General features: G+C 42.4%; 1 protein-coding gene across 1 annotated transcript; it reads right to left on the bottom strand.

The window, feature by feature from the left end:
- Positions 1-9,693: 9,693 nt before the first annotated feature.
- On the bottom strand, positions 9,694-33,646 carry LOC148152025 (uncharacterized). The gene is made up of 4 exons (XM_087993797.1): positions 33,292-33,646; positions 20,749-20,850; positions 10,963-11,002; positions 9,694-9,820 (listed from the first exon to the last, which is right to left on the bottom strand). The coding sequence occupies exons 1-4, from the start codon at positions 33,644-33,646 to the stop codon at positions 9,694-9,696; spliced, it is 624 nt and encodes a 207-aa protein (XP_087849923.1).
- Between the last annotated feature and the right edge of the window lie 18,997 nt (positions 33,647-52,643).

Here is a 52,643-nt window from a genome sequence, read left to right as displayed (position 1 = left end):
GGTCAAAGGCAACACGGACAGGAATGAGGGTTTCAGCAGCAGGTAAGTTGGAGTGAGGTGGAGACATAGAACTCGTTAGAGTTTGAACTTTCTAGTTTTAGTAACTGCGTGGCTATGTGGTTGGAAGTTCACCTTGGGTCAGAATTGAGAACAAGGTTGTGAAGAGTTTAGTTCAGAACTTGTTAACGGTGACTGAATGGAATGGCTTTATGGATGTGAGATAAACAGTTTGATAATTTATTGACTTGAAGGAATGCAGAAGGATGGTGATGAAGTAGAGCTGGGTATTATCAGTAAACAATGCAAACCAATACATTTTAATTGGATAGTGTCACCTAGTGGAAGCATGTAGATGGGAAGTTGGAAGGCCCAAGGATAGAACACTGAGGGACACCAAGTACAAGTACTTTGGAGAGGAAATAGAGGGTGGCGATGGCACTGGACTTTGAATGAGGCTGGGGTCAAAAGTGGTTTTCTTTCAAACTGCATGATGATGGTGGATGTTAATGAAAGGACACACCAAGAAAGAGAGAAAACATCATTCACATTATCCGTTAATATTGGAAACTTGGGTGGTCCACAGATGAGCAAGAATTGGTCAACATGATCTCTGATAGGACATAACAAGTAACGGGAAAGAAAATGAAGAAGGACGTGAATTCAGGATCAAGACAAATGAGGAATTTTGGGCTTGTGTACATGTGGGAGGTAGCAGAGGCACCACATCAGAAACAAACTGATGAAAAAGACTCACTCCCAAATATGATTAACAGTAAAATCCAGTCATTTTAGTTACTTGTGAACTCGCCAGTGTCTCGGGTCTCACATTAGAGTGAACAAGTTGGTAGGTATTCAGTTTTCTGTAACATTTAATGCATTTCCTGCAGTCAGAACATTTAAAAGATCTCTCATTAGAGTGAACTCACTGATGTGTCAACAGGTAGAATGAGTGAATGAATCCTTTCTCACAATCTGTGCAAGTTAATCAACTCTGCCCAGTGTAAACTCACTGGTGTGCAGGGAGGTGAGATGAATGCCTGAACCCAGTCCCACTGCGAGACCACAGAGTGGTATGTTCCCAGTGTGAACATGTTGATGGATCATTAGATAGTGAGAATGTTTATTGCATTTCCCACAATCTGAGTATTTCAAGGGTCTCTCATCAGAATGAACAATTGATGGGACATCAGTTCTTGACAACTTGTAAAGTTTTCCCCACAATAAGGCAGACAAAAAAAAACAAAACCAAAAGAACCATGTCCAATAGGTGTCGACACAAAGAATTAAAATTTCACAAGGTGAATTTTAAAATTTTGAGAAAATGTAGATGACCAAGTGTTTCTGTTGACTTTGTTGACTGGAAATTTGCAGAACATGCAGTTTATTAGGGTAGTACAAATGGACTTGATCAATGACTAATGAATAAAATAATGTCAGAAACTGAAGGAAATAAATTTGCAGGGCTTTGGGGCTTCTTGTCATAGTAGACTTGCTGGTGTCTCAGCAGCTTTGATGATTGAGTTTATCCCTTGCCACACTCTGTGTGGGTGAATGGCCTCTCCCCAGCGTGAACCTGCTGATATACAGTCAGCTGGAATGATCGCCTGAACCCAGTTTCACAACAGAGCACTTGAATGGTCTCTCATCAGTGAACATCATTGATGTGACATCAGTGTTCCAGAATGTTTTTAGCATTGCCTATACTCTGAATATTTAAAAGGTCTCTCCCCTGTGTGAACTCTCTGGTAACTCTAGAGAGGTACAGACAAAAAACTTTTGTTTTTATGAAGTCTTAATTCCTTGATGTGATTTGCATTTATTGAGTGGTTTGCATGAATAAGAGTAAAGTCTGCAACAGATACTTTGAATTTTATTTTATTTCATCTCAGTTTGGCCCTTGACCTCTATCCATGATGGAGTTAAGTGAGTTATTAAGGAAGAACACCATAAGACATAGAAGCCAAAATAGGCCATTCATCATATCAGGTCTTGCAGGTGCAGTGTTGCTGTGATTGACGGGTCAGGAGCATATGAAATGGTAACCATTTTGAAACAGGAAACTCCAAACAGACATCTGACGGTCACTCCTTTAGCAGAATATGAATATCACTGTCCTTTGACTGTGGAAGCAAATGCTTTTTTTTCTTCAGTCGGAGGGAAAAAAATTCAGATGTTGGTGTGGCTGTATGTGTTCCCAAATATTCACAATCCTGATTAGACCATCCTGGAATATGTGTTCATTCTGTGTACCCCAGAAGGATGACCTGTGTTGGGCTGAGTCAGAGTATAATGCAGATTTACCAAAATGTTAGTTTGTCTCCAGTGATTAAATGATCAGAATGGGGTTAAACAGAAAGAAAATGTGGTACAGTGTTATGAAGATGTGGGTGTACTGTATCTTTAAGAAAGTTATTAGCTGACAGCACCAAGTGTTCTGAAAACAAAAAGGAACATTTGGTTGACCAACTTGATTAACTGGTTGCCTGAAGACAAAAACAAATCTGAATTCAAATTTGAATCAGTTTAAATTATACCTCAAAAGACTAACCTCCAATCAAGTTTGAATTGAGTATATTGACAATCTTAAAAGCGAATAACACAATCTGATACTTTGGGAGGATAAGATTGGGGAAAATTGAACAGTTGAGAGGAGAACTGCCAAGCCACCAGCATAACGACTACCCTAAAAATAGCTCCTTAAAGTACCTTTACCAATGAGTAACCTGTGAAACAGAATCCCCAAGAAGAAAAGAAGACAGGAATACAGAGAAGAACCAAAAGCTGCCTGGTTTTGAGATAAGAAGTTTTGTTTTGTAAATCTTAATTGTGGTTTTATCAGACTAGTATTGTAGAAAGGAAAGTAAAGGATAGGTTAGAGGAATGATTTGTCAATAGTTGTTAGTTATTTATTCTGTTATGCTTTAAGAATAAAGATGTTATTTTTTTACTTTAAATAGTTCTTGGCCTCTTGAAATTTCATAGATTACTGCACAGGATAAATCTTTTCTGTGTTGCTGGTTTAAATTAAGCAGAGGGCTTATCCCATGTCGTTCCCATGTCATAACAGTTTGGGGCTCAACGGGATTTGAACTGGTTTACATAGATTTGAATAGATTTAGGAGTTTGAAAATTCCCAGCAGATTTAAACAACTGCAGGTTAATGTCCTAGATCTTTAAATAAAGCATAAGTTGAGTCAATTTATTGACTTTTGGTGACTTGTGGTTGATTAAATTAAAAGTGAGAGAAATAGCTCTTAAAATTGCTAAAGAGGTGCTGGGATTTGAAGATGATTTTCAAATTTGCCAAAAAGCTTAGAAGGAAAGAGAAAAGGTCATACTTTAAGAATTAGCAAAGAAGTTAGATTTGGGTTTAATCAAGGACAAAAGTAAAACTGAAATTGTAAGGGAATTACTCAAACACTTAGATGTATCAGCAAAACATAGAAGGGCAGTAGAGATAGAAAAACTTAAATTACAATCGAGGAAAATGAAGTTAGAAGATAAACAAAGGGAAAGAGAAATAGAAAGTGAGAGAGGAAAAAGAGAGAGAAGGTTTTTGGCTGAGCAAAAAGAGAGAGAAGAAAGGGAAAAAAGAAAGGTAGAGCGAAGAAAGGGAGAAAGAAAGAGAGAGAATTTGAACTTGAGAAGTTGCGACTTAGTCAGCAAAGTCAAGTTAACAGGATGGACATTAAAAGAGAAGGTATTGATATATACAAATATGTCAAAACTCTGCCACTTTGATGAGAAATACATTGAAGCCTTCTTTATTACATTTGAAAAATTGGCTTGACAGTTCTCCTCCCAACTGTTCAATTTTCCCTGGTCTTATACTCCCAAAGTATCAGATTGTGTCTTTGGTTTTTAAAATTGTCAATATACTCAATTTATACTGATTGGAGGTTGGTATTTTGGGGTATCATTTAAATTGATTGGTCAAATTTGAATTTGTTTTTGTCTCCAGGCAAACAGCTAATCGAGTTGTTCGACCAAATGTTACCTTTTTTCCGGAACACTTGGTGCTGTTGGGTAGTTTTACTAGCTAATAACTTTCTTAAAGGTACAGTGCACCCACATCTTCATAACAACAGAAAAAAGGCCATTGAGCCTATCAAGTCCAAGCTGACTCTGAGTGTCGCACAATCCCATGTGTCTCATTCACCATTCAGTCATTGATCAAGTCCATTTGTACTACCCTAATAAGCAGCATGTTCTGCACATTTCCAGTCAACAGTCAACTTGCTAAACACTTGCTCATCTACATTTTATCAAAATTTAAAAAAATCATCTTGTGAAATTTTAGTTCTTGTGCCTATTGGATCTGGTTCTTTTGTTTTTGTCTGCCTTATCTCTATCTATTATCTTGTCCAGCTCCATCAAAATGATTGTCAACTTGTTTTCTTCAAGGAAATAGCTGTTTCTCCAAATCAATCCTTTGACTGTATTTTCTGTGTCTTTGAACAATTCTGGTAAACCTGTGCTCCACGCTTTCAAGGGCTCTTACATCTTTCCTGACCAGAACTATGGTGACCGGAATTGGATGCAACACTTGATTGTCTCATAACCAGAGCTTTAGCAAGGGATTGCATCTTCTCCACAAGATTAGATCACTAATAGATTAACAATATTAATAAAACCCAAGATCCCATATATGGTTCTCTCTGATTATGTCCTATCACCTTTAAAGATTGGAGCACATTGGCCCCCTGCTCCTTCTATCACTGCACACTCTCTACATCTGTGTCATTCAAATATATATTCCCTCTTTGCATTGTTCCTCTTAAAGTGCATCAACTCACTTGTGTGTTCTAAAGAAGACATTTATTCAACTCAAAATGCTAACTCTGGCTGCACCATTTCCTTTCCAGTCAAGTTTCCAGAGTTATTTATAGGTTAAAAAAAAACTCCATAGACTCACCACTTTCTGGGTGACAGCATCTGTGGAGTGAATGGAGAGTTAATGTTTCATGTCCAATGCAGCTATGCCTTCCGAAGAAGGGACATTGGAACCAAAATATTAACCCTGCTTTCTCTCCACTGAAGCTGCCGGACCTGCTGTGTTTCTCCATCAATTTCAGTTTTTGTTCCTGATTTCCAGAATTCACAGTTCTTTGCATTTTTTTTCTTTAGCTGAGGTGAGTAGTTATATTTCAGACTGGAGGGAAGTGTGTTGTACTGTTGAAACAATTCTCTTTTTGAACTATGTGTATGACCTGGACTCAAGTCAAAGGGTAGACTTTCAATACTTGCAGATGATCTGAAGATCCAAAGTGTAGTGTTATGAACCAAACCAAACCGCCTCAAACATATCAAGGATATAGCTTAACCATAACTTCTTTCTTATTTAAATGCAAGTTCAAGGCATTGCACTCTGGATGTGATTTGATTGGTCAAACTGTTAGTCTTTAAGCAAAGCACACTTTATTCTTACATCTCAATTAAAACATAAACAAAAAAAAATGGCATAACTTTACCTTTATCAATATATTTAACAAAATAATATACTATTTAACTACTACTCATCAACTGCTCCAAAGTAGCAGCATCTCATAAACACACATATGGCAAGAGCAAAATCAGCAAAGTAGATTTCCTGCTGTCTCCTCCAGTGCAGACAGAAGGGTCTAGCATAGAGGGTGAACTCAAGCTTTTGCAGCAGCAGAGAGAAAGCTGCATATAGCACCTTCAACTCCCAACCCTAACTTTCAAAACTGAAAGCAAAAATGAAAACCCTAGATTTGTGTGAGCCTGACTCCATCCCCTCATGCTTGTTTTGTCTAATTTTTTAAAAAAGAGAACTATTTACTTGCTTTACATAGAGCAAGCACCTCAGCACCATCACTCTCTTGAAGACAAACAGCACAGAAGAAATCCCCCTCAAAGGTACATGTAGTCACAGTAGTGAAGAGTGAGGAAAGTTTCAAAAGATTCTGGAGCAGGTAGGTTGGTGAAATGGTCAGACAAATGAAAATTAACAGTAGGGAATTTGAAGTGACCCATACTGATAGGAAGTGGTTAGGCCCTGGATCAGCCCAAATCTCACTGCATGTTAGAACAGGCTTAATGCGATAAATGGCCTACTCCTGTTCCTGTGTTCCTAAGAATGAACAGAGGTGATATGACTGACACGATGCAATTTTACAACGGTTATAGGAACAGAAGGTCAGGGGAATGTGTATTGACAAGTGTTTGATGCTCAGAGAGATAGTTGAAATGGATTAAATACAGCAAAAGGAATGTTTGTTTTTATTGACGAGGGCATAGAGTAGAAAAGAAAGGATGAACATTTCTCAAATATCATTTTGAGTCCAGCTGGAGAAATGTGACCAATCTATGCACTCTACTTTAGGCAAGATGTTTCTGTACAAAGAAAGATTAACTTGAGTAACTTTAGTTCTTTGGAGGAACCGAAGTTGTTTTTCTGAGAGAAGAGCAGATTTTGGTTAGATTTGTTTTAGCTGGCAGGACAGTCAATTAGTAGATGGACACAGATAAAGCTGATTGACAAAAGAACCAGAGGCCACTTGACATAGTTGATGTACCAAACTTTTGGGAAAGAACATAGGGAGGGTGACTAATTTAGATCACTTTGTCAAAGGGCCAGCATGAGGACAATGGGGTGAATAGCCTGCACATATCATGTGCAATACTACCAAACAGGAAGCAGATATTGTCAATTTTGGTGCCACACATGAGAAATGATAGGGTGGTATGGTAGCTCAGTGGTTAGGACTGATGCTTCACAGCACTAGGATCCTGGGTTCAATTCCAGCCTCGAGCCACTATCTGTGTGGATTTTGCACTTTCTCCCAGTGTCTGCATGGGTTTCCTCCGGGTGCTCCGGTTTCCTGCCACAATCCAAAGGTGTGCAGGTTAGTTGAATCGGCCATGCTAAATTGCCCATAGAGTCCAGGGATGTGTAAGCTTGGTGCATTAGTCAGGGGAAATGAATAGGTCTGGATGGGATACTCTTCAGACAGTTGCTGTGGACCAGTTGAGCTAAATGGCTTGTTTCCACACTGTAGAGATTATATTGTATAATTTTATTCTATTTGAAACATTCCACAAGAGACCTGGGTGATACAAGAGCGTTAACTGTGATCAGTACCCATCAGAGAATGGAACAGGTTATTGATGAGCTCTGAGCCTCAGAATCATTCGTATTTAGCAATTGGAAGCATTATAAAATGTCCTGCAAGATGACCTAAGATGCATAAATTAATGAAGTTCAACAATGATGTTCCTGAATGTTGGAGCAGACTTGAAGGTCTGAATGGTCTACCTCTGCTCCTCTTACTTATATTAATATGTTTCATTCTGGGGAGGACCATTCAAGTTGGAGAGACATTAAGGAGAGATGAGATTGGAGCAGGTGGGATATTGGAGTGAGGGGAGAGTTGAAGGGAAACAAGGGTAGAGAGAGAGTGAGGTAAGACAGGGTCAACTATTAGAGGGTGCAGGGACTGAGGAGAAAGTGAGAACAGATTAGGTAGATTTGTAAAATTCCTTCAAGTCATGTGGGTCTGATTGGTGAGGCCAGCATTTGTTATTGCCCTTGAATTGAGAGGCCAAAGGACACATTGAAGTTTGAAATGGGGATCTGAAATCACCTATAGAACTGATGGGGGAAAGATGGTGAATTTGCTTCCTTGAAGAACATGAGTGAACCCATTTTTGTTTTAAAAAAACAATTGATGATAGTTCAGACGGTCACCATCATGAAGACAAGGTTTCAATTCTAGATTTATTAATTAAATGCAATTTCCACATGTTGCTATGGTGAGAAATGAACCCCCTCTCCCCAGAGCATGAAGCTGATCCTCAGGTCTTCCTCAACAGCCCAGCTACTGGGAGTCATTTGGGATGATTAGTTTCTTTTTCTTAACCCATACAGAAGCAGCACATAGACTGGCTGTGAACAGCTCAAGACAGCAAGGACAGGGCATCAAAGTCACTCAGCCAAATGATTCAGGAATCAGAAATTGTTATTGTTCAAGAATCCATCCAAAGTCAGTGACAAGAGAGGATTTTCATCTTTATTACTTGGATCATAATCTAAGGAGTCCAAACAGATCCCTTTATGGAATGGTAGGACACTGGGATAACAAGCCAAACCAAATCCACCTCACTATCACTGGATTTACAATGAAAAGAAAACATTCAATGATCCTCAGAATTACTGAATTGTTCCCAATGAGACATGACAAATAATACATCCTGGACACCAAGTTGATAACTTCAACAAAAAATTGTAATTCATTATGAAGAATGGAACTTAGCAGAGCACAGATAAACTTTAAGGCAATCTAATTAATATCTACTATCTAAGCCTATTCTTCTTTGATCATGAACATCTCATCAGACAGCTCTCTTACAAATGCACACACACATACATGCATACATACACACACTCTCTTAAGAGATTAATTAAAAAAGAAAATAAAAATGGTAGATTTCCAGCCTGATAACTAGATTAACAATAAATGCTAGGCTGGGATGATGAGTTGTATTATAGGCACATGGGACTGTACATCTGGCTTGAATTCTAAAGTAGGTAAAAACAATGACTGCAGCTGCTGGAACCCAGATTCTGGATTAGTGGTGCTGGAAGAGCACAGCGGTAGAGGCAGCATCTGAGGAGCAATAAAATCGACATTTCTAAAGTCACTAGTCAATGCAAACAGCTTCTGCAGACCTCTAGTCACCTTTGTTTTTCTCTTACAGAGTTGAATTCTTTTCTCAGAACCTTTAACAATTTAATGACTGGAGAATAATGAGACAGTGAGAAAAACAAATAAAAGAGCTCTTGTGGAAAGTTTCCAAAACAAACTGCGCCCTCTCCACCCACCCCATCCTCCTGTCCAAAGCCCCGTCAGAGCCGGTTCACTCTGTTTTAACTTGTACTTTCAACATTCTCTGTCCCTGGCTGGCCAGCAATGGTCCCCAATGATTAACCAAATAAAAACACAACCAGCTGCCAGTTTCTGAGCAGAGCAACAGTTAGTACATCTACAAAGTCTTTAGAGCTGTAACTAACCGGCTATTACCGGCTTCAAGGATGCTGATGCCTGTTCCAATCCCCCAGCTGATGTGGAAAGGCTGCCTCCGTGTTGATGGGACTTATCAAGGATCACACGACAAAAGAAGCATTCAAAGACTCTCAAATTCTTTGAGAACACCCATCAGCAGACGAAGAGTGAAAGAGGAACCAGAGAATGGAATTTCAAATTTCCAGGCCAAGGACCAATTCTGCCACTGGGAAACACCCATCAAAAGTGTGGTTGGAGATGTTGCTCCAAGATCAGGCTCATCAGCCACACAAGGACCCATAGAACCCATGACAGTGGCACAGAATTGCCTCAGTGGATGACCATATTCATTAGTGAGTAAGTGCTAATGATGCTGACATTGAATTAACTGGCATTATCTTTCTAGGCCAGATTCCAACAGCAAATGTTTCCTTTTTGTTTTCTCATCTTTTCTAAAACAAGCTGTTGTTCGAAGTTCCATTTTCAACTTTAAATCATAGTTCCAATATGAGAAAAACAAAAAGAAAGTAGTGATAACCTCAATGGGAAACATGCTGCTTTTCACTTGGTTACATTGAATGGGAAGAAAGTTAGTCTATCAAGGTGGTCAGGCCGTACAGTGAGGGTGGTACTCTATCACTGCATGTCTGTCCACTGTGTTGATGCTTCACACACTCGATGTTACAGTGTCTGAAATGGATGGTGATTGGTCAGTTCGAGTACCGCCAGTACCTGGGGCCAACGGCTGCTGGGCCTGATTAGGCTGAGGAATGCTGGCTGACCCTGGATCATTCCTGAAAAACAGACAAGAAACATAAATATTCAGAGGAAGTTAATGGCATAATCCCAGGTCACAGTAACAAGAATCCTATCTTTTTGCTTATTCCCTCACAGGTCTTGGATCTGGCTGGCTACTCCTAGTTGTCCTTGAGGAAGTTGTGGGGAACTGTTGCTGGGTCAAAATCCTGGAATTCCCTCCCTAAGGGCTCTGTGGCTCTACCTACAGCTCATGGACTGCAGGTTCATGAAGCCAGCTCACCATCACCTTCTCAAGGGAAATTAAGGACAGGTAATGAATGCTGGTCCAACAAGAGATGCCCATGTTCCACAAATGAATTTAAGAGATGTCCAGATTTAGACACAAATCACCCATGTCAGCCTTGAAAAAGTGGTCATGAGAAACAGTCTTGCCTTGCCTACCCAGGTGTAGTCAGCAGCTGTAACACAGGGAAGGCTGTACTGACACTGTCAGGAATCACAGTGACAGATCATTCCAGACAGCTCTGGCTCAGCTTTGAGCAACTAGTCACAGGGCAGGGAGGGAGGGTGTTGGAGGTGTAATGGAAAATTAACATTTATTGTGAAATCTATAAAAGCATGGTTGAAACAAAGATGAGAGGAAAATTACTGCATGGGCTTCTCATCTGCTTTAACTTTGGAAGAAGTTCCAAGGCTTGGAAACCTTGGAAAGTGAAGAATAATCAGGAAATCACATCCCACCTAATGGAAATTCAGCTGCAAGAAGTATAAGGGAGAAAGTATTAGGAGTCACTAAACCTTCTGTTTTATGCTCAGCACTCACTGCAAGTGATAACATTTCAATCTTTCCCTCCATAAAACATTCATTACAACTCAAAGTATCCATGGTAATAAAATGAGCAACAGTATAGTTTTACACGGATGTGAATGGCAGGTTAATTTGGGGAAGGGAGATCACAGGTGAATCTGAAGCTGAAGATTTGCATCCAGCTGGAAATTGACAAATTCTGCTCAGAAATTGCTAACCTGTTATTAAAGTGTTTCAACAGCTTCTTAGAAAGACAAACCACATTAGCAGCTCATCAGCAGGGGAATGCATTCAGCAAAAGATGTTCAATTCATCTCTGAACCAGTGTATTTCTATCACTACCCTTGTATCAATCACTAATTACACTACCTTTTCGAAGGTGTGGTGTGCTGAATTTGCTGTGAACATCCTAAAGAGACAAAAATGATTAGTAAGTATTTTGTTAAATGATGAACAATTGGAAGTGTCCCCAACAAAGTTATCCCTTATCAACAATATATACATATCACACAGTTAGACACAAGAGTTCAAGAATCTTATGTGATACGTAAAAACTTTACTCAAGAATATTGTATATAGCTCAGTCCAAGATCAGTAACTGACCGAGTCAGGTTGGAGTGTTTTAGAATAGTGGGGTGAGGGATCAAATGTAGGAAGATGTATTCAGTTAAAGAGCACAGACAAACTAAACGAGAAAGAGATTAATATTGTTATAAGTTTGTGCGAAGATTTGTAGCTCGGGTGCTCGTTGTTGTGGTTCTGTTCGCCGAGCTGGAAGTTTTTGTTGCAAACGTTTCGTCCCCTGGCTAGGCGACATCATCAGTGCTTGGGAGCCTCCTGCGAAGCGCTTCTTTGATGTTTCCTCCGGTTTATAGTGGTCTGTCCCTGCCGCTTAGTAGCCACACACGCAGACAACAAGCAACATGAATTCGACTGGGACAACACTACTATCATAGGGCAAGCCAGACAGAGAACAGCCAGGGAATCCCTAGAGGCATGGCATTCATCCACAAACTCCATCAACAAACACATCGACCTGGACCCAATATACCAACCACTACAGCGGACAGCTGAAACTGACAACCTGAAGCGGCAGGGACAGACCACTATAAACACCGGAGGAAACATCAAAGAAGCGCTTTGCAAGAGGCTCCCAAGCACTGATGATGTCGCCTAGCCAGGGGACGAAACGTTTGCAACAAAAACTTCCAGCTCGGCGAACAGAACCACAACAATATTGTTATAATCCAAGTTGATGTTATTACTGGACAAGTCAGATCCGAGATCCTGAATCTACTTGCTAGATCATATTTAGATATTATGAAAGGGTCTCTATATGAAAGATAAGCACATAATGCTGCATATTGCTTTAACAATAAAACAGAAGTTTATTCAGAAAAAAAGGATAAATAGAATAAACATAATTATCCACTTCTGACATAAATTCAAAGATTTTTAAACATACACTAAATGTAAAGTTCTATTTATGTTAAAATACTCTTTTGTAAATTAAAAACAATAAAAAACTTTGTCATCACATCAAAAATAAAAAGATTTTCTGTGGTACAGTGCCCAAAAAAACACACATTGTATAGTACCCAAAAACACTACCTGTGCAATACTTACACCAGAATCCCTGTTTCTTTCACTTTGGTAGATTTAAGCCACTTGCGGTTCTAACGTATAGATTGAAAATGCATATAAGTTCTTCCTGGAACTATGATACAGCTGAGCTCAAATGCACTGAGTTAAGTAACCTTTTCAGGATTTTGTCCCAATATCTCTGGACTGTGATTAACATTAACTCTTCACTTGAAGGTAAAGTAATTCACTATATCCTTCCCTTCTCAGGAGCACAGGTGTATTCTACCATATTCATCCAAGGATTTAATCGGACTGCTCAATCCAAGAGTAAAGTTAAGAAGTAAAAACTCTTCCTCCAAACTATGGCTGTATCCCTTAAGCTTAAACAAAAAAAGTTGAAGCATAATGTGGTTAAGTGTGAGATTATCCACTTTGGTAGCAAAATCAGGAACAAGGCAAAATGCAACCACTAAACAAGTCCTCCACAGCGATTCAAGCTGAAGATATATTCAACCAAACTGAATACAGCTCTTGTATGAAGGGATACAAATCTTTTAAAATACCCACAGAGAAGAGAAAGTATGGAAAAGGAATGAGAGAAAGGAATACCAGTTACCCCATGGCCAAGGACAAATTTCAAAAGTATACGTATAGAAGTGGCTGCAGGATGATGCTCATCCACCACACAATAACCTGTGGGCATGGAATTTCCAAGGTGCAAAAACCTAGATAAATGCAGATCGGTAAAGGTAGTCTAGATGAGGAGTACTTTGAATATTTTTGAGACAGTTACTTCAAACAGTTACTTCAAACAGCACATTCTGGAGCAAAAACATTGCAGACCCTTCAAGACCTGTTATTCTGCAACAAGATCGGGTTAGATTGGATGGATGGTGAGAGCCTTTTTCCGCGGTTGGTGATGGCTCGCACGAGGTGGCAAAGCTTCAAGTTGAGGAGTGATAGATATAGGACAAATGTCAGAGTAGTAGGGACATGGAATGCACTGCAAGAAACACTTGCAGACTCACCAACTTTATGGGCATTTAAATGGTCATTGGATAGGCATATGGACGAGAATGGAATAGTGTAGGCCAGATGGGCTTCAGATTGGTTTCACAGGGCGGCGCAACATCGAGGGCTGAAGGACCTGCACTGCGCTGTAATGTTCTATGTTCTGTGTTCTATAAGAAGGGATTAATTAATGATCTCATAGTAAAGATGCAGTGATAATAATATGATTGAATTTTACAGTTTTAGGGAGGAAACAGTGGATCCAAATCTCATATGTTCAACAAAAATATAGATAATTATGAGAGTATGAAAACAAAACTAGCTCAAATTAACTGAAAAATGAGGTGAAGGAAGTAATCAATGGATACAATGGCAGATATTTAAGGGGATAAATGTTCCAATGAGAAAGAGAAATTGCAAGTGGCAGGACCCAGCATTTGTAATGAACTGCAAAAATGAATGATTGAAACAAAAGAAAATGTAAATAATTACACAAAGAAAATGAACAGGTCTGAAGATTGAACAGAATATAAAAGACACAGGAAACAATGACTTAAAGAAGAACAAAGTGGAAAAATATGTGAGAGAGAAAGTCATGTGGAAATATGTATTTCTGTAAAGATTTTAGAAACAAATACAACATGAGTCAATTTGCAGAATTAATAATGGAAATGGCAGATGAATGAAATGATTTTACATCTGCAAGAAAATTACAATCACCAGAGAAATGACACTGAGTTAATCATTGAAGCTGTAGGCTGGCAACTTGATGGATGGTATCTTGGGTCTTTAAGGTATAGCTGCTGGGAAAGTTGTCCAATTGGTTTAAATTCCCAAGATTCATGGATGTCCCATTCCATTCAAAAATAGCGAATGTAAGTCATTTATTCAAAAAGAGAAGGCGGTAGAAAGTAGGGAACAAAAGGACAGTTTGCTTATCTGTCAGAGTGGAAGTGTTAGAAACCAGTTTTGAAGACTGGTCACTTTGTGAAAATGAAATGGACTGCAGATAAAGGACAACATGTGGATACATTGAGCTTATATTTCCAGAAGGCATTTGTTAACATAGAAAATAGGAGCTGGAGGAGGCCATTCATTCCTTTAAGCATGTTTCACCTTTCAATATGACCATTGCTGATTGTCCAACTCAGGACCTTGTACTGGTTTTCTTACTACACTCTTTGTCACCTTTAGTCTGTAGAACTATATCAAACTCCTTCTTAAGGTATTTGATGTTTTGGCCTCAACTGTTTCCTGTAGTAGTGAATTCCACAGGCTCACCACTCTCTGGGTGAAGGAATTTCTCCTTCATCTCTGTCCTAAATAACCTACCCATTATTCTTAAACAGTGATGCCTTGACTCCCTAACTATTGAGATAATCTTTCCTGCCTTTATTGTATCTAATCTTGGAAAAATTTCACATGTTGTTTCCAGAGATCCCCTGCATTCTTCTAAGCTCTAGTGAATATTACCCTGACAAATCCAATCTCTTTTCAAATGTCACTCTTGCAATCCCAAGAATCAATCTGATACACTTTTGTTGCACTTCCTCCAATGCCAGAATATTCTTCCTCAGATAAGGAGACTAAAACCTCACCCATTATTCCAGGTGTGGTCTCACCATGATCCTATACAATTGAGCAAGACATTCCTGCTCCTGTTGTCAACACTTCTCCCTAGAAAACCAAAACAGAAATGACAGAGATAGTGAGGGAGTGGCCATGAAGATAAGGAGGAACATTTGAACTTGAAGATTATCAGCACTGACATGTCTGAGCTAAGAAGTCTGAGGCCTAAAATATGCCTGAGATATCCTGCATGCTCAATTTGATCAGATAGATAAATGCCTGAACACTGCACCCACTGCACAGGCCTGAAGATGAGTCCATGTTACCATTCCACCCCTAGATATAGCTCTGTTCCTCAGACTATCTGAACCCCTATGTCCATGTCTTTATCCAGCATACTCACCAAATCCATTTTAATAATAAAATTCACAACAGAATTATGTTGAATTGCAGCTTCATTTCTGTTCTATTAAGATTTTGTACTGAGTGGGAAGAAATGGAAAAGATGTGCTATGTTCATATTCTGTCAAATGGGAGTGAATGAAAAGACATTTTGTTGCATTGAGATTCGACAATAATGGAGAGTGGAGTGGAGATTGATCCATCAGAGTTCAATAGAATGGGTTTGAATGACTTTGCTTGTGAAACAGCCTCAAATGTTCAATCACTCATGAGAAAGCTCAGAGAGGAGACAGACACCAGAGAGCAGCTGATGCTATCAAACAGGCCATCTTCAACCACCCTCCACCACCCACCAAAGGCACAGTCAGCATCTTCAGAGGAGAAGAGGAGAGATTTGGTGACAAAAAATTAATTCACAAGCATCGTGCAGAATCACAGCATCAGAGATTCATCCAATACAGAGGAGATCCCTCAGTCCCTGGAGTCTGAAGTGCAAAAGCTCCATTAAATCTGAACATGTCTCACTTTCCCGTACGAGGCAGAGAGCCTTTGATGTTATGCATTTCTAGTCCTCATCCAAATACTTTATAAAGCTTGTGAGGCTTGCTGCATCTACTAAAATCCCAGGCAATGAATTCCAGAATCCCACCACCCTCTGAGTGAAAACACTGCCTGAAATTCCCTCTGAACCTCCGACCTTTGTTAAAGTTATGCCATTTTGTTATTGTGAAGTTCGTAATTCACTGGGAACCAGAAATTCCACATCAGGGAGGCACAGATAAAATTCTGAACAGGAACTCTTCATTGCTGATGCTCACACCTCCACAACTGGCTCCTTACTGAGCCCCTGGCACCACACCCAGCAAGTCACCTAACCAGCTTTCTTAAAGGGGCAGCATCCAACCAGATACATATCACCCCTCCCCCCTTTATTTTAAACAAATCCTATCAAGGCTGAAATCAAATGAATGTGGCATGAAGAAGCCCTAACAAAAACGGAATCAATGGGAATCAGGGGTCAAACTCTCCATCAGTTGGACCCCATCCTGGTACAAAGGAAGATGGTTGTGGTTATCTGTGCAGGAGTTCCTCAGAGCATTCCCTCAGGTCTAAACATCTTTAGAAGTTTCATCAATGACCTTCCCTTCATCACAAGCTGGGAAGTGGGAATCTTACCTGATGATTGTATAATGTTTAGCATCATTTACAAATCCTCCAGTACTGAAGCAGTCCATATTTAAATGCAACAAGACTTGGATAACCTCCTGGCTTGGGCTAACAAGTGGCAAGTAACATTCCAGGCTATAGCCATCACTAATCAGGGACAATCTACTCAAAGCCCCTTACCATTCAATAGGGTTACCATCACTGAATCTCCCACTATCAACATCCTATGGGTTTGCATTAAACAGAACATTGAGGCTGAACGGCCTGTACTGTTCTATGTTCTACGTGCTATGTTCAGAAACTCAACTGGACTCACCAGAAAAACAGTGGCTACAAGAGCAGACCAGCAATATTGTGACAAGTAACTCACCTCCTGACCCCCACAAAGCCTGTCCATCATCTACAAGGCACAAGTCTGGAATGTAATGGTACACTTCAAACCCACCCTGATGAGTGCAGCTCCAACAACACTCAAGACGTTTGACACCAACCAATACAAAGCAGCCCATTTGATAGGCACCATATGCACAAACATCCACTCCCTCCACCACTGACACTCAGAAGCAGCAGTTAGTACTGTCTACAAGATGCGCTGCAGGAATTCCCCAAACATCATTTGTGAAGGGTAGGTCTTGCCTTACAAGTCTGATTGAATTCTTTGAGGAGGTGACCCAGCATGTGGATGAGGGTAGAACAGTGGATGTAGTATACATGGATTTTAGTAAGGCATTTGATAAGGTTCCCCATGGTAGGCTTATGCGGAAAGTCAGGAGGCATGGGATAGTGGGAAATTTGGCCAATTGGATAGAAAACTTGCTAACCGGTCGAAGTCAGAGAGTGGTGATAGATGGTACATATTCAGCCTGGAGCCCAGTTACAAGTGGAGTTCCGCAGGGATCAGTTCTGGGTCCTCTGCTGTTCGTAATTTTTATTAATAACTTGGATGAGGGAGTCGAAGGGTGGGTCAGTAAATTTGCAGATGATTCGAAGATTGATGGAGTTGTGGATAGTGAGGAGGGCTGTTGTCGGCTGCAAAGGGATTTAGATATGATGCAGAGCTGGGCTGAGGAGTGGCAGATGGAGTTCAACCCTGCCAAGTGTGATGTTGTCCATTTTGGAAGGACAAATAAGAATGCGGAATACAGGGTTAACGGTAGGGTTCTTAGTGAGGTGGAGGAACAGAGGGATCTTGGGGTCTATGTTCATAGATCTTTGAGAGTTGCCACTCAGGTGGATAGAGCTTGTAAGAAGGCCTATGGTGTATTAGCGTTCATTAGCAGAGGGATTGAATTCAAGAGTCGTGAAGTGATGTTGCAACTGTACAGGACTTTGGTTAGGCCACATTTGGAGTACTGTGTGCAGTTCTGGTCGCCTCACTTTAGGAAAGATGTGGAAGCTTTGGAGAGGGTGCAGAGAAGATTTACCAGGATGTTGCCTGGAATGGAGAATAGGTCGTACGAGGATAGGTTGAGAGTGCTAGGCCTTTTCTCGTTGGAACGGCGAAGGATGAGGGGTGACTTGATAGAGGTTTATAAGATGATCAGGGGAATAGATAGAGTAGACAGTCAGAAACTTTTTCCCCGGGTACAACAGAGTGTTACAAGGGGACATAAATTTAAGGTGAAGGGTGGAAGGTATAGGGGAGATGTCAGGGGTGGGTTCTTTACCCAGAGAGTGGTGGGGGCATGGAATGCGCTGCCTGTGGGAGTGGTAGAGTCAGAATCTTTGGTGACCTTTAAGCGGCAATTGGATAGGTACATGGATGGGTGCTTAAGCTAGGACAAATGTTCGGCACAACATCGTGGGCCGAAGGGCCTGTTCTGTGCTGTATTGTTCTATGTTCTATGTTCTATGTTCTATGTTCTATGTTCTATGTTCTATCATCAGACAGCACTTTTCAAACCCACAACTAGTTCCATCTGGAAGGACAAGGGCAGCAATCACATGGGAACACCACCACTCCAAATTCCTCTCCAAACCACTCATCATCTATATTGCTGTTTCTTCATTGTTGCTGAGTTAAAATCCTAGAATTTCTTCCCTAATTTTGGCATTGTGGCTCAATCTACAGCACATGGACTACAGCAGTTCAAGAAATCAGGTCACCACCACCTTCTCGAGGAGAAAGTGAGGACTGCAGATACCGGAGATCAGAGTCAAAAAGTGTGGTGCTGGAAAAGCACAGCCGGTCAGGTAGCATCTGAAGAGCAGGACAGTCAACGTTTCAAGCATAAGCCCTTCATCAGGAATGAGGGGAGCTGGGAACGCGATAGGTAGATGGAGGTAGGTTGATGGCAATAGGTCGGAAAGGAGGGTGGAGCAGATAGGTGGGAAGGAAGATTGACAGGTAGGACAGTTCAAGAGTGTGGTGCCGAGTTGGAAGGTTGGATCTGGGATAAGGTAGGTGGAGGGGAAATGAAGAAACTCATGAAATCCACATTGATCCACACACACACTTAACAACCCCACCACCCTGTGACTGAACACTTTAATTCCCCTTCCCACTCTGCCAAGGACATGCAAGTCCTGGGCCTCCTCCACCACCAAACTCTAGCCACTTGATGCCTGGAGGAAGAATGCCCCATCTTCCACCTTGGAACCTTCCAACCACATGGGATCACTGTTACCAATTTCTTCATTTCCCCTCCCCCTACCTTATGCCAGATCCAACCTTCCAACTTGGCACTGCCCTGTTGAACTGTCCTACCTGTCCATGTTCCTTTCCACCTATCCACTCCACCCTTCTTTCCGACCTATCACCATCATCCCCCACCTCCATCCACCTATTGCATTCCCGGCAACCTTCTCCCCACCAGGCCCCACCTCCCTCCCATTTATCTCTGAGTCCCCTTGGGCCACCCCTTCATTCCTGATGAAGAGCTTATGCTTGAAACATCGACTCGCTTGCTCCTCGAATGCTGCCTGACTGGCTGTGCTTTTCCAGCACCATATTTTTGGACTACCTTCTCCAGTGTAACAGAGGATGGGCAATAAATGCTGGCCAACCAATGATGCCCACATCCCACAATGAATTTTAAAAATTTAGTCGTTCTATTGATGTTTCTGCTGATACCAACTTCATGACTGCCACCTTGGACATCTTGGATTGGGCATCCACGATGAATAGTAACATCCGTCCCACTACTGATCCCGTGAAATTGATGTGAATCCACTGCCATAATGACTCAGGGTCCTCCATGATAGCCATCATCTGTTTGGGTGCCTTGTGTAGCCTCTCACCGTCAACTTCATGGCCTGGTTCCTCTACAGAGTCTTTTAAAAAAACTCACATTTCTCCTTTTTTACATACAGGCTGTGTTCTTCCAATCTTTTTTGGGTTCCCTCTCAATTATCAAATGCTTGTCTTTGTAGGATTCAGTAATCAAAACATCCTCCAGATAACACTGGACTCCTCGAACCCTTAACATTTGATGCATGGCCCTCTGCAACAGAGCAAGTGCTGACATGATGCCAAAAGTAGTGAAATAGTCCCCTGTGGGTTACTATTGTCAGTAATGGCTGGGATTCCTTCGTGACCCCTATCTGCAAGAAGGACTGTGAAAGACCCATTTAAGAACATTTCTTTTTCCCAGCCAGGACACTTATAAGGACCTCTGAGTGGAAGTGAGTATTGATCTGCTCTCAGGGCTAGGTTGAATGTAAACTTAAAATCACCACCAATCCTCACTGTGCCATCTGTTTCTAAGACTGGAATGATGGGAGATTCAGTAGCTCCCGAGTGCATACTCTCTTCTTCAGCCATTGGCCTGAGTCCCCTCACAACCATTGCTCTCGGCTCAGTCCCCGGTGTGTACCGTTCTTCCCTGGCGCTGGCCGCAGCCGGAGACCCCTCTTTCCACTTCCCTCGATGTTATCAAAATTTCCAAAGTCTGTTATTCTCTCCACTGGGGATAATAAACAGTGTTTGCAGACAGATTGTGGGTCAGATCACACTCGCCGTTACTCGTTAGGTTTGTAATTCACTGGGAATCAGGGATTTTACACAAGTGAGGCCCAGTTAAAACTCTGCACAGGAACCCTTTATTGACAATGCTCACACCTCCACAGCCGGCTCTAGTCTGAGCCCAAAGCTCTTTACCCTGTGAGTCACCTGACCAACTCTCTTACAGGAGCAGCACACCAACTACAGACATAACAGTTACTGACCCTTCAACTAAGGGAAGCAGATGCTTTCTGCCCACACTGTCCATGCCCCTCATAATCTTATCCACCTCTATCAGGCCCCTCCTCAGGCTTCTCTGCTCCAAAGAAAACAACCTGAGCTTATGCAGCTTCTCTTCATCGCTAAAATACTCTTTCCAAGGTAACTTCCTGGTGAATCTCCTCTGCATCCTCTCCACTCTTTTTGTTTCAAACTCAGAACCATATTGTTTTATTAAACCTCATTCTCCATGAACCCACCTCCTTTGTTCCTGAAGTTGATGAAGATTATGAAGCAGATGGGCGGGACGAGAAGCATTGGAATGACCGGCAGATATACAGTGGTGGGCTCAGTCCTCTTCACTGTAAAACAGCAAGAACAGAGTTGGTCAGTAAGGTCACAATGTTGATGCAGTGAAACTTGTAGCAGGGTTACAGAGCATGAGGTAAAATGCACAAACATGATGTTCTGTAATGGAGCAATCCAGTTCGTCCCTCTCCCCTGCCCTTTCCCACAGACCTGTAATTTGCTCACCTCCAAATACTTACCCAATTATCTCTTGAAAGATTCCCCCTATTGAATCTATTTCCACTGGCCTTTCAAGCAGTGCATTCTGAATCAGAATAGGTCCTGAAAGAGGCAGCTGCTTAATTCTGTGACACAGAATATGAGGTTAAATTGACATTTTTAATCATTCCACAGTAATTTCTGGATCTGGTGCTGAATCATCGATACAGTGGACCCTGTAATTGAACACTGATATATCATCCACCCCTGTTCTGTGCTCCATATGTCGGCCAGGCCAAGTAAGGATGGCAGATTTCATTCTCTAAAGGGCATGACAGAATCAGATGGGCTTTGCCAACTCTCAACAATAGTCAAATGCAGCAATTAGATAAGCTTTACATTTAAATTCCTGATGTTTAACATTTCATTTAAATTTCACCTTCTGCTGTGGTGGGATTTGAACCCATGACCCCAGACTTGGATGTTTGGATCAGTCACCGAGTGAGAGTAACAGTATATCATCATCTCCCTTCATAACACATGTGTGATGTAGGGCTAGAATAGGTCCCACATAGCTCACACAGTCAGATGGACACTGGGGAATGTACTTGCACTGATGGAACTATTCCTGACGAAGGGGTGAACACTTTCATTGTAACCAAGAGGGACACATTAGACTGTTGCACCTTCCTGCTCGAGATGATGATCTCAATGTCAGTATAACTTTGGGTCATTTGGAGATTGAACTGAATGTTCTGAGTGTGTCAATGTCTTTCAATATTGACATCAGAATGTACCTATCAGGACATCAAACTACACTAAATATAAAAAAAAATTCAAACACTGAAGCAAACTACTGCAATTTTGAAATGAAAATAAAAATGCAGCAAAAACTCAGCAGTCCAGACAACACCTGTGGAGAGAAAGTGTTAACGACCTTTCATCAGAAAATTGAATCTTAAAAAGTGCACAAAATCCGTGCACCCTCTACATGCTGAAGAATGTATAAACCATGTACCTGCAGCCGAATTTCTTTCTGGATCAGATACTGAGAATCAGGTTCTGACCTGTATTCCACCAGACACAGGTAAGTGTGATTGTCCCTCACACTCAGCTGGTTTATCCTGCTCGAGGCGTTTCCCTCCTCTGGGTGCCCGATGAGCTCATACCGATTTCCACCGTGTACAGTTGTCCAAGTTCCGTGATTGGGCTGGAAATGTAACGATGTGTTGGTAGGGCTCCTTCCTCATCCAGGTAGCAGTAGTCAGGGTAAAGTAACTGAATCTCCCTCTGTCCTACTCACCACTGAGACATTTCCCTGAGCAGCTGAGGAAAGGATAAACATCAGAATGGATGAGGTCACTGTGCAGAAGTTCTAAATTCAATTTGTTACATTTATTTCAACTTCACAGTAAAATGGGTAATACTCCCTCCGTATCCCTCCCAAGTCCAGATATTCCCCTACAAGAATTACCCAATCAAAAGCTCCCCCCCACCTTTGAATTTGAGATTCGGAGATTCAAAAGATCAGCAAGGCGGCCTTTGCGTGGAGTCACAGAAAATGGGGGAGATACTAAATGAATATTTTGCATCAGTATTTACTATGGAAAAGGATAAGGAAGATATAGACTGTAGGGAAATAGATGGTGACATCTTGCAAAATGACCAGATTACAGAGGAGGAAGTGCTGAATGTCTTGAAATGGTTAAAGGTTGATAAATCCCCAGGAACCGGTCAGGTGTACCCAAGAACTCTGTGCGAAGCTAGAGAAGTGATTGCTGGGCCTCTTGCTGAGATATTTGTATCATTGATATTCACAGGTGAGGTGCCGGAAGACTGGAGGTTGGCAAACGTGGTGCCACTGTTTAAGAAGGGCGGTAAAGACAAGCCAGGGAACTATAGACCAATGAGCCTGATCTCAGTGGTGGGCAAGTTGTTGGAGGGAATCCTGAGGGACAGGATGTACGTGTATTTGGAAAGGCAAGGACTGATTCGGGATAGTCAACATGGCTTTGTGCATGGGAAATCATGTCTCACAAACTTGATTGAGTTTTTGAAGAAGTAACAAAGAAGATTGATGAGGGCAGAGCAGTAGATGTGATCTATATGGACTTCAGTAAGGTGTTTGATAAGGTTCCTCATGGGAGACTGAATAGTAAGGTTAGATCTCATGGAATACAGGGAGAACTAGCCATTTGGATACAGAACTAGCTCAAAGGTAGAAGACAGAGGATGGTGGTAGAGGGTTGTTTTTCAGACTGGAGGCCTGTGACCAGTGGAGTGCCACAAGGATTAGTGCTGTGTCCTCTACTTTTTGTCATTTACATAAATGATTTGGATATGAGCATTAGAGATACAGTTAGTAAGTTTGCAGATGACACCAAAATTGGAGGTGTAGTGGACAGCGAAGAGGGTTATCTCAGATTACAACAGGATCTGGACCAGATGGGCCAATGGGCTGAGAAGTGGCTGATGGAGTTTAATTCTGATAAATGTGAGGTGCTGCATTTTGGGAAAGCAAATCTTAGCAGGACTTATACACTTAATGGTAAGGTCCAAGGGAGTGTTGCTGAACAAAGAGACCTTGCAGTGCAGGTTCATAGCTCCTTGAAAGTGGAGTCACAGGGATAAAGGATAGTGAAGAAGGTGTCTGGTATGCTTTCCTTTATTGGTCAGAATATTGAGGACAGGAGGTCATGTTGCGGCTGTACAGGACATTGGTTAGGCCACTGTTGGAATATTGCATGCTATTCTGGTCTCCTTCCTATTGGAAAGATGTTGTGAAACTTGAAAGGGCACAGAAAAGATTTACAAGGATGTTGCCAGGGTTGGAGGATTTGAGCTATAGGGAGTGGCTGAACAGGCTGGAGCTGTTTTCCCTCGAGCATCGGAGGCTGAGGGGTGACCTTATAGAGTTTACAAAATTGTGAGGGGCATGGATAGCATAAATAGACAAAGTCTTTTCCCTGGGGTCAGGGAGTCCAGAACTAGAGGGCACAGATTTAGGGTGAGAGGGGAAAGATATAAAAGAGACCTAAGGGGCAACCTTTTCATGCAGAGTGTGGTACGTGTATGGAATGAGCTGCCAGAGGATGTGGTGGAGGGGATACAATTGCAACATTTAAGAGGCATTTGGATGGGTTTATGAATAGGAAGGGTTTGGAGGGATATGGGCTGGGTCTGGCAGGTGTGACTAGATTGGGTTGGGATATCTGGTCGGCATGGACAGGTTGGACTGAAGGATCTGTTTCCATGCTGTACATCTCTATAACTCTATAACCTTGATCACAAGATGCTTACAGATCAGGAAATCCATTAACCCTCTGGAATTCTTTCCTGCAGAACCCTCCATTCCTTCCCCAATATTCTTTAAATAAGTTCAAGAATTTATCAACTTTCCCCCAAGACTCTCTGCAGCAATCACATTGTAAATATTGACCACATTCTATGTGATGGAGAACTCCCTGATATCATTTGTAATGTGGCCACTCATGCGATTCAACCTGAAGCTTTGGTATGAGGACAGATAAATTTGAAGGCATATTCCAGATTGATTTAAATGTAAATGATGAGTAAGTTGATTGAGATTTTTGAAAACAGACCAAGAAGGTAGATGCAGGCAGGGTGTTAGGTATTATCTACATTGACTTCAGCAAGGCCTTTGGCAGGGTTCTGCATGGTAGACTGGGTTACTAAGGTTGGATTACATGGAGTCCAGGGGATTAAGTCAATATGATACAAAGTTGACTTGATGGTAGGAGACAGATGGTGGTAGTGGAGAATTTTTGTTCAGAATGGAGACCTTTGACCAGCAGTGAGCCACAAGTATCGGTGCTGAGTCAACTGTTGTTCATCATTTATATGAACGAACCTGGTGAGAATATTGGTGGAATGCTTAGTAAGTTCGCAGATGATACAAAATTGGTGGTATAGTGGACAGTGAAGAAGGTTGTCTGAGGGTACAACAGGACCTTGATCAATGTGGCCTGAGGGACGAGGAATGGCAGATGGAGTTTAATGCAAATAAGTGTGAGGTGTGACATTTTGCTAAGACAGACCAGGGCAGGGCATACACAGTTAATGTTAGGCCCCTGGGGACTATTGTCAAACAGACAGACTAAGGGGTACAGGTGCCTAGTTCCTTGAAAGTGGTGTCTCAAAAAGACAGGGTGGTGAAGAAAGATTGCCCTTATCATTCAGAGCATTGAGTACAGAGGTTGGGATGTCATGTTACAGCTATACAAGTTTTTGGTTAGACCACATGTCAATTACTGCTTACATTTTTCATCACCCTGCTAAATGAAGGATGTTATTAAACTGGAAAGTGTGCAAAGAGATTTACAAAGATGTTACTGAGACTGGAAGGTTTAAGTTATAAGGAGAGGGTAGACAGGCTGGGCTTTTATCCCCTGGAGTGTATGTTAGCATAAAATATCCTTTGTCGTCACATGTACTCAATGAGTATAGTGAAACTTCATACGTCACCAATTACATCACCTAGGCATAGTTTCTTTTGTGATAAGATTTATTACAGAAATAAGTTTTTCAGCTTTACAGAAAAGTGTTCATGCTGGCACTTAGTTACCAGTCTGCACCAGGCCCTAGCTTCACACCGCACTGGCAACATGCCATGCTGGGAGGGTGATGTGGGAGGTCAGGAGCATGCCATGCTAGGCCAGGAGGCTGCTGTGCCAGATCAGGAGATGTTGTTTGCCAAGTTAAAAATTACACAACATCAGGTTATAGTCCAACAGGTTTAATTGGAAGCACACTAGCTTTTGGAGCGACGCTCCTTCATCAGGTGATTGTCGCTCCGAAAGCTCGTGTGCTTCCAATTAAACATGTTGGACTATAACCTGGTGTTGTATGATTTTTAACTTTGTACACCCCAGTCCAACACCAGCATCTCCAAATCTTGTTTGCCAAAGGCTGTGATCATCACTTCTCACTGGTGGTCCCAGGAGCCAGGAGCCACCTTCGAAGGTCAGGAGCCAAAGGGAAGAAATGAAGGAGGAGAAGGAAAAACACTTGAAGGAAGAGAAAGAGAAGAGAAAGGAGAAAAATAGGAAAGCTTATCAAATCATAATGAGTTTAGAGAAGTTGAATAGGCAAGGTCTGTTCACTGAGGTGGGGAACTCAAAAACGAGAGGGCACAGGTTTAAGGTGAGAAAGGAAAGATTTAAAAGGAAGCTAAGGAATAACTTTCTCACACAGAGGGTGTTGTGTTTGTGCAACAAGCTGCCAGAGGAAGTGGCAGAAGTGGGTACAATTACTTTAAAAAGCTGTTTGGTCAGGTTCATGAATAAGAAGATTTAATGGGATCTGAGCCAAACACAAGAGAAAGGAACAAGTTCAGTTTAGGAAACCTGGTCAGCATGGGTGAGTAGGGCTGAAGGGCCTGTTTCTGTGCTGTGTACATCTACACCAGTGATGAAATCTTAGGTGGAGTTGGAGGGGGAAAATCAGCTCTGTGGCTCTTCACTCCTCGGACTTTAAAGATGAGCTGAAAGATTAAATGTTTCCTCATCCCCACTTTAAATAGGAAGCCCTTTATTTTGAAACAGTTCCCTGTTTGACTTCTGTTCACAAGAGCCTCTTAGAGTCTGCCTTTTCAAGCCTCCTCAGATTCTTCTTCATTTCATTATTTTCTCCTCAACTTATTTCTTATTCAATCATTGGTGTCACTGGCTCAGATTATGTGCATTTATTGTCTAACCTGATTGCCCAGGAGATGCTGTCTTCTTGAACTGCTGCAGCCCTGAGGTATAAGGGTTACCTCCAGTAATTATAGAGATAGTGCTCCAGGAGAGTGACCCAGCAACACTGAAGGAATGACAATATGGTAAGAATGGACATAAACTACTCTGCATTGACCGAGGCACCAAAAACTATGGGAGCAGACACAGCCACATCAAACCTGCAAAGTTCTTCTCAGAAAGTGCAGCAAGTGAAACAGCTGTTTCACAAGCTAGTCAACTAAAAGTCTCAGGTAGTCAAATTTACAGAATTACAAATTATAATGTCCCACATACCACCATCACTATCCCTGGAACACATCCTGTCCAACCAGCAGGTCAGACCCAGCAGAGGTGGAAGCACTGTGGTATACAGTCAGGAGGGAGTTGCTGTGTGAAGTCATAAACTTAAAGACAACATTGTAACCCCATTGAACCACAATCTGTAGCCACATAATCAAGGTTAACCCCCATTCCACCATTCACGTCAGGCTGGGAAATCAATGAAGAGTATGTGTGAGTATGCTGTAAGCAACATCAGGCAAGCTGAAAAATGTGATGCTAACATGCTGAAACTACAACATCCAGAACTACTTGCTTATCAGCCAGCAGCAATAACACACAACAGAGCTATCCCATAGCCAATGGATCAGATGTCTCTGCAGTCCTGGTGCATACAGTCCTGAATGGTGGTGGACAATTAAACAACTCACTGGAGTGAAGCAGGTTACATATGATTATGATGTAGTAGGCATCACAGAGACTATGATTATGATGTAGTAGGCATCACAGAGACTTGGTTACAGGGGGGTTAGGACTTGCAGTTAAACCTCCATGGTTTTTCAACTTATCGAAAAGACAGAGAGGTGGGCAGAGGGGGTGGGGTTGCCTTGTTAGTTAAGAACAAAATTAAATCTATGGTATTGAATGACATAGCGTCGGATGATGTGGAGTCTGTGTGGGTGGAATTGAGGAACCACAAAGGCAAAAAAAACATAATTGGAGTTGTGTATAGACCTCCTAACAGTGGTCAGGACCAGGGACGCAACATGTACCGGGAAATAGAGAAGGCATGTCAGAAAGGCAAGGTTACATTGATCATGGGAGACTTCAATATGCAGGTGGACTGGGTAAATAATGTTGTTAGTGGATCTAAAGAAAGGGAATTCATGGAATGCTTACAGGATGGCTTTTTGGAACAGCTTGTCATGGAGCCCAAAAGAGAGCAGGCTATTCTGGACCTAGTGCTTTGCAATGAACCAGACTCTATAAAAGATCTTAAAGTAAGGGAACCCTTAGGAAGTAGCGACCATAATATGATAGAGTTCAGTCTGGAGTTTGAAAGGGAGAAGGCAAAATCGGATTTAATGGTGTTACAGCTGAATAAAGGTAATTATGAGGGCATGAGAGAGGAACTGACTAAAATAGACTGGAAGCAAAGACTAACCGGGAAGACAGTAGAGCAAAAATGGCAGGAGTTTGTAGGTATAATTGAGGACACTGTACAGAGGTTCATTCCCAAGAAAAGAAAGATTAACCGGGGAGGGATTAGACAACCTTGGCTGACAAAGGAAGTCAGGAAATGTATTAAAGAAAAAGAGAGATCCTATAAAGTGGCTAAGAACAGTGGGAAATCAGAAGATTGGGAAGGATACAAAAGCAAACAGAGGATAACAAAGAGTGTAATAAGAAAGGAGAGGATCAAATATGAAGGTAGGCTAGCCAGTAATATTAGAAATAATAGTAAAAGTTTCTTTCAGTACGTAAGAAACAAACGACAGGCAAAAGTAGACATTGGGCCACTTCAAACTGATGCAGGAAGCCTAGTGATGGGAGATAAGGAAATAGCAGGAGAACTTAACAAGTACTTTGCGTCAGTCTTCACAGTGGAAGACATGAGTAATATCCCAAAAATTAAAGGGTGTCACGGGGCTGAGTTGAGTATGGTTGCCATTATGAAAGAGATAGTGCTAGAAAAGTTAAAAAGTCTTAAAATTGATAAATCTCCTGGCCCCGATGGGATACACCCTAGAGTTCTGAGAGAGGTGGCTGAGGAAATAGCAGGGGCATTGGTTGAGATCTTTCAAGAGTCACTGGAGTCAGGAAAGGTCCCGGATGATTGGAAGATGGCTGTTGTAACCCCCTTGTTCAAGAAAGGATCAAGGCAAAAGATGGAAAATTATAGGCCAATCAGCTTAACCTCGGTTGTTGGTAAAATTCTAGAATCCATCATTAAGGATGAGGTTTCTAAATTCTTGGAAGAGCAGAGTCTGATTAGAACAAGTCAACATGGATTTAGTAAAGGGAGGTCATGCCTGACAAACCTGTTGGAATTTTTTGAAGAGGTAACAAGTAGGTTAGACCAGGGAAACCCAGTGGATGTGGTCTATCTAGACTTTCAAAAGGCCTTTGATAAGGTGCCACACGGGAGGCTGCTGAGCAAGGTGAGGGCCCATGGTGTTCAAGGTGAGCTGCTGGGATGGATTGAGGCTGTCTAACAGAAGGCAGAGAGTTGGGATAAAAGGTTCTTTTTCAGAATGGCAGCCGGTGATGAGCGGTGTCCCGCAGGGTTCGGTGCTGGGGCCACAGCTGTTCGCATTATATATTAACGATTTGGATGAGGGAACCGGGGGCATTCTAGCGAAGTTTGCCGATGATACGAAGTTAGGTGGACAGGCAGGTAGTACTGAGGAAGTGGGGAGGCTGCAGAAGGATCTTGACAGGTTGGGAGAGTGGTCCAGGAAATGGCTGATGGAATTTAACGTGAGCAAGTGCGAGGTCTTGCACTTTGGCAAAAAGAATAAAAGCATAGACTACTTTCTAAATAGTGAGAAAATTAATAAAGCCAAAGCACAAAGGGATCTGGGAGTGCTAGTCCAGGATTCTCTAAAGGTAAACATGCAGGTTGAGTCCGTGATTAAGAAAGCAAATGCAATGTTGTCTCTTATCTCAAGAGGGTTGGAATATAAAAGCAGAGATGTACTACTAAGACTTTATAAAGCTCTGGTTAGGCCCCATTTGGAGTACTGTGTCCAGTTTTGGTCCCCACACCTCAGGAAGGACATACTGGCACTGGAACGTGTCCAGCGGAGATTCACACGGATGATCCCTGGAATGACAGGTCTAACATATGAGGAACGGCTGAGGATACTGGGATTGTATTCGTTGGAGTTTAGAAGATTAAGGGGAGACTTAATAGAGACGTACAAAATAATACATGGCTTAGAAAAGGTGGATGCTAGGAAATTGTTTCAGTTAAACGAGGAGACTAGGACCCGTGGACACAGCCTTAGAATTAGAGGGGGTCATTTCAGAACAGAAATGCGGAGGCATTTCTTCAGCCAGAGAGTGGTGGGCCTGTGGAATTCATTGCCACGGAGTGCAGTGGAAGCCGGGACGCTAAATGTCTTCAAGGCCGAGATTGATAGATTCTTGTTGTCTCGAGGAATTAAGGGCTACGGGGAGAACGCTGGTAAGTGGAGCTGAAATGCGCATCAGCCATGATTGAATGGCGGAGTGGACTTGATGGGCCGAATGGCCTTACTTCCACTCCTATGTCTTATGGTCTTATGGTCTTATGTATATCCCCACCCTCAATGATAGGGGAACTCAATACATTGATGCAAAAGATAACGCTGAAGCTTCACGACAATCTTCAGCCTGAAGGGCTGAATGGAGAATATTCCTCCAGAGGCTCCCAGCATCACAGATGCCAATCTTCTACCAATGCCATTCACTGCACATTATCTCAAGAAACTGCTGGAGGCACTGGATACTGTGAAGGCAGTGGGGCCTGACTCTGCCAATCATGCTGAAGGCTTGTGCTACAGAAATTGTTGCACCAAGCTTTTCCAGTTCAACTGCAACATTGGCATCTACACAGCAATGTGGAAATCTACCCAGGTGTATCCTAAACATCAAAAGCAAGCTGCACCTAAGATGGCCAATTACTGCCCCATCAATCTACTCTCGATCATTAATAAAGTCATGGAAGGTGTCATCAACAGTACTATCAGGCAGCACCCACTATGCAGTAATGTCCAGTTTAGGTTCCACCAGGGTCACTCGACATCTGACCTCATTACAGCCTTGGTTACCTGAGCCAATGGGTATCTAGGGGTAAACTCTCCACAGATTTGAGTCATACCAGGCTCATAGGAAGATGGTTAGAGCAAATTACTGCAGATGCTAGAACCTGTACTGAAAGCAAAAAATGCTGGAAATCACAGAGGGTCAGGCAGCACCTGTGGAGATAGAGCAAGATAACATTGAGTCTAAATGACTCTTCATCAGAGCTGACGTGAAGTGTGGAGGGGAAAGCCTTTCTGCAATTGAGTGGGAGTGAAGTACTGGGGGAGAGACACTGTTGATATTGTAGACCAATTGATTGGAATATATGAATCACAGAACAATGGTATGTCTAACTGCCAAACAGGAAAGAACAGGTCGTCCCTCTGGAGTTGGGGGGGAGGGGAGAGAGGACATGATGACACAGAATGTAACAAGTACAGCTCTTTGAAAGGGAAGGAATGGGAGTTGGTTCACAATCTGAAGGTGTTGAACTCAATAATAAGTCCAGAAGGTTGTAAAGTTACCAATCTGAAGATGAGATGTTGTTCCTGACTAATGCACCTAACACTGTGGGCAATTTAGATTAGATTACTTACAATGTGGAAACAGGCCCTTCGACCCAACAAGTCCACACTGACTCTCCGAAGAGCAACTCACCCAGATCCATTCCCTACATTTACTCCTTCACCTAACACTACGGGCAATTTAGCATGGCCAATTCACCTAAACTGCACATTTTTGGACTGTGGGAGGAAACCGGAGGACCCGGAGGAAACCCACGCAGACACGGAGAATGTGCACACTCCACACAGACAGTTGACTGAGGCGGGAATTGAACCCAGTCTCTGGTGCTGTGAGGAAGCAGTGCTAGCCACTGTGCCACCATGCCACCCCTTGGTCTTGGTGACGAACGAGGAATGGACTAGGGTGTACTGGATGGAATAGTCCCTGTGAAATGCAAATGTGGGGAGTGAGGGGAAGAGGTGTTTGGTGGTGGCATTCTGCTGGTGTTATCTGAAATGACGGAGGATAATCCTTTGAATGTAGAGGCTGGTGGGATGAAAAGTGAGGACAAGAGCGACCCGATCACACTGTTGTGAGTGATGGGGAGGGGAGAGGGTGGAAGCTACGATGATGGGTCGGACGTGGTCGAGGGCCCTGTCAATCACAGCCGGTGGGAAACCACAGTTATGGAAGATAGAAACTGCTTTGGAAGGTGGCATCATTGAACAGATACAATGTAGGCGTAGGAACTGGTAGAATGGGATGGAATCCTTCCAGAATGTGGGGTGTGAAGACCTGTAGTGAAAATAGCTATGGGAGTCCGAAGCTTTGTAATGGGTGGCAGTGCACAGTTTATTCCCCAAATTGGAGAAGGAGAGGTTAAGGAAAGGAAAGAACATGGTGGAGATGGACCATGTGAAAAAGTTTTTGAGGAGTGGAAATCAGAGGCAAAATTAACAAATTTTTTCAAAGACCAGTGAAAGCATATAGTGGCACTGAAACAGTAATCAATTTACTAAGAACTGTGGGACGGGGTCAGTGTAGGTCTGGAATAAGGATTGTTCCACATACTCCACTAAAAGGCAGGTATAGCTGGACCCATGCGGCTGCCCATAGTCACCCTTTTGACTTGACAGAAGTGAAATGAATGAAAGGAGTAATTGTTCAGTGAGAGAACAAGTTCAACCAGGCAGAGGCGGGTGGTGGTGGATGGGGATTGCTCAGGCTTCTGGTTGAACAAGAAACCAGACGCTCTCAGACCATCCTGGTTGGGATGGAGGTATAGATTGGTCATCCAAGGTGAAGAGGAGGCAGTTAGGGTCAGGGAACTGGAAATTGTCAGTATGGCAGAGGGCAGAGGAATTGCAGATAAAGGTGGGCAGGGTCTGGACAAGGATGGCGTCAAGGTAGGAGGAAATGAGCTTAGTAGGGCAGGAAAAAACTGATATGATTATTCCATTGGAACAGTCTGGTTAGTGAATTTTGGGAAGGAGGGAGAAGCGGGTTGTCTGGGCTTGGGAGACCATCAGGTTGGAGGCAGTGGGGGCGCGAAGATCTCTGGTGGTAATGAGGTTGGTGATAGTCCTGGCAACAATAGCTTGATGTTTGGATGTAGGGTTAAGGTCCAGGGGGAGGTAGGAAGAAGCATGCAAGAGCTGGCATTGAGCCTCTGCAAGATAAAAATCATTGTGCCATAGAACAACAGCATCATCCTTGTTGGTGGGTTTGATGTCAAAGTTAGGGTTGGACCTGAGAGTGCGAAGGGTTGAAAAGTGAGGCAGTGGAAAAGCACTGCAGGTCAGGCAGCATCTGAGGAGCAGAAGAGTTGATGTCAGGCACAGGGAGAATGTGCAAACTCCACACAGACAGTTGCCTAAGGCTGGAATCAAACCTGGGCTCTTGACGCTGTGAGGTAGCAGTGCTAACTACTGAGCCACCATGCATTCCCTATCCCGGCAACGACACTATCTGAATGTTGTTCCTCACCTTCCACTTCCAGAAAGGTTCCTTTTCTAGTTCCAAATTTGTTAATATTGAGCTCTACATGGGAACCAATATCCTCGTGGCTCAGTCCCTCCATCATTATTGAGACATCTTTGTTGCTGAGGTTCCCCACGAATCTGAATAGATTCCCACCGTCCCGCTGTCTCACATTCTCACACAGCTCACCCTGGGAATGGTCTGGACCAGGACATAAACACTTAAAGATTAAAGACCGTGATTCCCTCTTGTACCATAAGATGGAGCCGGTGAGTGTGAGGTGAGTGTCAGGGTGGGTGAAGCTGCAGGGTAAGACAGTGGAGCCTCCTTCCTCAGCCCTCACTCCATCCGCGATTGTCATTGACCAACCCTTAGCAGAAAAAGCTGTGAGGGGAGAGAGAGAGAGAGGATATGAACACAGCACAGACACCAAATAGTGAGGTAAAACACTGAATCTGTTATATAGTGAGAAAAGATATAATGCCATACAATTATGCTTTACAAACTCAAAAGTCACACAACACCAGGTTATAGTCCAACAAATTTATTTGAAATCAAAGCTTTCAGAGCACTGTTGCTTCATCATGTGACTTCAGCTGATGAAGCAACAGTGCTCTGAAAGCTTGTGATTTCAAACAAACCTGTTGGACTGCAACCTAGTGCCGTGCAACTTTTGACCTTGTCCACCCCAGTCAAACACCAGCACTTACACATCAGGTTTATAAACTGATCTGAGACAGAGTGGAATGAGCTCCAGACTGGAGCACCACAGAGGGCTTCTAGTGGTTTGTAAACATCCTGAGGTTAGATTGTGGGGTGTTTGTTGCTGGTGGTTGAAGAGAGGGTTTGGTGCCTGAGAGTTTTCTGAACTCTCCATTGTTCCAGGAGACCCAGAGTGATCTGAAGAGCAGGACTCAGGGCCCTCCCTGCAGAACCTTTTCTATTTCCCATCACTTTCTACTCTATTATCCAGCCAGCCTTCAGCAACCTGGCTCATTCATCAGTCATAGCAGAGGGATGGGGTACGCAGTGAAGGAACAGCAGGAGGCTACACAGAGAAATAAAAAAGCAGAAATGCAGTAAAAAAAAGTAAATTAATTATAATCCAGAGAACTGCTAGTGGTGATTTAACCTGACAGTCACTATGTCTCAGATAAGGGACAAGGTTAAGAAGGTGAGACCTCCATGGTCTCCTCAGACAGTATGGGAATTAAACCTGCATTGTCGGTATCACTGCAGACCAACTGTCCAGCCAACTGAGCTAACTGACCCAAGAAGATGAGCCAAGTCAGACCAAATGTCAAATTGGAGTTTAATTAGCAGGGATCTGGGAGAGCAAAAGTAATCAACAATACTCAAAAATAAATTAGTTTGATCTGACAATAGTCAGCTGTTATTAAAAATACTTCAGCAGTTTCAGATGAAACTTGAGGAGAGGGAGAGATCCAAATCATTCTCTATTTCTCTTCCATGTTTCGCGCCTTTACAAAGAAAGGAGTACGTTATATACTTTAAGATATTTTAGATTAGATTAGATTACTTACAGTGTGGAAACAGGCCCTTCGGCCCAACAAGTCCACACCGAAGCGCAACCCACCATTCCCCTACATTTACCCCTTACCTAAAACTATGGGCAATTTAGCATGGCCAATTCACCTGACCTGCACATCTTTGGACTGTGGGAGGAAACCGGAGCACCCGGAGAAAACCCACGCAGACACGGGGAGAATGTGCAAACTCCACACAGTCAGTCGCCTGAGGCAGGAATTGAACCCTGGTCTCTGGCGCTGTGAGGCAGCAGTGCTAACCACTGTGCCACCGTGCCGTCCTATGATGAGAAATTACAGATTATCATGAAATGTACATCACCCATAGCACTGAACCTTAGCCCTAAAAACATTAACCATTTGCGTCATTCCATAACTCTTTCTCTTGTACGGATGTTTTGTTTAGGCTAAAATCTGCAGTTCAAAATATACAAGGACCCATTAAGAAGATTACTGAAGTTTTATCAAACTTGTGGAACTTCTTTACATTCAGCCTAGTCCTGAAAGCTGTTTCCACAGTCCTTTGAACTTACTGAACTATAACTAGAGAGTTGACCAATTCTTTTCCCCATATGCAATGTTAAATGTTCCCCACAATACCACACAGAAGGCAGTGTGAACATTGCCATGTTAGGGTACAAAGAAGTTTGGCTTGGCTACATGGCATTTACTTGTGAGTAAGGCTGATGAGCTGAGGATGCTGGTTAATGCATGGGGATGTGATTTTGTTAGCACAGAGACATGGTTGAGGTTGGGGCAGGATTGGCAGCACAACTGAACTATCAAATGACTCATGTGTGGACAGGGGGACATGTAAAAGAGGAGGTGGCGTTGCAACATTGATCAAGGAGTCAATTGCTGTAATAAGATGGATGAAATCTTAGAATGAGATCACGTGGTACAATGGGAAAACAAATCCCCTATGACCACCCTATGTCTCACACCATCAAGTCAATTTTGTATCCAGTTGGCATTTTTTCCCAGAATCTCATGTGATCTAAATTTACAAGTTAGTCTACCATGTGGAACCTTGACAAAGGCTTCATTAAAGTCCATGTAGACAATGTCTGCCACTCTGCCCTCATCAATCCTTTTGGTTAGATCCTCAAAAAATTCAATCAAGTTTGAGAGACATGATTTCCAATGCATAAAACCATGCTTACTATCCCTAGTCAACCCTCGCCTCTCCAATTCATGTCAATTCTATCTCTCAGAATCCTCTCTAACAACCGATGTCTGACTCAAAGGTCTATCGTTCCCAGACTTCTCCTTACAACCTTTCTTAAATGAAGGCACAACTTTAACCAGTCCTCTGGCACTTCACCCACGTCTATAGACGATACAAATAAATCTGCTTAGGGCCCTGAAATTTCTTTCCTACCTTCCTCCAATGTTCTGGGATACAGTTAATTAGGTTTGAGAGATTTAACCAACTCTAACCAAAAAAAAGTTCTGTGCGTCAGTTGGTAAGGAGACAAGTGTTTTCTTTTGTGATTTTTTTTAGCAGTCTATTTGGGAATTTAGAATAGTGGGAATAGAGGTTAGGGCAGTTGAATGTTCCTCCTGCAGTGTGTGGGAGGTAATGGTCACCTCTAGTGTCCCTACTGACTTCACTCGTGAGAAGTGCACCCAACTCCAGCTCCTTGAGAACAGTGTTAGGGAACTGGAGCTGGAGCTGGATGAACTTTGGATTATTTAGGAGGGGGGAGGGGGAGGTGGTGGTGTTATTGAGAAGAGTTACAGGGAGGTAGTCATTCCATAGCCTTGTGAAGAAGGTAGATTGGCTACCGTCAGGGTTAGGAAAGGGAACCGGCAGGCAGTTTAGATTAGATTTAGATTACATTACATTACATTACAGTGTGGAAACAGTCCAAACATGTCCACACCGACCCGCCGAAGCGCAACCCACCCATACCCCTACATTTACCCCTTACCTAACACTACGGGCAATTTAGCATGGCCAATTCACCTGACCTGCACATCTTTGGACTGTGGGAGGAAACTGGAGCACCCGGAGGAAACCCACGCAGACACGGGGAGAATGTGCAAACTCAGTCAGTTGCCTGAGGCGGGAATTGAACCCGGGTCTCAGGCGCTGTGAGGCAGCAGTGCTAACCACTGTGCCACCATTCTGCCCACAGTTCTGGGATCTCCTGTGGTGATTCCCCTCAACAACAAGTATATGTTTTGAATACTGTTGTGGGGGAACGATTTACCAGGGATAAGCAATAGAGCACAGGTCTCTGGCACAGCATCTGTCCCTGTTGCTCAGAGGGGAAGGGGGGAGTGGAGCAGAGCTTTAGTCATTGGGGACTGCATAGTTAGGGGGACAGATAGGAGGTTTTGTGGGAACAAGAAAGGCTCACTATTGGTGAGTTGCCTCCCAGGTGCCAGGGTTTGTGATGTCTCTGATCATGTTTTTGGGATACTTGAGGGGGAGGGGGAGCAGCCGCAAGTCGTAGTCCATATAGGCACTAATGACATAGGTAGGAAGAAAGGTGGGGATCTAAGGCAGAAATTCAGGGAGCTAGGATGGAAGCTTAGAGCTAGAGCAAACAGAGTTGTTTTCTCTGGTTTGCTGCCCATGACACATGCTAGTGAAATGAGGAACAGGGAGAGTGGAGTTGAACATGTAGCAGCAGGGGTGGTGCATGAGGGAGGGTTTTGGATTCTTGGATAATTGGAGTTATTTCTGGAGAAAGTGGGACCACTGCAAACAGGATGGTCTTCACCTGAACCAGAGGGGTACCAATATCTAGGGGGGGGAAATTTGTTAATGCTTTTCAGGGGGTTTAAACTGATGCAGCAGCGGGATGGGAACCTGAATTGTGGTTCCACTGTACAGGAGGTTGAGGGTAGTGAAGTCAGGGATAGGTTTCCAAGGTTGCAAGAGGACACCGGCAATCAGGATGTTGGTTTGAAATGTGTGTACTTCAATGCCAGCAGCATCCAGAATAAGATGGGTGAACTTGCAGCATGGGTTATTACCTGGGATTTTGATGTTTTGGCCATTCTAGAGACATGGCTCGAGGAGGGACAGGAATGTTGTTGCAGATTCCGGGGTTTAGATGTTTGAGTAAGAACAGAGAAGACAAAGGGTGTGGGGGGGGAGGTTGGTGGTGGTGGTGTGGCGTTGTTAATCAAGGGCAGTATTACAGCAGCTGAGATAATGTTTGAGGACTCATCCACTGAGGTAGATTAGAACCAGGAAAGGAGAGGTCACCCTGTTGGGAAGTTTTCTACAGGCCTCCGAATTGTTCCAGGGATATAGAGAAAAGGATAGCAAAGATGATACTCAATAGGATATTGACTTCCCCAATATTGACTGGCAATACTATAATTCAAGTAGTTTCGATGGGTAAGTTGTTGTTCAATGTGCGCAGGAGGGTTTTCTGACAGGCCACAAGGGTGATGCTATATTGGATTTGGTATTGGGGAATGAACCTGGCCAGGTGTTAGGTTTGGAGATAGGTGAGCACTTTGCCAATAGTGACCCCAATTCGTTTATGTTTATGATAGCAATTGCAGGGACAAGTATATACTGCAGGGAAAGAGGTATAACTGGGGGAAAGGCAATTATGATGTGATTAGGCAAGATTTAGGATGCATAGGATGGGAAAGGAAACTGCAAGGGATGGACACACTCGAAATGTGGAGCTTATCCAAAGAACAGGTATATACTTATCTAGGACTTGCAGTAGCTATCAGGCAGGGAGGCAGCTGTCAAAAAAAGGAGCCATGGATTACTAAAGAAGTTGGAGCTCTTGTCAAGAGAAAGAAGAAGGCTTATGTAAGAATGAGGTGTGAAGGATCAGTTAAGGGGCTTGAGAGTTATAAGTTAGCCAGAAAAGAGCTAAAGAGTAGACTAAGTAGAGAAAAGAGGGGACATGAGAAGTTGTTGGTGGATATAATCAAGGAAAACCATAAGGCCTTCTATAGGTATATCAGGAATAAAAGAATGACTACAGTAAAATTAGGGCCAATCGAATACAGTAATGGGAATTTGTGTGTGGAATGTGAGGACATGGGAGAAATGCTTAATGAATACTTTTCATTAGTATTCACTTTGGAAAAGGGCAATGTCAGTGAGAATACAGAGATACAGGCTACTAGATTAGATGGGATTGCGGTTGATAAAGAAGAGGTTTTAGCAATTTTGGAAGCTCTGAAAATAGATAAGACCCTTGGGCCAGATGGGATTTATCCTCAGATTCTCTGGGAAGCCAGAAAGGAGATTGCAGAGCCTTTGGCTTCTATCTTTATGTCATCATTGTCGACAGGAGTAGTGCCAGAAGACTGGAGGATAGCAAATGTTATTCCCTTGTTTAAAAGGGGAGTCAGGACAACCCTGGTAATTATAGGCCAGTGAGCCATTACTTTGGTTGTAGGTAAGGTGTTGGAAAAGGTTATAAGAGATAGGATTTATAACCATCTGGAAGGGAATAATTTGATTAGTGATAGTCAACACAGTTTTGTGAAGGGTAGATCATGCCTAACTAAACTTACTGAGTTTTTCAAGAAGGTGACAAAACAGATGGATGAAGGTAAAGCGGTTGGTGTAGTGTATATGGATTTCAGTAAGGCATTTGATAAGGTTCCACATGTAGTAGGCTATTGCACAAAATCCAGAGTTTGGGGATTGAAGTTGATTTAGTGGTTTGGATCAGAATTTGGCTAGCTGAAAGAAGACAGGTTGACGGGAAATGTTCATCCTGGAGCTTAGTTACCAGTGGTGTGCTGTAAAGATCTATTTTGGGGCCACTGCTGTTTATCATTTTTATAAATGATCTGGATGTGAGCATAGAAGGATGGATTAGTAAATTTGCGGATGACACTAAGGTAGGCAGAGTTGTGAGTTACAGAGGGACATAGATAAGATGCAGACGTGGGCTGATAAGTGGCAAATAGAGTTTAATGCGGAAAAGTGTGAGATAGTTCATTTCGGAAGTAGTAACAGGAATGCAGAGTATTGGGCTAATGGCAGTGTGGGTGAATGGAGGGGCCTTTGTGGCCAGGTGTATAAATTCCTGAAAGTTGTCATCCAGGCAGAGAACGATGTTAAGAAGGCATATGGTGTGTTGCCGTTTATTGGTAGGGACATTGCGTTTCAGAACCACGAGGTCATGCTTCAGCTGTACAAGACACTGGTAAGGCAGCAATGGAATATTGCATACAGTTCTGGTCACCGTAGAAATGAAGGATGTGGAATCTTTGGAAAGGGCTCAGATGAGATTTACTAGGATGTTGCCTGGTACGGAAGGAAGGTCTTAAAGGAAAGGCTGAGGGAACTGAGGCTGTTTTCATTGGAGGGAAGAAGGTTGAGAGGTAATTTAATTGAGACGTATAAGATAATCAGAGGGTTAGATAAGGTGCAACGAGAGAGTCTTTTTCCTTGGATGGTGAAGACTATCATGAGGGGACATAGCTTTAAATTGAAGAGTGATAGATTTACGACAGACAGATAGTTTCTTTACTCAGTAGTAGAGGTGTGGAATGGCCTGTCTGCAACAGCAGTAGACTCACCAACATTAAGGGCGTTTAAATGGGCATTGGACATACGTATGGATAATAATGGAACAAAGTAAGTTAGATGGGCATCAGATTAATTTCACAGGCCAGTGCAGCATCGAGGGCTGAAGGGCCTGTACTGCGCTGTGTTCAATGTTCTATTCTCTTTATGCTTTTTTAAGACCTCCAGCACTTCCTTTTCTGTAATCTGGACTGCTTTAAGAGATTCATTATTTATTTTTCCTGGAGTTCCTTAACCTCTATTTCTTTGTCCAAAGTAAAAACTGATGTAAAATATTTATTTAGTATCTCTTCCATCTCCTGTGGTTCCACACAGACAATTTGTTGATCTTGAATGGCCCTTTTCTCTCACTAGTTGCTCATTTGTTCTTAATGAGGTTGCAGAATCTGTTTGGATTATCTTTAACCTTATCTTCCAAGCATATCTCATATCCATTTTTTGCCCTACTGATTTCTCTATTAAGAATGCCCCTACACCCCCTATACTCTTCAAGATATACACTTGATCCCAGTTGCCTACTCTTAGAGTCAGAGTCATAGAGATGTACAGCACGGAAACTGACCCTTCGGTCCAACACGTCCATGCCGACCAGACAACCTAAACTAATCTCGTCCCATTTGTCAGCACTTGGCCCATATCCCTCCAAACCCTTCCTATTCATCTACCCATCCAGATGCCATTTAAATGCTGCAATTGTACCAACCTCCATCACTTCCTCTGGCAGCTCATTCCATACACAGACCATCCTCTGGAGTGAAAAAGTTGTTCCTTAGATCCCTTTTATATATTTCCCTTCTCACCCTAAACCTATGCCCTCTAGTTCTGGACTCCCCCACACAAGAGAAAAGACATTGTCTATTCATTCTATCCATGTCTATCATGATTTTATAAACATCTATGTGGTCACCCCTCTGCCTCCAAAGCTCCAGGGAAAACAGCCCTAGCCTATTCAGCTTCTTCCTATAGCTCAAATCCTCCAACCCTGGCAACATCCTTGTAATTCTTTTCTGAACCTTTTCACGTTTCACAACATCCTTACGATAGGAAGAAGACCAGAATTACACGCAATATTCCAATCATGGCCTAATTAATGTCCTCTACAGCTGCAACATTACCTCCCAACTCTCTCAGAATTCCTATACTCAATACTCTGACCAATAAAGGAAAGCATACCAATCACCTTCTTCACTATCCTATCTACCTGCGACTCTACTTTCAAGGAACTATGAACCTGCACTCCAAGGTCTCTTTGTTCAGCAACACTCCCTAGGACCTTACCATTAAGTGTATAAGTCCTGCTAAGATTTGCTTTTCCAAAATGCAGCATCTCACATTTTTCTAAATTAAACTTCATCTGCCACTCCTCAGACCATTGGCCCATCTGATCAAGGTCTCGTTGTACTCTTAAGTAAACTTCTTCGCTGTCCACTATGACTCCAATTTTTGAGTTATCTGCAAACTTGCAAACTATTCCTTCTATGATCACATCCAAATCATTTAGAAAAATGAAATTTAATGGACCCGGCACCGATCCTTATGGCACTCCACTGGTCACAAGTCCCCAATCTGGAAAGCAACCCTCCACCACTACCATCTGTCTTCTACCTTCGAGCCAGTTTATGTATTCAAATGGCTAGGTCTCCTTGTATTCCACGAGATCTAACCTTGCAAACCAGTTTCCCATGGGGAACCTTGTTGAATGCCTTACTGAAGTCCATATAGATCACACCCACCACTCTGTCCTTAGTCCTCTTTGTTACTTCTTCAAAAAACTCAATCAAGTTCATGAGACATGGTTTCCCACACACACAACAACATGCTGACTGTCCCTAATTAGTTCTTGCCTTTCCAAATACTTGTAAAACCTGTCCCTCAGGATTCCCTCCAACAACGCGCCCACCACCAGTCCACTGTTCCTTGCCTTTTCCTTACTACCTTTCTTAAATAGTGGTACCATGTTAGCCAACCTCCAGTCTTCCGGAACCTCACCTGTGACTATAGATGATACAAATATCGCAGCAGTCACTGCCATAGCTTCCCACAGACTTAGAACATAGGGTCTGTACTGCGCAGTACAGGCCCTTCAGCTCTCGATGTTGCGCCGACTTGTGGAACCAATGTGAAGCCCATCTATCCTACACTATTCTTAATTTATGACTCCTTTTCATTCTTGACCAGGGCCTCAGTCTTTATTCATCCATCATTCCCTACTTTTATTGTCCTTACTCTTCACTGTAACAGGAACATAACTCTCGTTATCTCACTTTTGAAAGTCTCTCACTTGCCAGTGATCCATTTACCTGTGAATAATCTACTCCAATCAAATTTTAGCAGTTCCTGACTCATACCATCAAAATTTACCTTCCACCAAATTAAGAACTTTAATTTTTATACAAGGCCTATTCTTTTCCATAATTGTTTAAAAAGTAATAGAATTATGGTTACTGGTCCCAAAGTGCTCCCCCATTAACACTTCAGTCACTTGCCCTGCCTTATTTCCCAAGAGAAGATCATGTTTTGCTCCTTCTCTAGTAGTTAGATCTGCATATTGAGAAAGAAAATTGTCTTGGACGCATTTAACAAATTTATCACCATCCAGACTCTTGACACTATGGCAGCCCCAGTCTATATTTGAGCAGTTAAAATTGTCTGCTATTGCAACCCTATTGTTTCAGATTTGCTCCACAATTCCCCATGAATAGTGTTGGGTGGTCTATAATACACACCCACTAAGGCGATCATTTACAAGATTTATAAAGTTATGAGGGACATAGATAAGGTGAACAGCAAAGATCTTTTCCCTGGGGTGGGAGCATTCAAAGCTTAGGGATATATTTTTAAGGTGAGAGCAGAAAGATTTATAGAGACCTGAGGAGTTGGGGGGGGGGCAATGTTTCACACAGAGGGTGGTTTCTATTTCTAATGTATTGCCAGAGGCAGTGGTAGATGCAGGTACAGTTACAATATTGAATAGACATTTGGATAGATACATGAACTGGAAAGGTTTGGAGGGATATGGGCCAAATGCAGGCAAGCGGGAGTAGTTTAGTTTAGGAAACTTGGTCAGCCTGGACGAGTTGGACCAAAGATTCTGTTTGCCTGCTGTATGATTCTAGGACGATAAAATAGGGAAAATCTCTTTGCTGGGGACATATTATAGATGTTGAATCAGTCAAAGGGAGATAGGAAGAGAGATATGTTGGCAAATCTCAGACAACTGTAAAAATAATAGGGGTTTTCAACTTTCCTAATACTCAATAGGAGAGACAAAGTGTGAAAGGCTTACAGGGGCTAGAATTGTTAAAATAATTCCAGGAGAGATTTTTAAGCCAGCAGATAGAGAGTCTGACAAGAGACAGGGTGATGCTGGATCAAACTTGTCAGGAACTACATTGAGTAATTGATGTGTCAGCGGGGAGCACTGCTGCCTCACAGCACCAGGGTCCCAGGTTTGATTCCAACCTCGGGCAACTGTCTGTGTGGAGTTTGCACATTCTCCCAGTGTCTGCGTGGGTTTCCTCCGGGTGCTCCGGTTTCCTCCCACAGTCCAAAGATGTGCAGGTCAGGTTAATTGGCCATGGTAAATTGCCCATAGTGTTAAGTGTGTCATTCAGAGGGAAATGGGTCTGGGTGGGTTACTCGTCGGAGGGTCGGTTTGGACTGGTTGGGCAGAAGGGCCTGTTTCCATACTGTAGGGAATCTAATCTAATCTAAATTTCAGTGACAGTGATGAGAATTTAGTACAATTTCAGGTAATTAGGGATGAGAATAAAGTTATGAATGGAGAGAAGGTTCAATTCCCGACTCAGGTGACTGACTGTGTGGAGTTTGCACATTCTCCCCGTGTCTGAGTAGGTTTCCTCCGGGTGCTCCGGTTTCCTCCCACAGTCCAAAGATGTGCACGTCAGGTGAATTGGCCATGCTAAATTGCCCGTAGTGTTAGGTAAAGGGGTAAATGTAGGGGAATGGGTGGGTTACACTTCGGCAGGTCGGTGTGGACTTGTTGGGCCGAAGGGCCTGTTTCTCCACTAAGTAATCTAATCTAAAGAAGGCTGAATTAAATAAGCCAGGATCTGCCCAAAGTCGATTGGAAGCAGCTGCCTGCAGGAAAATGCACATCAGAGCAGTGGGAGATATTCAAGAAGTGAATCTGGGGTCAACACATTCCTGTAAAGGTGAAAGTGAGTAGTGAGGCCAAAAAGTTAACAGGACTCTGAATGTACAGAATTAGAAAAGGGAGAAAAGGAAGCTTATGGCAGTACAGAGCTCTGGAAAGACCAGATATATTTGGAGTATGGAAAGTACAGCAGGTTACAAGGGATAGCAAAGAGGGGACAGGAGAAAAACACTGTTAGATAATATTAAGGAATATTTGAGGGAATGTTTTTAGTATATTAGGGGAAGAGAATAACCAGGGAAAGAGTAAGGTCCATTCAGGACCAAAATGGCAATCTGTGTGTGAAGCAAAAGTCATAGGTGAGGTTTCAAATGAGTTTTTCACATTTGTATTCACTAGAGAGAGAAGTACAATTTAGGTATAGATTTCAGGGACAGGGACTGTAATAAGTGTGAACAAAGTATTACATTGCAAGTGGAATAAGTCGTGGTTTTATCTGGCTTGAAAGTAATTCCCCAGGCCAAGATGAAATGTATCCCAGGCAGTGTGTGGGGGAAAGGAAGAGAATACAGGGGCTCTAAAATTAATTTGCAAATCTTCGCTGGCCACAGGAGTGGTGCCAGAGGACTGAAGGACAGCTACTGTGGTACCATTATTCAAGACGGGTGGTAGTCATAAACCAGGAAACTACAGGCCAGTGTGGTGAACATCATTTGAGGGAAAACCATTGGAAACAATTCTAAGGGACAGACTGAATCTCTATTTGGAAGGGCAGGGTTACTTGAAAGTAATCAGCATGGTTTTGGAGGGGAATTGGATTTTTCAAGGGGGTGACATTGTGTGTATGGTAGTCATGATTTGGAGATGTCAGGGTTGGACAGGGGTATACAAAGTTAAAAATCACATAACACCAGGTTAAAGTCCAACAGGTTTAATTGGAAGCACAAGCTTTCGGAGCGACGCTCCTTCATCAGGTGGTTGTCCTGATGAAGGAGCAGCACTCCAAAAGCTAGTGCTTCCAATTAAACCTGTTGGACTATGACTTGGTGTTGTGTGATTTTTAACTTTGTGTGTAGATAGTTGATGTAGTCTACATGGACTTCAGTAAGCTTCACTTAAGGATGTCTTACTCATCTGATTTTCACCAGACAGGATTCTCTCTGTCGCTCCATGAAAAGCATTAATGTAAATTAACTCAATGACTCTTTCTAGCCCTCCTCTTTGGAGTATTGAAACAGCTTCAGACTTACTTTCAGCTCTGATGATCTGCAGATTTCTCTACAGCTCTCAACCTGGAGAATTCTATATTTTTTTTATAATCTGTACATCTGCTCTTATGACATCTATTCTTCTGAACTCAGCTTACTGGTGCTACTTAACCATCTATTTTAATAGATTGTTAATGACAACTTTGTAAATATTCAGCATGCTATGCCCAGATCACTTAGCTACAGGGACATACTTTCTCAGAAAGGTTGCCTTTACTTCACTGTTCCAGATCACACTCTGACCCTTAAAAAAGAACAGTCACATTCACAGGACTGAAAACTAAACTAAATTTTCTTCCACTTTTGAATTCAAGTTCTGAATTAATAATATTTTGTAAACTTCCATCAGACTGTGTCCTCTGGTCCTTGTGTTTCTTGACCCCAGAGCTTCTTGATGCAAGGACGTGCTCCGTTGGACCAAAATACAGTCCTACACATTGAACGGGACAGATTCAAATGAAGCGCAATGTCACTTAGCACTCTAAGACAATGATACTTGTTCCCCCATGGCAACCCAGCAAACCTCCCTCCTTTACAGCCCAATAAATAACAGTGCTGAAGACAGAGGCAGCTGTACTGAAAAGCACTGGAGAAACTGCAAAAAAAATGATTGAAATGGATTTCAACAAGTTTGAATGATTTACTAGGAAATGCCAAGAGGGAAGATTATTGCTACAAAACCACATTCTGAAGCAGTGAAGAAAAACAGGAACAAGGTCATTGATCAGCAGTTTTACTGAAAAGTGAAGATTCTGGGTTATTCACTCAAAACAAGGGACTGTCAATAATGGGGAAGCAGTGGCATATTATCAGGAGGCAATAAATCTTGACATCCAGGTCATGTTCTGGGGAATGGGGTTCAAAACCCACCATGGTCGAGTTTCACTTCTTAAAAAAATCTTGAAGTAAGAGTCTTGTGATGACTGTGACCTTTTGAGAAGGAAATCTGTCATGCTTACCTAGTTGGTCCATGTGTGACTCCAGACCCACAGCAAATTGGGTGACTCTGAAGTGTCCTTTGGGCAATTAGGATGGATAATGAATGCTGACAACTGAATCCTATGAATGGATGATAATAATGACTTAGGGGAGTTGAAAGCCTTGTGGTATTAGCACTGGACTGTTAACTCAGAGACCCAGATAATGCTCTGCGGACCCAGTTCGAACCCCATCATGGCAGACGGTGGAATTTGAATTCATTAAAATTCCTGGAAATAAAAGAGTCTAATGAAGACCATGTCAGCACTTTCATGAGATGGCCCTGGCTGGGAGTCAGTTTTATTACTTCAACAATCTTTGTTGATTGTTGGAAAAAAACATCTGGCTCATTAATGTCCTTAAGGATGGAAACTGACTTCCTTACCAGGTCTGTGCCACATGAGACTCCAAAGCACAGCATGTGAATGAATTAAAAACATAAAAACAAAGAGTCCATGCAGGGTGATGAGACCAAACTCATATTGTCCTCAGAATTCAGGAATTTCTGATGATGAGCAATGATTGACTACTCTGAATGTGAAAATCTTCAGCAGGATTGTGGAGGATAGCCCAGCTAACAGTCATGAGTTCCAAAGCCAGGTCATGCAGCAGAGACAAAACAAAACTATAACAAAGCAAAATGAACCATCTTTAAAAAACAGAGTATTCATGGAAAGGAGTCAAGGATAGGAACAACTGAACAGACTCGAGCTCTTTGCTCCAGAATTGGGAAAGCTGACTGATGGAGATGTTGAAAGTTATGAGGTACTGGATAGGATAAAAAACAAACAGGAAATGTGGACGGACCTGAAACCAGGAAGCATAAATATAATAGGCAATACCAAATTACCAAGGGATTCCTGAGAAGCTTCTTCACAGGGAGTGGTTTGAATATGGAACTTGCTAATACACCAAGGGTGGACTGACTCTGGCTATTGGTACAATAGCATGAAGGTTTGAAAGCTCCCTGCCTGCCTAATCTTTGAGTGTCCATTCTAAAAATAAAAGAGAGATAATAAGCTTTTTGAGCATTTGTACCTAATTTTAGGAAGGCAGCCACACCCTTGACTAATTTTCTACAAAGATAAAAAGGAGATGGAATCTCTACAGAATGATGCCAGGCAGCCTTTGAAAAGCTGAAAGTCATTTGAACAATTGAACTCGTATTAACTGGGCCGAACTTTAATGCAATGCAAAATACAATTCAGCACAGGAACAGACCATTCAGCCCACTAAGACTGTGCAGATTCCTAATCCCTATTTAGGTCAGCTACTTATTGCCCATACGCAGTCTCTATCCCTCTGTTTGCCTCTCATTCATGTGTCGGTCAAGATACATCTCAAATGTTACTAACTTGCCTGCTTCTACTACTGCCATTGGCAGCACATTCCAAGCACCCAACTAGCCTTTGGGTGAAAAGGTTTCACTGCACTTTTCCTCTAAACCTTTCCCCTCTCAACTTGAACCTGTGCACTCTTGTAGTTGAGTCTTCCATCTTGGGAAAAAGCCTCTGACTATCCATCCTATCAATGCCTCTCAGTTTTGTAGCTATCTATCAGGTTGATACTCAGCCTCTGTCTTTCCAGTGATAACAATCCAAGTTTCTCCAACCTTCCTCATAACTTAAACCCTCCAGACCAGGCAACATCCTGGTAAACTTTCTCTGCACCCTCCCCAAAGCATTCACATCCTTCAGGTAGTATGAGGACCAGAATTGCATGCAGCATTCCAAATGTGACTAAACTAAACTTTTAAATATCTGTAACATAATTTGCCAACTTTCATATTTGATGCCTCAGCTGATGAAGACAAGCATGCTGTATGCCTGCTTGACGACATTACCCACCTGTATTGCCACTTTCAGCAATTTGTGGACTTGTACACCTGGATCCCTCTGTAAGGGTTCTGCCATTTATTGTATAATTTGCACCAGAATTTGATCTTTCAAAATGCATCACCTTGTATTTGTCTAGATTAAAATCCATCTATGATTTCTCGGACCACATCTGCAATCTAATCAATATCCCATTGTATCCCTTGACAATCCTCGTCAATTTCTGCAACTCTGCCAATTTTGAAATCTCCTGCAAACTTACTAATGCCATCACCTACATTTTCCTCCAAATCATTTATATATATATTACAAACAACAAAGGCCCCATCACTGATCCCTGTGGAACACCACTAGTTACTGCTTTCCATTCTGAAATCACCCTTTGCCACTACTCTCTGTCTTCTATGACCATGTCAGTTCTGTGCTCATCTAGCCAGCTCACTTCAGATCCTAAGAGACTGTACCTTTTGTACCAGCATGCTGTCAGGTACCTTATCAAATGCCTTTCTAAAGTTCATGTAGACAACATCCACTACCCTTCCCCTGTCAATCATTCTTTTTACCTCCTCAAAAAACTCAGCCAAGTTGTTGAGCCATGACGTGCCAAGTACAACCCATCGGTCTGTCAATAACAAATCCATTTGGTTCCCAATGTGAATAAATCCTGTCACTCAGTATCTTCTCCGGCAGCTTCCCCACCACTGATGTCAGGCTCACTAGCCTGAAATTACCTTCCCTCAAAGACATCCCAATGATCCATATATCTGAAGGTCTACCCCGCTGATTCCAGCTCTTTGGCCACGTGTCTCTGTTCCTAGCCTCAATAGCATGTGGACTAGGGAATAATCCTGAGATAATTACACGAGAGGTCCTGCTTTTTAGTTTCCTATCTAATTCCCTGAATTGTCATTGCAGAACCTTTTCAGTCTTCCTACCTATGTTATTTGCACCAATATTGTCAGTGATTTCTTTCTGTTTATTCTCCTGTTTCAGGTGGTCTGTATCTGTTCAGAGACATCCAAGACTCCAGCACCAGGGATACAACATACCATTCTGGAATCTCTCCTGGGGCTACAGAAGCACCTATCTGTGCCCCTGACTATTGAATCACTAATTAGTATTGCTCTGCAACACTTTGTCCCTCCCCTCTGTACAGCACGGTTAGGCATGGAGCCGCTGCTCTGGCTACTGATGCTACTGTCACCTGATGGACCGTCCCCTCATCAGTATCCAAAACAGAATACTGTTTGACAGGACGACAGTGCAGTGACTACCTGCCCTGTCTAATGCTCTCCTACCCCTCTTCCTGTAGCTTGGGTATGACCACCTTTCTGGATCTTCTCTCTATGATGTTGTCCACTCGATGTGTGTACTTCAGTGTCACTACCTGCTGCATTTGTTCAGTGAGCAGCTGAAGCCGAGTACACATCCTGCAGATGTATTTATCAGGGATATTCTCAGTGTCCATGATTGATCACATCTCACATAAAGCAACAACAACTGACATGACTAACCCACTACTGGCTGTTTTGATGACAAGTTCAATTTGAATTAGCTATGTAAAAAAATACAGTTATTACTTTCTAATAAATAGCACCCCTCTCCCCCATTCACTCTCTATCTGAACTCCTTGCATTAACCAGAAGAGGAACTAACACACTCACAGTGCTGCAGTGAGATTCCTTCACCTGTAGCACAAATGGAATGAACAGAGTTAACACAAACTGGCACTGACCAATCAGAAACAGTGCTCCCTTTCCCAGGATGCTTCCCTGGAATGGGTGGCTGCTGGTTCCTTCTGAAGAGAATATCCCTGAAACTAAAAGTAGGCCCAAGAACACCCTGCGATCAATTTAAAATCTTCCCAGTGCAGGCTCCTCCCTCCTGCTCCTGCTACTAGCTCCTCCTGAAGGAATGTGTGCAAATCAAAACTCAAACACATGTAATAAACCATTTCAATTAGCAGGAGATGTTTGCATTTTTGGTATTGGAGTAATTCTCTTACAGGATGACGAGGCTGGAATGGAAAGGCCTATGGCTTATTTTTCAAAACATCTGAACCAACATCAGAAAAACTACTTAATGAAAGAAAAGGAAGAATTGTTATCAGTTCTTCAACACTTTGGAGTTCATGTTTGACATGGAAACAATAAATCTGAGCTTTTTCCTGATCATAATCCACTTACTCTTTCAGAAAAAAAAACAAAAATAAGACGTCAAGGTTTTGCAGGTGGAGCTGCAGCTGGAGTGGTACCAGAGGGCTGGAGGAAAGCCAATGTAGTACTGGCTTACAAATAGTGAGCAAGTGATAAACCATGGAACTACAGGCCTATCCTCTGATCTGACTGATATCCTCATTCATTGAGTGCTCCATTGTCTTGTTCCTTCTTCAAAAGTACATCACCTCACATTTATGAGGGTACAATTCCATCTGCTATTTATCTGGCCATCTGACAAATCCATTTATATCCTCAAATCAGCTAACATTTTCCTCTGTAGTGTCAAACATTTGGCCAATCCTTGTGACATCCACAAACATACCCATCATCCTTCCCTCATTTGCGTCTACATCATTTATGAATATCACAAACAATGAGGAATGCAGCACTGATCCCTGTGGTGTGCCACTGCACATTGGGCTCTAGTTGCACCAACAGCCTTCTAACAGCACACCCTGTCTGCTGTCACAAAGCCAATTTTGGTTCTAACGTGCCAAGTTATCCTGGATCCCGTGAGCTTTCACCTTCTTTGTCAGTTTCCCAGTTGGAACTTTTTCATAAGTCTTGCTGAAATCCATATAGAATCACAGTCATAGAGTCATACAGCATGGACACAGAGCTTTCAGTCCAACCAGTCCATGCTGAACATAATCCCAAACTAAATTAGTCCCACCTGCCAGCTTCCCTGTGGCCAGAGAAGATGTAAAAGGTTTTGTGAAGGCCCCTGTAATTTCCTCTCTTGACTCCCACTACATCAGGGATTCAAGTCACCCGGACCTGGAGATTTGTCCATTTTTACTTCAACTATTTCCTGGTTTATAATTTATCCTACAGTGAGATGTCTTTTCCGCAGCCTATAAGTAACTCCCACCAGTGATTTCTTTCCCTTATTAATCCTTATTTCCATCCAATCCAATTCCATTTCATGACGTATTGTATTTATATTGTTACTCACTATCATACTGAGACATTTCTTTATTAAAAAGTGTGATCCCACCTCCTTTCTCTTTGTGTCAAATGTTTCTAAACAGATAAACAGCCCAAAGTTAGAATTTTTTTTCATCTCATTTCTTACCCTGGTGCTAATTTCTACTACACTCTTCTTTATATATTTTCTACCCCATCCCATCACACTTTGATTGTCTTTCACCTTTTTACTACCCTGCAGTCTCTGCTGTAACATTTCCTTTTCATTAGTTGAGAAGGAACCTGATCAAGTACATTAGATAATGACTGCACAGTATAAGATAGATAAGCAGACACACTTTTCATTCATAGAGGGGTCAGTAGCCAGGAAATACAGATTTAAGGTCAGAGATACAGAATAAGAGGAGAGTTAAAGCAAGTTGAGGAGATTTTTTTTCCCACTAGGATGATAAGAGTCTGGCACTTGCTGCCGGAAAGGCCGGTTGAGTTAGAAATGCTGTAACACTTAAGCAAGCAGTATTTCAATATTCATTTGTATTACTGTTTGCCTCTTCACTAGCCTGCACCTCTGCTCTCTCATTTCTTTTTCATTTTTATCCTTCCCTCTAATTGAATCACATTCTAATCCCTATCCCATTAATTAGTTTAAAGCCCTCAATAAAATTGGTGAAAATGCACACAGACCAAGAGTTGCAAAATGGGAGAAGTATCGTTAGATCTATAGTCACTGTCACAGACATGATGCCCCAAATGGCCTCTTTCTATGCTGTAAATGTCTAAGAATCCATGAATCTACAATGAAAATTTGAAGGAATGAATCTTTGCACTAGGAATATTTGGTTATTGGTTGACTGACAGTATTTAATATTCATCGTATTGATAAAATGGTGTTGAGTCTGAAATAGACAAGATGTAACTTTCTATGCTGAGTTTAGTT

The sequence above is a fragment of the Chiloscyllium plagiosum genome, unplaced genomic scaffold (assembly GCF_037043375.1).
Source record: "Chiloscyllium plagiosum isolate Xiang-an unplaced genomic scaffold, Cpla_swu_hap1 HiC_scaffold_2, whole genome shotgun sequence".
NCBI lineage: Eukaryota > Metazoa > Chordata > Chondrichthyes > Orectolobiformes > Hemiscylliidae > Chiloscyllium > Chiloscyllium plagiosum.
The sequence above is the reverse complement of the archived record's forward strand: the minus strand, read 5'-3'. Positions and strand labels throughout refer to the sequence as shown.

Coding starts and splice junctions, on each gene's coding strand:
- LOC148152025 (XM_087993797.1), bottom strand. CDS start 33,646: ATGACAATCGCGGATGGAGTGAGGGCTGAGGAAGGAGGCTCCACTGTC. Junction 11,003..20,748: donor CAACTTCAGGAACAAAGGAG/GTGGGTTCATGG, acceptor TTGTCTCTTTAG/GATGTTCACAGCAAATTCAG. Junction 9,821..10,962: donor CACACCACACCTTCGAAAAG/GTAGTGTAATTA, acceptor TCTGTTTTTCAG/GAATGATCCAGGGTCAGCCA.